The 60,948-nt window shown below is 42.6% G+C and overlaps 1 protein-coding gene across 3 annotated transcripts; it reads right to left on the reverse strand.

The window, feature by feature from the left end:
- Nucleotides 1-7,850: 7,850 nt before the first annotated feature.
- On the reverse strand, nt 7,851-60,737 carry MKX (mohawk homeobox). 3 transcript variants are annotated; one of them, XM_033165678.1, is made up of 6 exons: nt 60,460-60,736; nt 54,686-54,845; nt 46,424-46,577; nt 45,009-45,344; nt 9,351-9,384; nt 7,851-8,097 (listed from the first exon to the last, which is right to left on the reverse strand). In XM_033165678.1, the coding sequence occupies exons 1-6, from the start codon at nt 60,642-60,644 to the stop codon at nt 7,911-7,913; spliced, it is 1,056 nt and encodes a 351-aa protein (XP_033021569.1). In that variant the 5' UTR covers nt 60,645-60,736; the 3' UTR covers nt 7,851-7,910. The 3 variants fall into 3 exon arrangements, with proteins under 3 accessions (XP_033021569.1, XP_033021571.1, XP_033021570.1); XM_033165680.1 differs by having other exon boundaries at nt 7,998-8,092; XM_033165679.1 differs by lacking the exons at nt 7,851-8,097; nt 9,351-9,384 and adding an exon at nt 34,786-35,040 and having other exon boundaries at nt 60,460-60,737.
- Between the last annotated feature and the right edge of the window lie 211 nt (nt 60,738-60,948).

The raw sequence follows: 60,948 nt of genomic DNA on the forward strand, positions 1-60,948 counted from the left end.
AGCTCATAAAATGAGTCTTGGCAGGTCTTAGGTAGTTATGGTTAGAATGACAGTCCTTTAGGGACTTAAGATAGCCAAAAGCAGTAGTAGTTAAGTACAGAGCGATAGATGAGGGAGTCTGCCGGCCGAGGCAACTTTGCAGCACACACTTGAGGTCTTAGCACCTCCAAAATTGTGTTGTGTTTGTTAAGTCCAGCAATGTAGAACTTGATGTGGGAGGTGGGAGAAATAAACACTGTCACCTGCTACATCCGTCTCTGTTCCTGTGAGGTAATGACAGTGAAAAAGGAAGTGGCCTTTACTGAGGTAAAAAAACAAAACAAAACCCAGAACTCCCAGAGAAGTAACAGGGCAGTATATCACAATGAGAGTGAAGACAGATGCACAGTTTAATAGTAGTCACCATAGTGTGATTCTGTATTTGCAATTTGCTTTATAGACAAGCATATCAGCAGTTCATCTACTGCTTCAGTATTCAGTTTTGCTTCTGCACTCACAAATGGGCTGTGTAGCTTTGTAAAAATATAGACACAGTTAAATGTGTATATTTTCTCCTTCAGCTTATTCTTTTTTAAAAAATAGCTGAAACCTGCCATGGTTATCATGGAGGGAAGCAACTTGAGCTCAAAGCACTGTCTGTGGCCTGTTCGGGTCAGTTTATCCACACACTGAAAACTTGCAGACCTGATAATTCAGAGTGTGTGCTGGGGCAAAAGGAGGATGTTTTATATTGAACATCTGTTAAAACATGGTGCCTACCTTGAGGGCAAAAGACAATCAGCCAGCAAGAAACACTTTTAATTGTTTTGTGGTAAAAGTGAGCAGAATATCGTTATCTGGTGTAAAGGACCAGTGCATTGTGAAATGCTCTCCGGGAAAGGAGGGGTGGGGAATGAAGTGGGGTGGAGGGATCATGTCCAGAAAAAGTCTGAACAGGAAAGTAAAAATATCTGAAGAAGGAACCAACAAGACAAATAAAAGAGAACATCCATTAAGAAACCAGACCTCAGCTGCTTAAAAAGTCAGGTGCGTGAGTTATAGTTGTCTTGAGCCAGACCTAACATCCACTGCCAGCAACCACATCCACTGCCAATAAGGCAAGCTGACATAACAGTTGCTTTAAAAGAGTTTGGGGAGGGGAGACTGAGGGTGGGGAAGGGGAGGGGGGCGGCGGAGGATCTACAGCTTTACGTGTCCATGGCCTCTTTTCTCTTTTAGTCATTTTTCCTCTTAAGGCGTATTTTCATCATGGCCCTCTTTCCGCTCTCTTCTGGAACAGGAGGCGTTTAGCAATGTGCCCAAGGGTTGGTTTTTATTATTTATTTAAGGTCAGTCTCACAATCACTGACGTTTGGGGGAAAGCCAAATATTCAGTTTACATTTAGTTTTTCTAGGTGGCCATCAATGATGCTCACCCTTAATCTGCGGACTTTAATTTATGGAGGGGTGTCTCAAACCTGAATGGTCAGGGTGCATCATGGACTGGCAAGGCACTCCATAATATCTGAATATTTCAACTCACACCTCCACATTACCCCTACCTATCAAAACTGCCCACCAAACCCAGCAATGTCCAACACTAAGAGCTGTCCAACAGTAGAACGGACTCCCTCGGATGGTGGTGGACTCTCCTTCCTTGGAGGTTTTTAAGCAGAGGTTGGATGGCTATCTGTTATGGATGCCTTAGCTGAGATTCCTGCATTGCAGGATGTTGGACTAGGTGACTCTCAGGATCCCTTCCAACTCTGCAATTCTCTGATTCCCTCTGTGAGAGCCAGGAAAGGTCAGGAATGCATTGTAGGCCCATGTTTCAAAACTGCATTTCGTTTCCTGCAACAAAAGGCTTCTGGAAAACGTTTCCCCCTTTGGGTATGTTTGGTGTAGCAGGTGCAGTGGTAGCACTGGGGCTGATCAGTGATGTGCATTGGCAGCTTTTTAAAACACACGGTGATGAAACTGAACTGACAGTGAACTTCTGGAGGCAAACAGTGCGTTATCGAGCCAGAACCAAAGACATTAAACTCGGAGGTCGGAATACAAAGCATATGTGCTTATGATCCTTTTAAGCAGCCAAAGGACCTGGCACAGAATTGCTATATCATAATACAGACTATTCTCTGTCTTTTAAACACTTGAGCACAAATTAGATGTGATCTTGCTATGCATCTGTTATCACGATGATACGATCAGCTACCATGTGCCAGATCTCTGCAGCGAGCCACTGCCTTCTACTCCTAGAACAATTTCTGTATCGCATTCCACATAAACTCCTGGGCAAAAGTCCAGTACCAAGTTAAACCTATTGACATCAATGGTCTCAAGCGTGCTTAACACTCTTTTGGATTGTAGCCCTGAGATATTGAGCAACAACTTAATGTGAACAGAACATGCATATGAAATCTATGGCCCAAGGAATGATCATTTATTTCCAAAATGGCAAGCTTGGTTTTTTTATTATTATAAATAAAACCAAGTTACTTATTTTATTAAAACGGTTACATATGTTGAAACAAAGACCAGCAATTTTAATGATCCTTGGTTTTCTACATCATAAATAACTGAAACTCTGTTAGTTGTTGGCTCACCACTGAGCATGCTTCTTGCATTTTTAAGAAAACTTTTAAATCTGTGTTTCCAGAAACTATGCAGCAACAAGAAGACTAAATTAAAGTAAAAATGTAACAAAAAACAAGGACAAGTGTCTCTTAAATTTGAAACTCGAGGGTCTAATTGAATGTTTGTTATGTGTGGAAATCAACTGGCAGTCGCAAGTGTTTACAGCTAACGGGCTTCAGGAGTGTGTGGTTGCATACTCTTGGCACAGGAAGGGAATTCGTGTGAATAACATCAGCCTGTCCATTTGCAATGCATTATGAACCCACTGGATTGGCCAGGCTTCATATAAATGCTAGGCACCTGATCTCCTGCCCAAAGAACAGTTCCTTCTGATGCGTAATGTGTGGATCCCCCTATTTTACACCATAAATAATTCAGGAGATCCTAATTTTGTCGCGGAACTTCCTCTAGGTCAGTGTTTCCTAAATTTGGGTCTCCAACTGTTTTTCAACTAAAATCCCCATCATCTGTGACCACTGGTCCTGCTAGCTAGGGATGAAGTACTTCAAAAACAGCTGGAGACCCAAGTTTGGGGAATCCTGCTCTAGGTCAAGGTTCTTCAGTCTTGGGCTCCAATATGTCAAGCAGTGGGAGATTTTACTTTCTTGGGCTCCATGATCACTGCAGATGGTGACAGCAGTCACGAAATTAAAAGACGCCTGCTTCTTGGGAGGAAAGCAATGACAAACCTAGACAGCATCTTAAAAAGCAGAGACATCACCTTGCCGACAAAGGTCCGTATAGTTAAAGCTATGGTTTTCCCAGTAGTAATGTATGGAAGTGAGAACTGGACCATAAAGAAGGCTGATCACCGAAGAATTGATGCTTTTGAATTATGGTGCTAGAGGAGACTCTTGAGAGTCCCATGGACTGCAAAAATATCAAACTTATCCATCCTTGAAGAAATCAGCCCTGTGCTCACTGGAAGGACAGATCCTGAAGTTGAGGCTCCAGTACTTTGGCCACCTCATGAGAAGAGAAGACTCCCTAGAAAAGACCCTGGTGTTGGGAAAGATGGAGGGCACAAGGAGAAGGGGACGACAGAGGATGAGATAGTTGGACAGTGTTCTCGAAGCGACTAGCATGAGTTTGGCCAAACTGCGGGAGGCAGTGAAAGATAGGCGTGCCTGGCGTGCTCTGGTCCATGGGGTCACAAGGAGTCGGACACGACTGAACAACAACAACAAATGTTAAGCTACAGCTCCCATAATCCCTGACCATTGACTAAGATGGTTGTAGAAAATAGGAGTTGGGAGTCCAACTACTACAAACCCATGTTGAAGAACACTCTAAATATTGGGCAACATAACCTAGGCCCAAAATTAGATTCGGTCAGTACTGATCAACCTCACTCTGCCCCTGTTGGTCTCTTCCATTTCCCAAACCTAGGCAATGTGACAAAGAGAGCTCCTGGTGGATGTTGCAGTGGACCCCCCTTTAGATATAGCATTTGGGGCCACAATATATTATGTGAAATGCAGTACATATTCATTGTTCCCAGAGTCCATGCGTACTGCCCCCTCCCCATGCTAGGTTGAACCATAATGGATGACTTGAAGTAATATCAAAGTACCTTGGGAGTCACATTTCTCATATCTTCTGGCAGCCCTAGATACTGCTATGCATGCTTGCAACAACATTCATAGCCCAAAAGAAGCCGCGTCACGGTGCCTGCAGCAACCTCACCCTGTGAGCCCCTCACTGAGGTACAGTTGCAAAAGAAAACTGGCATTTAGGAGGGCTCCAGGGAAGATGTTGCCCTGAAACAGGCACATTTTGATTTGGGCTCTGGTGGGATCTAGGCTTGATACCAAATAGACCTGAGGAACAAAATTTGTAGTTAGAAACCTCCATTTGCAGGCTGTCCCACAACACCCCTTCTTCTGTCTGTGGTGTTTGGGCTCTAGAGCCCCTCTCAAGGCTCAGCTCCAACAGGTCAGATCCCTGACCTCAGGGACCTATGGCTGAAAATTACGCTTTCCAGGTTTGCTCACAGTTCCAGCCTGGCCATGACACTGAAAGGAGGGACCAAAAACATTTGCTACCCCCAAGCGGCTGCACTGCACAATCCAAGATGCTTCATGCTCTCTGGGGAAACATTGCACCTCTCAGAGTACCTGATTTTTCATAGGTGCCCCTTAAAAAAAGCCACAACTTAAACCCACTCGCACACAAAATCTTTGATACTAGCAAGTCCTGTGGCTTTCGTTCTTTTCAGTCAGATGTCGTTCTGAGTATGCATGGTTAGTTTTGTGCTGTCAGTACTTCCGTTTTGTTGCCAATCACCCAAATAAAAAGCACAGAGAATATGTCTTACAGAAAAGTTTGGCAAGACAGTTTATTGTCACAAAATAGTTAATAACAGAATAACTTATAATAGTATGAACTAAAGTGAAGTGTTTACTCTGTTTTCTTTTAAAAACTCACATTGTTATGACAAAGTCTAGTTGGTCAGGTCTGAAAGTCACTGTTGTGGGGGGAGACCTCTTTTGCACGAAGATGCAAGTCAATCAAAAGTATCCTTCAACTGTTCATACAGTCGTAACATATATTTCCTGCTTTTTATGTCAATGCAAAATAGCAATTTTAAAAAAGTAAAAATATATATATTTATGTACAAAATATTTTTTCATATCAAATCATTTTAATTGTACACTTTAAAACAACCACAACCACAAAATGCTATGTTACATCAAGATGCGTTCTACATGTTACATCGAGGTTTGATACCTGCTATCTAGATTATATTAGTGCAATTGGAACTGGCTATGCTTGAGCAACGCTTTGCATACCTGAAAGTCAGCTTCACCAAGGGTTTTGATCTTCCTCACTTTACGGGAATTTGCCATATATGTCAAGTAAAGAAGGAATGGGCAGCTTAGAAGTTCACTGGGTCTTATTAGAAGCAGAAGGGGTAGGAGTAAAATTCCAATAGATTACCCAAACAAAAAGACCCATTTCAGATTTTAAGTCGAAACATATTTTATTTTGCTCTGGCTGTGTTGCCTGAACGTCATTATTGTATTGCAAACTAGCAAATCTACAAGGACATCCAGTTCCACACTGTGTCTTGTGCTGATCCATGCATGTAAGGTCCTGAAACTATCCCTCTTTCTGCATCTGGACAGCTATTTCCATGGGAAAAATTGAACTCGCCCAATACCTGCATAGAAGATGAAATGGATCAGGTTCTAGGCATTTTGCTTAATGATCTTTGCTGTGACTCTGCTTTGCCCACCTCAAACAGGGTTTGGTCACTTTTTTTTATTTTTAATGTACCAAACTGAGTTGAGTATAAAAAAAAGGATTAGCAGCTTTCCTCAACTGAGAACTCATTTCCAAACTAGGATCCCTAACTAGATTTACAAATTTACCCTGGATACTGTTATTCAGATGTAACATTAAAACTGGTTTAAGGAAAATAAGCTAGGTTTCCATTTCCCCCGAACTGGAATCTGGACAATCACTTCTTTTCCCAGTTTTATTTTACTGACCCGAGTATAAGCTATATTTGGCTTTAACGTTGCTTATTCTAGGGTGTAAACCTGATTAGAATATTTTCGTATGGTTGGAGCAAAGTATACTTGCTTTAGTCAAATTTAGGAGTTTAAAATGGTGTTTCTAATGCCCAATTTAGCATCTACTTTGACTTTAAATTGCTTCAGTGCCACAATTGTTTGGTGTGTTGCGTGTGCCCCATATGTTTTTAATTCCAACGATTTGCTTTATATAATATATAGATTTCATTGTGCCTTCTTCCCCCCCCCTTCATTGAAATGGGGATTTTCTTCATTTGATACATTCCGTACCAAAATAAAAACATTTTGGACGCATTAAGGCAATAACAGTTTCCGTCTTGGAAAGTTATTGAGCTCCAGTATAAATAACAAACTGAAGCATAGGTTGATTTGGTACCAGAAAAGTGATCTGCTTTGTTTACTTACATAACAGTTTCAATAAGTCAGAAGGAGAGCTTAAAAGGAAGGAATCCCAACTGGATTTACTGATGGTTTTATTGGGACGACGACTTAAACTATCACAATGAGTCTTTTTATAGTTAAACATTTGAACTACATTAAAAAGTCGGAGTGTGTTCTTGATGTAAGGCTTAAATCCCCTTTGAACTCTCGATTATTGTTAACCTCCAATCTCTGTCAATGTGCTGACTAGGCATTATATAAGTAATGTGAACGACCAATCTGGTCAACGTACATTTTTCTTCACATAAGACACACACTCAAAGGCAGCCCTTTTAGTCCATATGAAAGAAAAAGCTCTATAATGGTTTTGTCCACCTGTGGCTATTGGAGGTTTTTTTTTCCTTTATACATTCACATTGCAAAGTAACTGAAGCAACAGCTTTAATGTAAATAATGAGGATGCCCTTTGAAAAAAGATGAGACCCTTCTCCCACATACAGTATTGCACTTATGAAAGGAATTATTCTTTGTATTTTTTTTAACATATGGCAAATGCAGTCAGGGAAAAAAAAGAAACCCCATAGAGGCATAGCAACGTTTTCCCCATTTGAGTAAGAAAAAAACCCCACATTACTTGTTAACATAGTGGACTTTTCCGTTGTAAAATGTAGCAATTTCACCGGAGAGATTTATTTAATCCACACAAGGCAAATGCTCCAGGGCTTTCGAGAAACGTCTACCCTTTCTGAGGTCAGCTTTAAACTGGTCAGGATGCATTTAGAAATTACATGCAAAGGTTAAGCGTTGTGGCGTTGGCACACTTTTGAGGCACAGTTGTACTGAGCTATGCCCACGTTCTAGCTTATTGTACGAAAGCAAGGCACTTATTGTTATAGCAATGCAGCGCTTAATGTGCAGTTTGATTAATACAATAAAATAAGTTAATAGTTTTGACTTAAAAAAACAAACAAACTTGGGAGGCTTCACCCCCCCATAATTTACATGCCCTTTATAGAACTGCTTTTATATCTTATTCCAGAAATCAAAATGTTTTAGCCTGAGGGAGCATTTGTTTATTGCCATCATTGTGCATAATTCATTGGGAACGTCTCTTGCACAAGCAACACTGAAACGAATGGGAATCGTATGAGAACACACCCAGGCTCTTGTGAGATTGCCACTGATTTCAAGCATGCCTGCATGGCGAGAACTTCCCATTCTTATTTTTACTGGCCATGCTACAAAAGGAACCTGGCTCTCAATTCTTGCTTCAGACCTCTCATTCTGATCTTACCGGGGGGGGGGGGAGGGAGAGAACCAATGGCATGAAAAATAAATGTCCACTTGTGTTGGAAAGAAAAGCAACAACTCTCTTTAAAACGGTGGTACTAGTGGCACTTTGACAGTCTTTACTTCTGATATGTGTGACGATTTCTGAATGATGCAGCTGGTTGTCCCCTGGAGTTTGTCCTTTCCTTGTGCAAGGTTGGTTAAGGCCATTGCTGCGTTGATCTCCTTCCAATAGGTCTCATCTTTGTTTGATCTCTTTCTGTTAGCTGCACTGGAATCAAGCAACAAAAAATGTTTCCGTGTCTGATGATGTGATTCTTGTCAAGTACTTAGAAAGCGAGGCAATGCATTTTACAGCATTTTCATTTTTAAAGAAGTCTCCCCCCCAAAAAATAAAACAGCAGAAGGAAAAGAAAGAGAGAGTGAGATGGAGAAACTGAATTACAGTGACACAGCCCACTAAAATTATATAAATATATTATGTTAAACAATACTCATTTTAGATTCATTTTATTAATTTTTCCAGTACTCCTGAGAAGAACACCCCACATGAAAAACAACAACTTGAAAGCAAATCTTGGAGCAGACAATAAGTTTCCCCAAATTCCCATCTTGCTGTCCTTCATCTCCTGTTCATGCAGCATTTGCAAATTCATTTCCCAAACCTTTTTTGCACACAATAAGGGCAGGATGCACAGGGATGAATGAATTGTCTAAGATAAGGGGAAGGGTGTGTGAGAGAGAGAGAGAGAGAAAGAAAGAGAGAGAGAAATACTTATTCCCCCAAAGTTAAGGCATTTCCACTCCACTCCTTTCCTATGCCTCAGCTTGCAAATGGGGAAGAATCGGTTTCTGCACACGTTCTCTTTTATTACGGAGGAATCACTTCTTATGTGAGGGCTAGGTTTCGAGGATTAAGCAACAATCGCACATAGCCAAAAATAACCCTTTGAGCCACGCTGCCACTAGCCACCCTGCCTTCTACAGGCTGGCTAGTGGGGGGGGAGTCCTGCTTGGCACACCCTGCTAGTGGGGCATCTTTGGCCAGCAGCACAGTGGCTCTGGGAGTTGTGGGGATGCTCCCATGAACTGAGTAGACCTTGCCTGAGAAGTAAGGCCAAGAGCTGAAAATCTCTTTCCGTGCCAGGCCTTGACCTTTGTTCCTGGGCAAGGCCTGCTGGCAGTGTGCCCTGTGAGTGAGGTCCCTTTGGCTCTTGCATGATCTCATGGCAAATCCCCACCAGTCCCAGAGCCATGGTGCCACTGACCAAAGTCACCCTACTTCCAGGTGCGCCAAGCAGGCCTTGCTTGGGACCTCTGGTCCTTCCCTCACCAGCCCACCTTCAGCCAGGTATGGTTGAAATTGTGTAAGTCAAATGCACATAAGATATGGGTTTTGCAAAGCCCCTCCAGGCTTGCTTGCCAAACACCTGAGGTGAACGGGGCAACGCTTGCCCATCCCCACTCCTTGCACCTTACACACACTTCTGAAATAGGCAACTGGCAAAGGTAACTTTTACTCACCTTTCACACTTGCTAGGTCCATTTTCCAGAGTTTCTGAAAGGAGATAATAATCTGGTCAATCTTACATTTTCATTCATTCATTTTTAAAGCAGCACTGGATAGCATATGGATGGCAGCCCTAGTTTCAGACACATTTTTGCTCCCAAGACCTCTGATTTGCACAACACTGAAAATGCATGGCTTAATGGAGAACATTCGTATTGAGTCTAGAGCAAGGGGATATTCCGCCCGCCGCAGACTACATTCCCCATTGAGAATTAATGTTCTTATGTTGAATTGGACAGTGTTCTTGAAGCGACTGGCATGAGTTTGGCCAAACTGCGGGAGGCAGTGGAGGATAGGGGTGCCTGGTGTGCTTTGGTCCATGGGGTCACGAAGAGTCGGACACGACTGAATGACTGAACAACAACAACAACAACAACAACAACAACAACAACATGCTGAATAGGAACAACAATGAAATCTTGAAGGGACCTCCAGAAGAAGTAAGAAAAAACACCACCACTGGGATTCACTGTCATTAGAAGATTCTCACTGAAACACATTTGCCTTGATCCAGGCAAGTCACACTGCACCTAGAGTCATTATCTAGGTCAGGTACTTTGGACATAAATAGGATGCAATAGAATTTGCATCTAAATTCTTGCACAACTAGTCATGTGTACCTATACACCACTAGAGCTGGCCTGGGGTCAAATGGGTTTGTACACTTTGCGAACTTTTCTTCTTAATTGGTACCAGCCTTATTCAAGGGTTGTGTTTCTCTTTGTGTCTTATAACCTCAGCAGGGGCATCGCTAGGGGGGGCGGGGGGCAGTCTGCCCTGTGTTCCAGGGGAGGGGGGTGACTCTCAGTATGCCCACCCCACAACTCATAAGTTGCTCAGTGCAGCAGCTGGCTTACACAGCACACACTTTGCTTTTTCCTTCCTGCTGGGAAGAGCCACAGAAGCACAGCTCTGCCCAGCCAGGGCTTCACCCAGCAGCCTGGCACATTTAATCAGGGCACTGCCCTCTCAGGGGACACAAAGGTGCCATCTTCAAGGGGTGACATTTGGCACCTCCACCTAGAGCCTCAAGCACAAGCCAGAGCAAATCCAGTGGCTTTGGGCCTAGGACTCACCACAGCACTGCAAAAGCATTAGCTGTGCTTACTTTACTCAGTCCACCTGGACCTGGGGTACCATCTGCCCACACCCCTTCAAGTCACAGTGAGCATTTTGCATTTCCCCCCACAATGCTTTGCGGCACCTCATTTGCAAATGAGGTGCCGCAAAGCATTGTGGGGGGGACACACAAAACACTCACTGTGATGAAGGGGCGTGGGCAGATGTGGGGGGGGGGTTGACAAAAAAAATCCGCACCGGGTTCCACTTGGGCTTGCTACGCCTCTGAACCTCAGCAATGAAGATGGTCATCTAGATGTGTTTAGCATTTGCTGTGTGAACAGGCTGTTAATCTGTTTTTAAAGCAAGGTAAGTGCAGTTTTTAATTCCCTGTCATAAGAGCTGCCTGCTATTTCATTTCAATGAGGGAAAGAGCTATAAAATAAAAGTGAGTTGAAAATGCAAGACCAGACAGGAAATGTTTTGTAAGGCTACTGGAGGGTGCATTTGTGGTTGCAAAACTCTAATCATTATTCAGTATGCACCATGAAAACTATGATTTCACTTTGCCAAACCTTTATCAGGCATTACAAAAAAAGCTATGAAATCTAACGGTGAGGACAGTGGACGCCACCCACTCTGTAGACCACGCATAGGCAAATTCAGCTCTCCAGCTGTTTTGGGACTACAACTCCCATCATCCCTCAACACTGGTCCTGTTAGCTAGGGATGGTGGGAGTTGTAGTCCCAAAACAGCTGGAGGGCCGAGTTTGCCTAGTCCAAAAGTATGAACAAAGTTGGTGAACTGATGCTTCTAAGAATTGGTCACCTTCATGTCTCATTGACTTCATTGTACAGTACTGTAGTTCTGACTATCCAACATGTTTCAGAGTACAGTCTCTTCGGAAGACAGAAAGGCTATTTTCAAAGGTGGCACCATTCATCATTGATGGAGGAAGTGATCACTTCCTAGAATCCTTGAGGATGAAAGACACTCTTATGCAGTAACTGGTCGCTGGCTGTTTCCCCCTCCTGCTTGTCTCCAAGACTTCATCATTTCATTAACACCAGGGGAGTGCTATTTTTCTGGTTGGTTAGGAAGGCCTCATCCTGTTTCCATCATTTGCCTCCTGCCTATTGCTTCCAAGAGGATTATAAATCTTCTACCATTCCGAGTTCTTCACCCTATTAATAGACGTTTTCAGCATCTGACAATACTAACTCTGTAGCATACAGTGCCCAGAAATTAGTCATTGGTCAATACTAGCTCTGTGTTGCAACATGCTGTTTTTCAGTACCATATATTTATTATGCTAAAATTCACTCTGAGTGCTGCAGATGCACACTAAGGTTACAATACTACTATTGCAGCCAGCAATGACAAATTGGGAAGAGGTACTTTATAAAGATAGGCGAACCATTTCTGGTGCCAACTAAGAGGGGGCCATTTATCTTACTTCACACATGGCAGCCCCCTGCAGTTAGCATCTAGACAGCAAATAGAGGGCTTATCCACACCAGAGCAAAATGTGGACCTCAGCCCAGTGTTGTCCCAGACCTTTACCTCATTAAATGTGGGTCGTCGTCCCCCCCCACTTTGGACTTTCCAGTGATTGAAAAGGGGCAAAGCTCTAGGACAATACTAGAGTGGGAAGGTTGCCATGTGGACACCCTTAAATTAACGGGGAGACAGGCCAGTGACGATCCACATTTTGCTCTGGTACGGACAAGCCCTGAATAGGCACACAAGTCAGCTAGCAACTTGATTCTGGAGATGTATGCACACAATGGAGAAATGTATTTCTATTTACATTATAGCAACTGTTCCTAAATTTGCATCCTTTTGTACAAACCAGCACATGGAAATTCCATGCAAATCTGTGTCCTCTTTTGTACCCCCTTTCCCAATTTTTAAAGATAGTCCTTTCCTATTCCTACCTAGTTTGGAAAATTAAAGCTTCTGTGTTGTTTTCTAAGGTGTCTGCAAATCCAGATGATTTGCAGACGAAAGCAGACCTTTTTTTAGGCCAGGGCTGAGACACTGAACCTCAACAAGGGTTGATCATGTCAATAACCTGCTTCGGTTTATCCTGGCACAGCAAGTCCCTGATGGAGGGAATAATCCTTTTCTGTGTCTCCTCAGAGTCCAGTAAGCCCTGGAGCCTGTCCAGATATCCTGAGAGGGATTCCAGAACCTGCCACTGAAATCTAGGCTATTCCGAATTTTGTTAACATCCTCATTTATATGGCACCCAGCTAAAAATCTGCAACACTTCATGTATCAGTTCCCATTTTAAAAACATACTCCTATTCTGAGATATTGTGTGGAAGACCCCCCCCCCCAAGAGAGCTGCACAAGAGGATTGGGAAGCGACTCTGTACACAAGAGGCTCTTATGTGTACAAAGCACAGCAGAAAGGGAAGGGGAAAGCAAGCAAGTTCTTTTTTTGGGGGGGGGATAACTTTCCAATATATTTCCTTCAGTAAATACCAAAACCCAAGACTTATCACTCACGTTGCCTCCTGGGAACACAGCACAGTGCTTATTTGAGGAGTTTTATGCATTGCATACTACTCCAAAGAACACTGATGGTGTACAAAGAAACAGTGGAATTTTGCAAAAATTTAAACAAGGAATAATGCTGTCTTGAATTATACAACAGCTGGTTAATAATGCAAGTGTTAAATAAGTCACTCATCCACAAAACTATACATTTCTTGGTTGTACGTTAGGCTTGCCAGATGTGCCTTGGCTTGTTTTCCTCTCTCTGAAAAGTACCGTCCTTTAACAAAGCAGAATATCACTTGCTGGGTTGCCTCTGTTCCAGCTCCTCTTTTTGAGAAATATAAATTATTAAAGAATATGTAATCCTACACACTATGTTGCTAAATAATATTTCTGCATTTGTGATTCCTTTTTTGAAAAGAACACCAATAAAATATTATTCAGATGCACAACCACACACAAACACACACACGATATTCCAATTATTTTTTTTTTGCAGGCACAAATCAAAGTGATTTATAGCATGCTATTCAGCTTGGCATCCTGCTGCCCAAAGAGGCAGCTGCTCCTGTATGCAACTGCACAATTCATGCACTAAGGCCCTACTCTTCAGACCAGACTTTGCCAACTTGGTGTCCTTCAGGCTAGTTGGGGTGGGGCGGAAGAGAGTTGTGGGCCAAAATATCTGGGGGCATCAGAGGGTGGTGCTTTTCTGTGGCGGTGTCCCACATTTGTGGAGGACTTCCCCACTCTGAGACATGTGCATTGTGCGAACCTTGTTGACCACCTCAGGGCAGTTTTATTTATTTTTTTGGCTTTCTACTTTATGATACATTGTTCTGCCTTGACTGCTGTCACTGCATTTTATGGCTATGGTTTTTATTGTTGGAAATTTGTTTTATTAACTTAATGCATTGCTTTTGCTTGAACATTTTGATATTTTTGATATTTTTATTGGGTTATTGAAAATGCTCAAAGTTTGCTGTTGGCGAAGTGGTTCTCCTCACTAAAATGGCTCCCATTTCCGTTCCTTTACCGTTTTAGCTCATCCACCTCCACATCCGCAACAGGAAGAAGGTTTTAGCGCAATAAGGATTTGCTTAACTGAAATAACAAGATTAACTCCTGTGAAATGGGGGACACTCTAAAAATATGAAGATGGTTGTTGCAAAACCCAAGTATACGTCTATTTTGATGTTTCTGTCAGTAATGACATCAGAAAATCAAAAGGCTCCAGTTGCGTTAGCCAGCCATGACTATGTACCTTTAAAAACAATAGTACTTGTTTGAACTGAGATTAACATCTGGTTTCATTTCTATTGGTTGTGGTTTATTGTAGCTGCACCAGGGTCAAAGTTTTTAGGCAGAGCTTTCCATTGTTACTCCCTTCAATGTTTCCCACTGTCTGCCATTCTGTCCTTACATATCTAATGCTCCACCTAATGCCATATATAATATATGGAATCTAACCCTTCTGTCCTGCTCTGCTGGGGCTCACAGGTGAACAGGAAGCAGTGTCCGGAGCTGCTTCTGCTACAGGCCTGGCAGTTCAGGACCTTGGGCAGCTCCAGGCTCTCCTAGGTGCCCCATGGAAGATGTTATCTCATTGGCTTAAAGGAATCCAAAGGAAGCCTCTTCAAACAGCTCTATGCCCCTTGGAGAACTGTCCACAATTCTCAAAGGGCCCACAACCAGTTTTGTACTCCCATGCTCCTGTATGGCTGTGGAGCAGGAGAAGCCTTGGGGAGTCATCTTTACACTCTGAGCATCATGGGAAAGCCATGCCCCCAAGACAGGACATCAGGCCTGTGACCGGGGGGGGGGGGGTAGCCAGGTACAGTTGCCCCAGGCCTTGGAGGTCTAAGCTGGCGGGGGGGGGGGGGCTCACCAGGGAACGGCTGCTTTTTTATTTTTATTTTTTAGTTTGAGTTTATAACTTTATTCTAATAAAACTCCTGCCCTAGGCCTCAGACAAGCTCTGTATGGGACTGCAAGACAGTATAGAAGAGGGTGCTGAGAGCTGCCCACCCCCAAGCGTGAGTCCTCTGAATCAGAAACCTCTTTAAGACAACACTGGGATCGGGATACAGGGGACATAACACCTCTTGGGACATGATAAAAATAGTATATTTATTTATTTTTTAAAAATTATATACCACTTGGTTGTAGGATAAAACAATAAAACCCTCACTTAAAAAAATCACAAGCATAATTTAGAACATGCAGAAAGTTAAAACCACAATAGAGACAGCTGTACAAATTAAACTGTATAAAGCAGCTTGCATAGCACACATGCGCGCGTGCGTACACACACACACACGGACAAAAATCTGAGGGTGTTCACCATCACAAATGAAAAGGTCCTGCAACACCAGGCTAGAGCAGCTCATGTGCAAGGGTGGCTAACTGGTGGCCTTCCAGGTGGTGCTGGACTACAACTCCCATCATGCCAGATCACTGGCTATGCTGGCTGGGGCTGGTGGGAGTTGGGAACCCAACCACAGCTGGAGGGGGCTGCAGGTTAACCACCCCTTGTCTTAGGGCATGTCACCTGGCTTCTCCTAGCTCTCAGGTACTCCAATCTTCCTCAGCCTCCTCCAAGTTGCACCTTGGAGAATTACTGTCATGTGACTGTGCACGTTCATTGTTCGCTCTGGTATATTTTATTCAAAACATTCCGCAAGTAACTGCACTCCAACCTAGCCCTCCTTTTCTGGAATGACTACAATTTGGCCAAAGGCTGACAAATAGTCAAAACCTTGTCCTTGCACACATTATCAAACGTGGCTTTGTTGGACCAAGGGCTCCACACCACCAAGGATGGGAAGGTGGCAGGGAAATTTGGAACAGCAGTGCCTTCTGCAACCCTGCATTAGTTTCTTCTAAAAACTGGAAGGAGAACTGTAGCTCAGAAGTAAAGACAAAGTAAAGTACAGAGTGTATGTTTGGCAGTGTACTGAGCAATTCTGATTTTCATATCAAATCTGGCACGAGCATGTTCAACTATTTCTCTTCAAATCTCGTGTGAACTGGTTTTTGTTACTTTTGGAGATGACTGTGTTGACCCAGATTTTCCAGATAATCTAAAGGAGGAAAGAGTGGGAGGAAGAAAATAGAAATGCAAGGCTCAACAGCACACCAGATATGATTTAGTGTAGTTTTCTAGGTTACAGTTCTCCCAAACCACAGTTTAGAGGCACAAATGAGGTTTGCATGCATCATAAAGCTTCACAGTGTTAACAGCAAAGGGCAAACCTGGGTGAAATAGAGTTCATAAAATCATGTTGTTTCAGAAGAAATGTCACAAATGCTCATGTGGATTCCAAAACCAAAGTCCCACATGGAATTTTAACAAAACTAAAATGTGGTTTAAGATTAATAACATCTGAATGAATAAAGTTCTTTTGTTATATTCAAGTTTTAGGCCACCCTGTTTCGGGGAAATGCATTGACTTGGAATCTACAATAAAACAATAAACAGGGTGGTGATACAATGGCTACTGCAACAGGGACAAGAGAATATCACCAAGGCAACTATTTGCAAACAAACAGATAGTTTGTTTCCAAAATAGATTTTATCTTAAATAATTGCAAATGCAGTAAATAAAGAGTCCACTTGTGACGTATCATTTGTTCCGTGCTCGGACGTCACTCCGCAATCAGGCGTTTCATCCCCAAAGGGTTAGTCATCAAGCTTTGTAGTAAATCATATAAGACAGTATATACACGGCTTAAAGCAGGGTGTATCTGTCCCCATCAGCATGTTTCCATTGGGAGGAACCTAGAAGAGGACAATATCCTTCAGTTCATTATTTACTGCATTTGCAATTATTAAAATAAAAACCTATTTTGGAAATAAACTACTTTTGCCATTTTTATGGGTGTTTTATTTTTTTACAGATAGTTGCCTTGGTGATATATCTTTATGTATTGGACTTGGAACCTGGCAAAATAGGGGGAGGGCATGCCATGGAGAAGGCATCCCAGGTTCCCTTTTGATCCTAAATTGATACTGAATGATAATGAAAGACATTATCTATCCTGATTTGGGATTGTAATGGGACAGTCTGATGTTCAGGTATGATGGAGGTATGATGGCCACTCACCTTGCCCAGTTTGAAATGGACTTGCTATTTGCTCAAGAAAGTATTATAGAATTGCAGAGTTGGAAGGGACCCTGAGGACCTTCCAGTTCAATCCCCTGCATTGCAGGAAAATGCAGTGGCCCTTGCGGGAATCAAACCGGTGACCTCAGTTTTATCAGCACCATGCTCCAACCAACTGAGGAAACATCAGAAAACAACCCCCCACCCCCAGCCTGATTCTAAACTTCAGACACTGGCATGTTCCTACAGACATAATTGGGGCCACAATGGACTCTCTCAAGCCTTCTCCAGCACGTCGTAGTTCAGTCGTTCAGTCGTGTCAGACTCTTCGTGACCCCATGGACCAGAGCACGCACAGGCACCCCTATCCTTCACTGCCCTCTCGCAGTTTGGCAAAACTCATGTTAGTAGCTTCGAGAACACTGTCCAACCATCTCATCCTCTGTCGTCCCCTTCTACTTGTGCCCTCCATCTTTCCCAACATCAGGGTCTTTTCTAGGGAGTTTCTCTTCTCATGAGTGGCAAAGTACTGGAGCCTCAACTTCAGGATCTGTCCTCTAGTGAGCCACTCAGGGCTGATTTCTTTGAGAATGGATAGGTTTGATCTTCTTGCAGTCCATGGGACTCTCAAGAGTCTCCTCCAGCACCATAATTCAAAAGCATCAATTCTTCGGCGATTAGCCTTCTTGATGGTCCAGCTCTCACTTCCGTACATTACTACTGGGAAAACCATAGCTTTAACTATACGGACCTTTGTCGGCAAGGAGATGTCTTTGCTTTTTAAGATGCTGTCTAGGTTTGTCATTGCTTTTCTCCCAAGAAGCAGGCGTCTTCTAATTTCGTGACTGCTGTCACCATCTGCAGTGATCATGGAACCCAAGAAAGTGAAATCTCTCACTGCCTCCATTTCTTCCCCTTCTATTTGCCAGGAGGTGATGGGACCAGTGGCCATGATCTTAGTTTTTTTATGTTGAGCTTCAGACCATATTTTGCGCTCTCCTCTTTCACCCTCATTAAAAAGTTCTTTAATTCCTCCTCACTTTCTGCCATCAAGGTAGTATCATCAGCATATCTGAGGTTGTTGATATTTTTTCCGGCAATCTTAATTCCGGTTTGGGATTCATCCAGTCCAGCCTTTCGCATGATGAATTCTGCATATAAGTTAAATAAGCAGGGAGACAATATACAGCCTTGTCGTACTCCTTTCCCAATTTTGAACCAATCAGTTGTTCCATATCCAGTTCTAACTGTAGCTTCTTGTCCCACATAGAGATTTCTCAGGAGACAAATGAGGTGATCCGGCACTCCCATTTCTTTAAGAACTTGCCATAGTTTGCTGTGGTCGACACAGTCAAATGCTTTTGCGTAGTCAATGAAGCAGAAGTAGATGTTTTTCTGGAACTCTCTATCTTTCTCCATAATCTCCAGCACAGGGCCCCTGCAACTTGCTCTGCCTCCCTACTTAAAGGTAAAGGTAAAGGGACCCCTGCCCATTAGGTCCAGTTGCGGACGACTCTGGGATTGCGGTGCTCATCTCGCTCTATAGGCCGAGGGAGCCGCCGTACAGCTTCCGGGTCATGTGGCCAGCATGACTAAGCTCCTTCTGGTGAACCAGAGCAGCGTACGGAAACGCCGTTTACCTTCCCGCTGGAGCAGTACCTATTTATCTACTTGCACTTTGACGTGCTTTCGAACTGCTAGGTTGGCAGGAGCATGGACCGAGCAACGGGAGCTCACCCTGTCGCGGGGATTCAAACCGCCGACCTTCTGATCGGCAAGCTCTAGGCTCTGTGGTTTAACCTACAGCACCACCCCACTTACCTGGTAACAAAGTGGGGCCTTCCTCACTCCTTGACACTGTGAATCATTCATATGTCATTTTCTAGGACATTTGAGTCCTTAGTGTAGGTGCCAGGCACTCAGCAGCACCCCAGTATTAAGAGGGTGCCTTATGTGCTTGCTAAGAACTCAGGCACTCCAGGAAAAACTACATTTCCCTCAGTCCCTGGCACCATTATAATATTCAAGGTAGCAGGAAGTACATGCTCAGATTATTTTCCAGCCTGGACAAATTTTAATGGGGATACTGCACTTATTCACAATGTGGTCAAAGGTTATATGCTAAAGAAGCCAATGTTGGACTGTGGCTGCCACTAGCCCCTGACAGCCTGGCCCAATGGTCAGGGGTGATGGGAGAAGCTGTCCAGCAACATCTGCAGGACCACAAGTTTCCCTGCCTTGATATGGATCATATATTCCAGTCCCCTCAATGGGATTCTTCTTTATTTTTATTTTGCTAGGGGCAACCCACTTTGCAACTTGCCCTGCATGAGAATATATACCATGAAGAAATATGATTGCACACAAGGTGTCAAAAACTCTTTTTTTCACTGATTGGTTGTACATTTACTGTATACATCCTGTCTATTCTTCAGTCTGCTTACGGTAAAATACATAAAAAACATTCTGAAAACAAAGAAATACAGCAGCCGGTTTCTTAACTCCAGCTCCTGGTGGTCGAGCCAAGAGTCACATTCTCTCCTCCTGTATTGTTTTAGAAAATTGGAACGGAAAACTTTTAAAGCGTAGAAGAGAACTAAGAAGAGTTAAGAAGTTAAAATTCTAAATTACAGCCAGGATAGGCACTACTATATAGACACCTGTTGCTTTTTGCTTTAAATCGCAGGGGGGGAGGATAGATTTCAAAGCCCATATTTCATCCTTAATGCTGACATTGTAGCAGTAAAATATGATTTAGTTATATGAGCTGGATATGGAAGCAGGTATTCTCTATAATACACACAACCAGGTGATTTTTAAGACTTCTTCGCACATAAAAGAGCTGCAGAGTAAGGGGAATTGCTCTAATTACCTGCTTGTCTCTTACCAATGTACTCCAATAAAAAGAAACAGATTATTCAAAACTGATCGCTTGCTCCATTTAAAGATTAATGTCATAATTCTACTGGTAATTAGGCCCACTGAAATGAATCAGCCCATGCATGCTCAACTCAGCTGGATTGCATCCCAGATGCGAAATTGCTGGGGCTGGGGCTGTGTGTAGTTAAAGAGTGCTGCATTAAAAAAAAAAAATCAAACCATAATGATCATTGCAGATGAGGTCCTTCTGGAGTAGAGTCAAGGTCAGTGATGAGCAGGAGGGGAAAGAGAGACCCCATGACATATTTTCTTCCATGGGGCCAAAATGTCGTTTAAGGGGCCCGGTTGCTCCCAATCATCTTCCTTACACCATTTTTATCCGTGCCAAATTACGCTGTCTAGACACAGTCCCCTTTGCAGCCATGTGTCAGAATTCTAGTGCACTGGTTGTAAATTTCTTGAATGATTTGCTTCTCTGACACTGACTAATTAGACCTCTCAAATGTCTGAATAATAACAATAAAAAGAATTTATTTATACCCCGCCCTTCCCAGCCAAAAACCGGGCTCAGGGCGGCTAACACTAATTAAAATCACAGCAAAAACATAAAAACAATCAATTTAAAATACAGATTAAAATACAAATTTAAAAATTCAAAATTAAAACTGCAGTCTCATTTCCAAATAGCCCACCAATAATAGAATGAAGCATAACTATCAAACAGAAACCAACCCAAAGGCCAGGTGGAAGAGCTCCGTCTTGCAGGCCCTGCGGAAAGATGCCAAATCCCGCAGGGCCCTGGTCTCTTGTGATAGACTGTCCACCCCCCCCAATACATTGTAAATGCTAAAGAATGGGAAGTTGTACTATCTTTAAATCTGTTTCTAGCTGAAAAGGACAAAATACTGATCATTGATGCGAGGACTTGCGACAATGGTAAGTCAGTCAAAGCATATAACAAAGGCTTTTCTCCTTTGGCAAAACATGTGAATGTGGTGGTAGATGTAATGCCTATTATTATTGGTATTATTATTATTATTATTATTATTATTATTATTACCATCATCTATTTAATTTGTATACATCCATTCATTCATAGATCTCAGGGCAGTTCACAACATAAAATTAAAATATGAAAACCACAAAATACATAGGAAAAATAAGGAAAAACAACAAACCAGTAACGTGCCCCCCCCTTCAATAACACATTTAAAAGGACATCAGATGTCAATCAGCCAAAGACCTGGTTGAAGAGGAATATTTTATCTGGTGCTTAAAGTATAATGAAGGCCAGCAAACAGGGAGCCAATGCAGGAAAGTCCCTGTTCTTGTGTTGCCACCCTCTGGACCTCCTGTGATGGAGGCACACAAAGAAGGTACTCAGAGAATGATCTCACTCTACAAAGAGAGGTGGCCCTTGAAGTATTGTAGTCCTGAACCTGTCTGGGCAAAATTGCTGTCTGGGCAAATTTTTGCACTGAATTCCTCATCAAAACTGAGGATTTGAATATGGATGTTAGCCTTTCCGACATGTGTACAGATTTTGCAGAAAGTAGCTGCCTACTAAATAAGTCTTTAACAACGCAGGCAGCAGTCTATAAATCTTTAAAGCCTACTGTGTTAAATGGGGTTATATTCTGCTAGTTTGAAATAAGGTACTGATGGAGAAGAGCAAAATAGCAGTAAATGTGAAAGGACAGGAAACACAACTGAGATATACACAAAATCTATGGACGTACCTAATCGAGTTTTCGTTGGTTACATATTTTGATATCCTTCAAAGAAAATATTTTCAAGAGTGAAAAGAAGCAGCTGTTTCGTTTTTCAAAAGCAAAACTTTCACTGCACTTGTATATTTAGCAGTATTGAATAATACCACTCCAAAAGTCCAGCAGTGAATTGTTGAGGAAGAACATTGTTGCAAAAACAGGTTGATTGAAAATACAGGGGCTTCAAAAGTTTTCCATTAGCACTTGTTGGCTAATATAAACAAGCAAGTTCTGTCTTCCTAATCTGTCTGAAATATGGTTAGAATTTAGGCAAATTATTACATCTAATCAAATACATGTAAAAAGCAGCTGAGCAGCCAGGGCTGGTGTGGTGTGTGTGTGTGTGTGTGTGTCCTGGACTCAGTGACCCCCCACCACCCCAATCAAGGTATGGCCAAGTCGTGCATGTTCTACCTAAATTATAGATCAAGAAAACCAATACATTTCATAGATCTATGAACCAAGGGATTGCATCTTGGGAAATTTAAAATGGTGGCTGGCGATGAGAACTGAGCTTGCCTCTCGTTCAAAACCACACTGCCCTCTGGGGGTCTGGTGAGCTGTTCTTTCATCCAAGTCCTTGGATCCTTGAAAAGTGCACAAATGCTGGCATTAGACCTATGAGCAGCACCCAATCCTATGAATTGCTGGCTAAAAATGAACTGTGTCATTTGCGATAAGATTTTAAGTGGGGAGCCACAGTGCAAGAACACACTATTGATTAGAATACAAGCAGGTGGGGGGCAGAACTATGATCAATAAAGAGCTTGTGGCTCTTTTTGTAATTGCTTGTAGAGATGCCAGGGATGCTCTCCTCAGTCTGCAGAGGACCAGTGGGGTGTGTGAGTGGCCGGGAGCTTCCTGCCCTCTGCAGCTTTTGCCCTTGCAGTTTTTTATGTTCCCCCTAATAGTTCAACATTGCTCCATTATACTGAATGGGGGTATATAAGAATCTGAGAGCTTGGCCATTTTTTCTGTGTCTTGGCTTGGGGAAATGATCTGAGATCTTCAACATTTTGAGGAAAGATCTCACATCATTTCCAAGTTAATCTAAGGCATAGCTGTCAACTTTTCCCTTTTCTTGCGAGGAATCCTATTCGGAATAAGGGAATTTCCCTTTAAAAAAGGGGAAAGTTGACAGCTATGCTCTGAGGTGAGCTTGGAAGAGTCACCCATTGCTAATTCCTTGGGCCTCCACAGAGGACCTAGAAGCCCTGGGGCTTGCTAGTCTGTTGTTCTGGATCCATTTAAATGAAGCTTCTTGAAAACTTTTGGTCCTCTGGTAGCTAATAAAAAAGAAGAAGTACACCAACAACTTCAACTTATATTCAGCTGTGTTGACGTAGCTGTAACTTAACAAAGTCTGCCTCTAATTATACATGGCAGTCATCTGACCACAGATAAACAGATATTACACAAACCTTTGGAGGGAATAATATTTGGCTACTATAACTTTTGGAATAATTTACTCCACATCCTGACCTTAAGACACCAAAAATGATTCATAACGTTTTTGGGATCTGAGCATAAATATTTTTACTGAACAAAGAGATTGGCCTCCGTGACCTCCATGGGGTTTACACTACGTGCGAGACTCATGAAGAATAATTCTTTGTTTAGGGGCATCGTAGTACATTGGTGAAAGATGGTGGCTGGAGGATTTGGGCTTCAGCCTAGCAAATATCAATAGTGTGTCTCCCACTGGCTTTCATGGGCTCCCACCCAAAAAACTGCAAAGCAAACAGAACAGAATGTCACAAGAGTGATGGCTTTCACTCCTTTTAGAAGGAAACTCTCTGTATCATAACAACTCTCATGTAACTATAAATTACTCAGCTATCTCCCGAGAATGGAGCCCAGACTGAAGCCTATGTTAATGATCAAAACCGAACCAAATGCACCTTGCTGTGCTTTAATTACAAAATCTATGTATTTTAAGCAGAAACCTATTTACTCTGCCAGCAGATATTTATACAGTGAGGAAAAAAATAGCACATATTTCTTACACTATTGGGATGATATAATCTAAACTAAGGTTTCTCCTCACACTAGGCAAATGTTGGTTTGAAGCAGACTGGCACAGGCAGTTGCCAGCTGCCTCATAATTGGAAGCCGGCCAGTGTTAATTTGTATACATTGGTTCACACATAGCATATACTTCTAGGAAGGTAAAGCGAGTTTTGTCTAATAGCCCTGGAGACCTCCGGGTTGGCAATCAATACACACAAGAAGCTGGAAACGGTGGTGCAATGTCAGCATGGCGACAGTCTGACTGCTACTGGAGTCAGTGGCAAAACTGTCACCAAGCACGATGAACCTGAAGAGTCTCACAAATCACAATTTGCACATTTAAGGAAAGGGGGGGTTGATGTCAGTCTTGTGTGCTCTCTATTTCTCTTTCTCTGTGTGTAATACTAAGATCCCTGTAGTCCCCATATGTGTTTTAAATTTCTAAACCAAGGGTGAATATCAGGATCTTGTAACTGTTAATTTATTGGTGTTAAGTGATCTTGCTTAAGAATGTAGGCACCTTGTTGTATCGGGATCAATTCTCCACAATACTAACTTTTAAAACATGCATTCTTCTCCCATCCTCCCCACCCACCCCTTTTTCTAAAACTACCAAACACCTCAAGCCTTTTCATCATATGGAAGAGTTCCACTCCTTTGTCCCTTCCACGAAGAGCAAAGGATGCCCTCTAGAGATGACTCCAGAATCAGAGGTCTAATCCCAATGGATCTTTCCAATGGGAGAACTTTCTCCATTGCCAACCTGGGCACCAGTTTCAGCTAACAAAATAGTGTAACTTATCCAACAGTTTAATTCAGGAGAGGCCCCTAAAGTCGACTGCATCCCAGTCTAACACAAGAAACATTGGTGGACCCCTCTGCTAGCAGCTAAATTAGTATTTACTGTACTGTTTGTAAGCTGACTCGGCATCACTTTTACAGTGGCAACACAGGCTAGGAATTTATTAAACAAATAAACACCAATTTTTCAACATTCTGTTCTCTAAAGTACTCCCTGAGGAATGGCTTAAATTTAAAATGAAATTAACGGAGAAAGAGGTTTATATACTATAAATACACCTATTGATTGGCTACCTTGTTTTAAACAGATTTAAATAATATAGGAACTAATTAAAATAAGTATAACTACAGGCATGTAGCAGGCTGAGATTTTATATGGAGGGTCAGTCCAAACCTTTTTGCATATGCAGGAAACCATCATTAAACTCTCTCTCTGCCAATACCTTTGCCATTCTCACCTGTCCCTGAATAACCACACCCACAGGCTGCTCACCAACTGCTTAGCTACTGACCTCCAGTTGTGGTCATTCATTCTTTCACTTTACAAGAGACGGAGACCAATATTTTCAATATATAAGCAAAACAGAGATAAGTAAGTGCTGAAAATCCCCCCCCCCCAGTTCCTTTACAGGGTCTAGCACAATCCCCATGCATTTCAATGAAGAGAGCAGAGGAAGAGCCCCCACAGATATAAAATCACCCCAAATTCTAACCAACAGCTTTGGTTTTTCCAGCTAAACTTCTCCCATACTTGCACAAGCTGCAGCAAAGGGTCAGTCTAGCTCCAATGTACTTCCAGCCCAAATCCAGTGTTCAGTCGTATGCAGCTAACTGGACTGACTTGCAGACAAATTGCATTTTCAGATTTCTCAAAAACATACAAAATTATTCAAGCAAAACAAGAGTTTTGCACAATCAGCAAATCTTTTGCATAAAATGCAAATTTCAGCTGCCCAGTTTTGGAAAAGTGGAATATAACAACAACACCCCCTAAACATGTACAGCCCCAGTCAAGGTATTGCAAGGCATCCTAACTGTAAACTAGGTTTGTGGCAGGAATTCTAAATTTCAGACCTTTGGGTGTCACAGGAATTTTTGTACTGACTACAATGAACAAGAAATTAAAAGCACAGGAAATGTAAAATTAAGGGTGCTTGAGGGATTTGATCTTTGTGAATTCATATATGTGTTGCCCTGATCCACACCTCTCAGACTAATCTGTGGATCAGAAGTCATTTAGAGATATATTTCCCAAATGTTTGGACATACGTACTTCTTGGCACAAAAACTGTACCAAGACGAAATTTTAAAATTCATGTTTTGGGGGGGCATGCTTAAAAATGTGGATTATGAAAGAAAATACGTTAAAAATACATATTTAAATGCATTTCTTGTGCAGGTTTTTAAAAGTTTTTGTAGGTTCATGTGGAAATAGGATGGAAACAGGACAACACACACACACACACACACACACACACACAAGCGACATGGGCTAAATAGAAACAAAGTAAAATATTCCTTCAGCATTTTATCAGAACTAATATGCCGCCAAATGCCATTCGCCTTTCAAAGTAGTTAGTAAAAAAATTCATTTGCACACTTGATCCTTAAATTTCAAAAATAAAATAAAATTAAAAATACCACGAGGAAGAAGATACACCCAGCCAGACTCTGACCGTAAAGAGTTCCACGTTTCTTTATATTTCCAAATAAAATCTAATGTGACAACTGAGCTAGGGGATTCTTTTTACAACAAGGATGAAATTTAGAACAGAAGAAATTATCTGCTTAACCTTAGACAGGCCACTGTGGTTAAGACATAAAGTGAGGGAGGATAAACCCCACACACTGAACAAATGCAACACTGGAAACTTAATAGGGCAAATATTTAACAATTACTACCACATATTTCACACCCTCTCAGCTGAAATCAAGATTGCTTAAGCAAGTTAAATCTGTCCAGGGTCTACTCGGAATTGTGTCTCTCTTTCCTCTATTTTCTTCCTCTCGCTTTTTATTTCACTCCATTTTGCTTCTCATATTTCGCATATCGATTGCTATTCAGTGGCTCAGACAAGGAACCACGAAAGGAACACAGAGGAGAGAATATCTGCATAATTATCTTATGGAGACGACGACACTTTGTCATATACAGGGTTTAAGTCATTCAAGAACAGGATCCAAGGGGAGAATCCAACTCTAGAAAAACAAGATTTCTTGTCTGGTTGACTGGCATTCAGAAAGTCAGTCCCTATTGCCCACAGTAACAATTTGTAGTCTGTTTGGCAGAGCGAGGAATCTCACTGCAGGCTCCGTGGTTAAAAGAAAATGTATCTACAGCAGCTTGGATCCGAGTTTTAAAAATGTTCCATGTTATTTTAGTCCAAGGCAAGCCTTTTAAAATTAAAAGAAAATGTTGGCTTTAATTAAAGATTAAGCAGTGGAAGTTCTTTTTAAAAGGAATGTGCTTTTCTCACAAAGTAGAACAGTGAAAAGAAAGTAGCTGAATTTTAAAATCTGCTGCTCGCTCTGCAGAAAGGCTACCCTCTCTCTCTGTCCCTCCCTCTCTCTGAATGCTTTAAACAAAATATGTGAAAATCATTCATTTGGAACAGTATTTCGGTGCTTTTGCCATTGCCGTTTGTGGATTATTTGGCACAACCAGGACTTTTTCCAGAATTTTTAGCAGCAAGGCTGGGAATGAGAAGGTGGGGCATCGATACACATTACGCTCCGCTAAATGCAAGCCCCTTGCCGGAAAATTTACTCTGTTTTGCTGGAATCAATTATGCTCCGGTAGGTATGTGCAACGTAGCACATTTCACCACTGAGCAAAATGAAAATATGGAGCTTTCTCCAGAGCCCCACTTTGGCAAGGTGGTGAGGTGCTACAGTGGGAAGCGGCTGCTATCGAGAAGATTTTCTAGCAAACAATGGGCCATCTGAAAATCATTACTGCACTAGCAGTGGATTTTCCTACATGTTCATATGCTGGACAAGCAGTTGCCCTTGAAGTATTGTTCCCTGGGGGGAGAAGGAAAACCCAGAGAAAAGTACTCTAATGTCGGATCACTATTTAGCTAGAGCCAGACAAAAATATGGGCCAAACGATCTTTTGGCCATGCTGCTGGCAAAACTATAGGGTGAAGGAACAGAGAAAAGCTAATGGAGAAGGGAAAGGAATGAGGTCTGTGATGAAGGCAGGAATGGCAAATAGGAGGTTTTGTTTTTTTTAATGCCGAAGAGAGAAGTAATATACAACTCTCTTGTCTTTCATTACTTCTCACAGCAAATACATCTATTTTCATAATGCCAAAGGACTTAGAAAATAAATAAATTACTCTTTCTCCCTGCGTATAATCTCTTGTCTGTGTTTTTGATACAGCTGTTTAAAAAAAGAAACTGTTGGAGTGACAGAAAATTAGGTTCAAAAGGGAGAAAGATAACACATGTATGGAATTTGCTGTGCAAGTTTGCATTACTTGGGCTCAAAGAAGGTAAATAAATTGTCAGAAATGTGTAGGGTTATTTGTATTTATTCACGGGAAAATATTTTTAAAATGAGTTAAACTAAAAACACTTTGTTTCTATTGGAAAGGCAAAACAGAAAATGTGTATCTAATATTCTGAAATAAAACATAAAAGCAGTATACATTTACACTCCAGACATATTTCAGAAGCATGGGATTAATGTCAGTGATGCCAATCATACTGTTATTGTCATTACTGATGTTGTTATAAATAACAAATGCATATTTTCACAAATTGAATTCTTGTTCTTCTGTCTAACTGCATGGCATGGGATCACACTGTATGCTCCTCAGGGTCCCTTCCAACTCCACAATTCTAAGATTTATGACATTTTTTGTATCAGAGGACTCTGATACGGTGTTTTCTTTTTTCTTGGTTTCCGTAAAAACCTGCAGTTCATATTTTTACACTGAAGTGGTGTCACTAAAAGAAAAATGGAACTATTCCTAAAAGGTTTGACAAGTGCATGTTGTAGCACAACAAGATCAAGAACAGATTGCGCTCTTTGAATTTGTAGAAGCAAGAGAGATTAAAAACCCTCCCATTATGTCTTGGATAAAGGTCACATTTTTATAGAATGTCTAATTTTGCACATAATTTACACAAATGAGTTTTCCACACTACAAGCTCCAAGGCTTCCAGTTGTATTAATCTATGAGTTACATCACATAACATCTAGTTAATATGTATTTTCCGGCGTATAAGACGACTGGGCGTATAAGACGACCCCCAACTTTTCCAGTTAAAATATAAAGTTTGAGATATAATTGACCGCAGATTCTCCACCCGGCGTATAAGACGACCCCCGACTTTTGAGAAGATTTTCCTGGATTAAAAAGTAGTCTTATACGCCAGAATATACAGTATGTGATATGAAGTTGTCATACCTTTCCACTTAATACTGGAGCACAGCCCTTTATACTATAGAGACCGTCACATTTTCTACATTGCCTGGCACCTCCTAAAATCAACCCAAAATATTACTGCGATCTGCTACAACAGAACCCAGATCACTGGACAACCGGAAAGAAGGAGACAAGGTTATGTATCATTCAAAATGTAGAGAACAGTGGTGTTAAAAAACACACAGAGAACATCTGAACCAGCAAATTATTATCAATTCCCCTTAACCACATATACAGAGTGAGCTCGTCCTCTAAATATAGCAGCATCTGAGCACAGATTTTAATGTGGGGTCACAGGAGCATAGGGAATGTACAGAATATAGAATACTACTACTAGTTCAATATAGGTCACCTCCACACCATAAATTTAAAGCACACCGCTCCCCCCCCAAAAGAATCTTGGGAACTGTAGTTTTCCCCTTCAGAGAGCTACAGTTCCCAGGACCTTAGCAAACTACAGCTCCCAAGATTCCTTGGGAGAAGCCATGTGCTTTAAATGTGACCTATGGTCACCACAAAAAATTCAATTTGCTTCTCCAGAGACAAATTATGAAGTACCAGTCTCACTTTTCTTATAACCTACCAGTTGGCTCAGGTGCCAGTGTCTTACAGTGAGAGTGAAATAACGTAATCCAGCAAAACAGCAGCATCTAAACTGTATTCCTTCCTGGAAACCTTTGGCTGTCAGGTAATCCTCAGTGAGTAGATCAATAATGGAGCATTGCCATTTAAATTAGAAATGGTTAGTGAATGTCTTCATCCATATCTAAACAATGAGGGCTACTAAGGATCAAAAGGCAGTGAGAGATTTCACTTTCTTGGGTTCCATGATCACTGCAGATGGTGACAGCAGTCACGAAATCAGAAGACGCCTGCTTCTTGGGAGAAAAGCAATGACAAACCTAGACAGCATCTTAAAAAGCAAAGACATCACCTTGCCGACAAAGGTCCGTATAGTTAAAGCTATGGTTTTCCCAGTAGTAATGTACGGAAGTGAGAGCTGGACCATCAAGAAGGCTGATCGCCGTAGAATTGATGCTTTTGAATTATGGTGCTGGAGGAGACTCTTGAGAGTCCCGTGGACTGCAAGAAGATCAAACCTATCCATTCTCAAAGAAATCAGCCCTGAGTACTCACTAGAAGGACAGATCCTGAAGTTGAGGCTCCAGTACTTTGGCCACCTCATGAGAAGAGAAGACTCCCTAGAAAAGACCCTGATGTTGGGAAAGATGGAGGGCACAAGGAGAAGGGGACGACAGAGGATGAGATGGTTGGACAGTGTTCTTGAAGCTACTAACATGAGTTTGGCCAAACTGCGAGAGGCAGTGATGGATAGGCGTGCCTGGCGTACTCTGGTCCATGGGGTCACGAAGAGTCGGACACGACTGAACGACTGAACAACAACAACAAGGATCAAAAGTCCTGCTCCTAAAAATATTACCATTACAATGAAAGATTTGAAAGCAAAGAATTCTTTTACACTTTGCTGGGAAATATGAGAGCCTCATCCATTAAGGACTGGGGGGCGGGGGCGGGAATCCGTATTGAATTTAGAGGGAAAACATTAAAAAAAAAAATTATTGCAGGCATTTGGCACTTCCCCCTAGAAAGTTGAATATATAATGTAGGTATCCAAAATGGTTACCAGTCAGCTAGCTTCCTAGTTATATGGAGACTTTGTCCTGTTTCTTGATTATTTGGAGAATAACTGTAAAAGCTGAATAACTATTCATAAAACCTGTGCTACCTTTTAATAACAGATTAATTGACTGCTGCAAAAATTATCACCACAAATAACTGACATCAAAAGGTTCTTATTACCACCTATTTTTTGGGAAAGCATTTGGGCGAGGTTGTTAGATTTCTTTTGGCTGCTCTGACTCAGGCCATCTCCATTTTCAAAATGCTGCTATTTTATCACTGCTGGAAATGAGGTTTTCTGTTGTGGATTGATGTCAGCTGTCATTATGTTCTGTTTATTGTGTTTCGTTATTATAATCTTCATCTTCTTGTTTTCACTGTCAACAGCTTTATGTGTTTATGAAGAAAAGTGGGATATAAGTTTATATAGAAAGGCCCCCAAAAGTACATCTATGAAAGGAGTTTATATATTTATTTGAAAGCATTTCTAAAATGCTTAATACAGTATTTAAAATCTCTTAGCATTTACAAAATGAAAACAATTCAAACCCCCCCCCCCCCCGCCGCTGCCGAAATCCCACAAGCAAAATAGCTTCATGGACACCTTTGGAAGGAAGGGTGAGATATGCATTTAATTAATTAAGTAAGTAAGTAAGTAAGTAAGTAAGTACAGAGACAATAAAGAGAGAACTAGCAACAACCGTGTCCAATCTTACAGGTCAGGAAAAACCTGAACAAAAAGACGTAAGATGTCTGAAGCAACTGATGGATGATGCTTCAAACGGTGTTCCATAGTGCAGGGGCAATATCAGAAAATACCCAAAAGGGGATCACCAGGCTGTGGCATTCTGTGGTGTCAGATGCCACAACTAATTTTCTCTCCTGGTGATTCTAAGTGATCTCACAGGGTTAGTTAATCTGGTCCCAAGTTGTTCAGGGCATTAAATGCTAGTAACAAAACCTTGAACATGGCCCAGTGGCAGCTGGTGCACATCCACTCCACTCCACAACCTAGAAGTAGAATTCTGCACCACCACCAGCTTCCACACCATTCTCAAGGGGAACCCCACATAGAGTACATTACAGTAGTCTAATCATGAGTTTACCAATGGATGAATCATGGTGGCCAAGTTATTCCTGTCCAAGAAAGAGTGTACTTGGCATATCAACCTAAGTCAAGGAGGTTACCTGGCCTGCCGGTGAAAAAGATGCATCTAGGAGCATCCAAAACTATGTAACTGTGTGACACCAATCCAAATTGACCAGAGCTGGGAGCTGCTCAGCCACAGAGTCCTTGCCATACCAGGATTCTGTCTTTGTCTATTGGCCCTCCTGCAGCCCAGCAATGCACCCAGGTGCTGATTAAGTACAATCACAGATCTCCAGATTCAGATGTAAGAAATACAGCTCAGTGTCATCAGCATACTGATGATAACATGCCCCAAATCTTCTAATGACATTAAGGAGCACTGGAGACAAAATAGCACCCATCTGCTATTTTGTGGCACCCAACTGCCTGAGGGCAGATGCATAACCCCCCAGAGCTATCCTCTGAACCCAACTTTGTAAGCAAGTGCCAACATCTCCCAACTTACAGAGCTGGTACGAGATGGTAGTGTGGTCATCAGTAAAACGACTGAGAGATCAAGGTAGGTAGCCGTGTTGGTCTGAGGAAGTCAATATATATATATATATATATATATATATATATATATATATATATATATATATATTTAAAAATGTCCAGTAGCACCTTAGAGACCAACTAAGTTTGTTCTTGGTATAAGCTTTCGTGTGCATGCACACTTCTTCAGATATATACCAGGTATGTATATATAGAGAGAGAGGGGGGGGGGAGGGAGGGAGGAAGGGATATCAAGTGAGGCCAATAGGGTCAAACTCCTCTTTTCTCCCCAAAAAGGTAATCCACCTGGGCAGCCAAGACAGATTTTGCCCCAAGCCCAGGTCTACACCAAGATCAATATCATCAAATTCCTTCAACTGTTTGCAGCTTTACCCTTTTAAACACCTTATAAAAAATGGGTATTTGTGACCAGGGACATTACCGCCTGCTACAAACCATCAGGCACCAACACCTCATGCAGATACGAGCCATCTGGCTACACCAGGCTAGCTACACCACCCATGGTGGTCAAGAAGCAACAGAACATATTGTGGCTGAAACCACTACAAGCACCTTATCCACATTCTCAGACCTCATTGGAACCCAGCTGGTGTGCTTGCACTTACAGAAGGGCTGTTGACCCCAGTGGAGGTGTCCATTAACAGATGAAGAGGGAAAGTGATTTTTGCTATTTCTGCTATCCCCAAAATAAGTCAATATTATGTACACTTGTTTCGGAGTCTGAACATACCATTTTGGGGCACAAGGGGTTCGTGGTGGTAATTCTGTTTTACTCATCTCCTTTCAAGACAAATCTGTTGAAAGGTTTCACAGAACTGGTGAAGTATTGCCAGTTAGAACATAAAACTGAAGGTGACTGGGATAAAAAGACCCGCAGCTTTATGTTGTGTTAAAATCAGTGAGATTTTATTTTCTTTTTGCTTCACTGGAATGCAGATCCTACCCTAAGTGCTCCTCAGAAGGTCCACTGATACATGCTAAAGAAATTCTGGTTTCGCTCAGCCAAGCACTTCTATCATGGAGTCTCTCTGCTGTTGCAATTATGGCCAAATGGCCAGATTCAGCAGAATACGTAAATCAGTTCTTAAAATCATGGTAGGTAAAACACAAAACCACAGATCTATAAAGAGGCACAGGATATATTGGTTCATTAACTCTGGTATTGCATGAAACAGTCTATGAAGTCACAAAGAACCTAACTCAGACAGATAAATTAGGAAACTGTTATTAGGAGTGAAGATTATTAGCTTATAAGAACATTTTTGACCCTTTTCAAAATCCACTTGGAAAAGGTACTCTTAGGGGAAGCCCTCTTGTACCGGTAATTCACTTTAACCATCAGTCACGATACTTTAAAATGGAATGGGACACAATGGCTGTTAGAAACTGCAGAAGTCCAGAGATACCAAAACATTTGCAAAACAAAATGCTTTTTATTTCCAAATGCACCCGATTCAATTTATTTAAACAAATGATACTATCAGTACCCTGGAAGCCCAAACAGCTTCTCTGACCATGAAGGGACAAAGCCAACAGTCATGCACAGTCTCACTTCCAGCAGCTGATCAGTACTGGCCCTGGTTGCCACTGGGGAAGAGCTGGGGTATCTGGACTCAATCCCAATGCCCTCTTACTCTTCCCAGGAGAGGCCGGGTGCTCCTCTTCCAGGAGTACCAATCCTGCATCAATGGGCAACCATTGTCTGGTTGAACAGTGGAAAGAGCCATAGTGCATCTATTTGCACAAAGAAAGTCTTATGTCCAATCTCTGGCATCTCCAGGTAGGACACTGGAACACAGATGAGAGCTTTATTAGAATGGAGGGGACACATAGGCACTGTCTAGTATTTTTAAAGAGCAAATCTGTTAAATATGATTATTTAATAGCAGAAATCACAACTAAATGTGAGGGGGCTGCGATGAAATGAGAAATGGCCCACTTAGACAACAGCTACAATCTGACTAAAACCAGAATAAGGGGAAATGTAACTGGCTGAAAAACACTGCACTTTTAGAAAGTATATATATATATATATATATATATATATATAAAAACCCATTTTATACCAGGTTTGCCGGGGAAGCTATTATTTCTTTTTCAGGTATGTCTACTCTCTGCAAATTGCCTCCAGTTTTATTTCCCCCTTCAAAGAGCAAGAGATTTGCAAGTGCATTAATGCACAGACAGATATCATTGAGAGGTACCTGCTTAAATCCATTCAGCACAGATGGGAGAATAAGCCCAGTGCTTTGCCAAGTTTCAGCCCAGACTGAATTTTTACAGCTGGATTATAAAAGCTTGGCTATGTATATTTTAAAAAGGATTTTGTGGAAATACTGATACAACCTTTAAACGCAGTGGTACGAACAGCACCGTGATAGCCTAATTTTACACAAGGGGCATGGGCGGATCAGACGGAGGCACAGGCAGAATTTTTTTTAAAACTGTTAGTTGCCATTGTCTTATTTACATCAAGCAGTGGCAATAGACTGGAACCTACAAAAATACCTCCCAGGTATAAGGTTTCAAGTCAGACATTTTTCCAGAAAGAAATGAAGTCTTTACGGGCTCTCCTTTCCCTTCATATTACTGCCAAGAACTACAGTCTCCCCAATTCTAACTCCCCCTCCACGCTACTGTAGAATTAACATTTTGGGCTTTCCGATAATCATACTCTTGCTTCCTCATGAGTATGTATGCGTGTCACTTCCATTCAACTGAGCACTAAAGCTTTACTTCAAACATGTGCTCACACAGGGTGGGTGGCGAATGGTCAGGTGACAACATTCTCCTGCAAGAAAAAAAATCCTGTTAAAAGAGAGAGCTCTACTCCTGAAAATTATATTTTACAGGCTTTAGGGTACTAAAATGTACATACACCCACACCCAAATGCCTGTCTGGAGGTCACAAGGAGGAACGGGAACACTCAAACCAAGCACAGCAGAAGGTAGATGATCAACACAAAGCACTAATTGAAAAATAGCTTAATCGTTTTCAACATTAAGGCTTGGGCATGCAATATTAGAAACCAAATAGTCTTTCAGAAAGGATTTAATGTGTGCAATTTGAAGGGCAGTTCTTCAAAGTGAAGACATGACCCCTTCCTGCATATACTTAGGGTCAAACTGCGCATGACCCTGAACATGTCAACTACATCAGTATTTTTTTAAAACATTCACTGCAGGTGTAGCGGCCTCCATTTTGGGGGGAACTTCAGCAGACAGGGAGAGGACCACACGCTGCAGTCAATTCCAATGAAAATCTGGGAGGCGCACGAGCTATTAAACATTTCTCAAAACCGATACGGTTTCTAGTGGTGCACTTAGCATCGCATGTCGTTTGCCCATCATGCTGCTACTAGACACTTTACACAGCAGCCAAAACAAAACAAAACCTCATGTGCAAAGATTCCCCAAAGTGTGGCTTTCTCTCTTCTGTATTCTCACTTCAATTAGAATCATGGTGCTTTCTCCTCACACATACATTTTCCTACACATCCATGCACAGCCAGGGTGAATGGTGTTGTACATAATTACTCCAGTGCTCATAAGCAGGCATTACCAGGCCAAGTTCAAGCCTTTTTTCTTCATTTACAAAGCCTTTAACAGCTTGGGTCCAGGATACCTTGAGGACTGCCCAATCCCTTATATTCCCGCTCTATCACCACCGTCTTCAGGGGAGTGCTGCCCCATGACTTGGATGCAGAGTATCTACCAGGAGCCATTCGTTTGGTACTGTGGGCCCAATTTTATGGTTTCCAGCTGAGGTCAAACTTGGCCCCTCACAACGGAACTTATAATTTTATTCCAGCAGGTGTTTTGATTGAACTCTGATTTTACAGATTAAACTCATTTTTAGCCTTATTGGGTCACCGCCTAATGACAACTGTGATTAAGTGGTATGCAAATGGTTGAAATAAATTGCAGCGTCAACTCATGGCAAGGTCAGAAAGCCTGTCTACTGAGCAAGCAGGTGGCATATACTGCCCCCTGAGTCACTCAGTTCCAATTTACTTTCATAGGGAGGTAGCCAAGTAGCTGCCCACTAGGCTTTTAAATTGTCCTCCCCATGGGACTATGAAATTAGTGGCATCTGCTTGTAACACAACTGAACTGGATTGCACCAAAGCCCCCCACACCACTAAGCTAAGAGGAAACTTTTCAAAATTTTGCAAGCCAGGTGAGTGTGAGCGTAATGTCAGTAAGAAATACGATATGTGACCCATATATATCCAGTGGGACATGAATTAACTATTTTAACCCACCTGGCATTAAAGAAGATTTAAAATTAAACCAGCAATTTATTGTTTCTTCGGGGTCTCGTTTTCTTTTCCAGGTTTCACACTCTTTAAATATGCTATCTTTTAAATGGTGGCTTTCTTACAAAATTTGGTTGGCCACAATCCTAAATGGGGACCAGGTGCTGGAAGAGTTTCACGGAGGCCAGAATAGCTCCGTAGGACTGCAAGAACTTTTTTTTTTTTAATATCGCCCGGATCCTTACACACCATAACTGGATGGAGATTAGAAAGCTTCTTGGCCCCAAACCAGGAAGAGTGAAGTCATGACTAAACCCCATTGGAGCAAGTGTGTTGGGCCAACTAGAAGGGGATGGAGACAGATTTGTGGACTCACCCCAGTCACACAGCAGGAATGTCGAGCCCTTTCCCGTCCTGTAGCTTCCCTTCTCTGTTATAGTCATCTAAGCTATTTATCCTTAGCCAAACGTTGATGCCAGAAGGCAGGCACTTTTGTAGACAGGTGAACCTGCATTTTTAACAAGGTGTTGCCATCAGGGGGAGGGAGGGGGATGAAAAATGGCTTTGGGGTCCCCCCTTTTATTTGCCACTTCTTTGCTGCATCATCATCCTGTACAAAACCTCCCACAGTGCGACAACTGCAGCAAGAATAATATTAGCCCAGCGATGGAAGCAAGAAGAACTACCAACAAAAGAAGACTGCCAGGTGAAACTGATGGACTATGCTGAGTTGGCGAAATTAACTAGGAAAATTCGAAACCAGCAAGGCCAGACTTTCCTGAAAGACATTTATGATACATTTGAAAGACAATTGTAATCAACTGACATTGCTTGTAGGGTTGCAAGAAGTTTTGTAAGGGGAACTATATGAATTATTGCAAAAAAAAGGACTAAGAAGGAGTCTATTTAGGGTTTGGATTTTATAGCAATAACTATTAAAATAAAATGCAAAATAAGAAAGAAAGTTAGAAAACCATTAGTCGAGGTTGACGAAAGTCCTTGGCTGTGATAGCCACAGGTATGTTATATTGTGTAAGATGGGATGTTATGTTTGGAAAACATGTGCAAAACCCTATATATATCCTCCCACAGTGCTGCTTTGCTGCAGTGGGTCCCCTCAAAGTCATGGATCTCCGCTGTGTCTCACCTGTTCTGTTTCGCCAAAGCACAACCAACAGCGGTTCGACTGGAGGCTCCATAGCTATCTATTTCCCTATGCTCAAGAGCATGGGTAGGCAACCTAAGGCCCATGGGCCAGATGCGGCCCAATCGTCTTTTCAATCTGGCCAGCAGACAGTCCGGGAATTAGCGTGTTTTTACATGAGTAGAATGTGTCCTTTTATTTAAAATGCATCTCCGGATTATTTGTGGGGCCTGCCTGGCATTTTTACATGAGTAGAATGTGTGCTTTTATTTAAAATGCATCTCTGGGTTATTTGTGGGGCATAGGAATTCGTTCATTCCCCCCCCCCCAAAAAAAATATAGTCCGGCCCACCACATGGTCTGAGAGACGGTGGACCGGCCCACAGCTGAAAAAGGTTGCTGACCCCTGCTCAAGAGCACCCTGAAATTTGGGAGGTGAGATCCTCTGATATTTTCTGCCCCTAGGGGTGAGTAAGGAAGACAGTGGTGTGGGTGTGGGTGTTCAGTGATAGACTGCAAAAGTTTAACATCACAGGATTATAAAAGTTGAGGGGGCTTTAATAAAAAAATACTTACCTTTGCTAAGTCTGAGCATGTATGTGGGGTCGTGAGAAGAAATTCAGCAGCTAAAAACTAGCAAAATTATCTTCCAGTGGGTCTTATGTTAAACAGGAAGAAATAATATATCACTACCCCAGAGTCGGACATGACTGGACCTAATGGTCAAGGGTCCCTTTAACTTTTTTTAGACAAATGAGCAGGCACGATGGGGTAAAATTGTACAACCTGCTCTAGCTTAAATCCAGGTGACAATGCCGACTTGCTCTTAGAGGCACCCTAACAATTATTTTAAGTGCTACCTTTTCGGTCCAAAGGATTTGGAGAAGAAACAGAAACGGAAGTGAATAATATGAAAGCAATACTCTTTCTCCTATAATGTGGTAGCTGCTCACCTTGAGACTTAATCCCAGCTCTGGGGTAACAGGAAACCATGGTTTCCTGCTAAAACAGGGATGGAGATAATCTAGCCTTCCAGATGTTGCAGAATACAATTATTTGCTGGCTGAGGCTGTAGTTGTTGAAGTCTAACAACACTTGGGAGGGGGGAGCACAAGCTTCTCACTCCTGTGCTAAAATTGAGGATTTTAAAAAAAAATTGTAGTGTTCGTTATCATGTTAATGTAGATATATACACTATATTATGAAGTATTATGACATAGATATATCATTGTGTCCATTGAACCTATATGTTTATTATTTCTTGTGAACTCTTCAGGGCATAATTTAGGATGGATCTGAAAATGATCCTAGAGTGTTGTCTGAAGGCAGATGAGGCCCCCATTGGGTCCAGTGACTGGGGGGCTGCCCAAGAACCACATGTATATCTCCTTGGGTTGCACAGTGGAAGAAAGGCAGGATTATAAATGCAAGATAAAAATAAAATAAATAAGATGACTAATAAGCAGCTGCAAGCCTCTGGCTGCTGCTTTCCCCCATCCACACACCAGGAGGAAGAGATTAAAAGCATCTGCTTCTTGTTTCAAACCAACCACACTTCCCTGTGATGTTGAAACCCTTTACTTTAATTGATAACTTTCACCAAAAAAAGACACCTCAGTTTGATTCTGTAATAATTGTTTAAACAATCCACAATTCCAAGATACAGCATCACAGGGAACTGTGGTTAGTTTAAAACCAGAAGCAGATGCTTCTCATCCCCCCCAGGCAGGGAAGGAAAAGGAGAGATGAACATGTATTCACGTAGCACGAAACCAATGTTATCTGTTATGTCCGAACCCAGGCATCAGCGACAGGGCAAGAGATAAATGCAAATAAGACAAGTGAATTTCACCACTACCTTGGATGCATGGTCAGAATACTTTTTATAAAGGGAAGAGTCACACATGCATGTGTCATCTTTTATATTGCCAAGGAGCAGATTATATTACCAAGGATAGTAGATTCCTATCCATTCCAAAATGGATAAATCTGATTAACGTCATAAATGGTTTAGCTGACTCTATAGATGTATTTTTTTAAAAAGAAAGAAACTACTTTGTTGTCACTTGCCCTAGAAGCCACCTTCAGTATCATTAAGTAGTATCAAAATACAACCTGTTTTCAGGACCTGTAATATTCATCTTACACCTGGCAATTAAAGCTAAGAGCTTAAAAAAACAAGAATGCTTTAAAACGCCTTTTAGCCAACTTCTTCTTCTTTTTTACAAATATCCCATAAATATTACACGCCCTTTACATATCAGTAATGTGAATTCATGCTTTATTTGATATTCTCATTTTCCTGCTGCATGAGTCTGGTTTTGCACTTTGATGACAATGCCCCTTTCCTTTAGAGAAATCTACAACACATTTCACAGAAATGCAGTTCAGATGTTCAGGAGTGGCTCAAAGGAGGGTTTTGGTTTTTGTTTTTTTTGCAAGCCCCTAAATGGTCCTGGAAAAAAGAGTAGCACTTATTGCCCTTTTTTTAAAAAAATAAAAAATAAAATGCATGTTATATTTTGTAAAAGTTAACTGGAAACAACAACAAAATCTGGCAAGGCAGACAAGACAATATACCTATGAATCTGGCCTCTTCTGAACAGTCTTTTCAGTTAAGACATAGAGCACTCTGACTTTTCAGAAGAACCACTGGGAATTGTGGTGCTGCATCTATTGCTACACAACATATTAAAGGTCAAGCGCCATAAATAGAGGGGCAAAAGGGGAAGTCAATAAGAAAGTGAGGAGAGCTCCAAAACCCACAAATTCTCCTCAATGTGAACTCCTAAAATAAACAATAGTCTTTAAAACAGCCTTTTCAAGATCTCCCCATCTAAATTGCTTCATTTTTAATTGCTCTACCAACACTAATGCAAATAAAATCAACGACAGCCCCATCTTTTCAGTTCTCCTTTGTTTTGTTGTCCACTGCTCTTAATTTCTCAATACAATCTGGAGCTGCTTTCAAATAAACACTGGACTGAATTTCTTAAGAGTTTGGTTTCTGTTAAGACGAAGCCTGTGTATACACTACATCTTTAAAGCACATTATTTCCCTCAAAGAACTCTGGGCACTGTAGTGTACACTCCTGACAGAATTACAATTCGCAACAACTCTTAACAAACTACAGTGCCCAAAATTCTTTGAAGGAAATCGTGCGCTTTAAAGAGGAAATGTATACAGTCAGACCCTGGAGCTCGATTCAGCTCAGACGTGGTGTGGCTACTCGGTGGCAATGCACTCTGTGCTTTCACAGAGGCATTCACAACTATTCTTACTTGCTACGTTCCAGGAATAAGCTCAGGTATCAAAACCAAGTGCTGGCCCTGAGATCCAACACAAATCAAACCCAAATACAATGCATTTTCCATAGTTACCACAATCCGGGTAGTGCAACTCATACATGAAAATTGGTTTCCAGTGAGGCAAAAGCCACAATCTTCCCACTCAACACTACTTGAAACTTCTGAGTATATCCTTTCCATGTACCAATTGGCTGCTAAGCAAACAATCCATCTTGGTTCTGATAATCACAGATCCTCCGCCAAATTGCAATCAAACACAATTTTTTATCACATACAGGCCAGCGAAAGACTATTTGGGATAAGCAGCATAGCAAAGAGCTAGGATATGGGTGTGCACCAGGGAGGGCCTGTCCTGTTTTGCCACCTGAGGCAAAACAGTGCTGGCCACCCAGCCCCACTCCTTGCCCACTGAAGCCTTGCTCATTGGGGTTGTGTGGCTCCAGTGGCAGCTTCCAGTGGGATGTCATGCGACTGCAGTGGTGGCAGGGGCAGGTGGGATGCCCGCAGGGGCACTGCCCCACAGGATTCCACTGCCAGTGGCGGCTGGTTTGCTCTGCCTCATGGGCATCCTAGCCCTGGGGTGCCAAGTTATATGCTGACAACTACACTAAATTGAGATGTTGGGTGGTAAGTGTGGTTGGTTCAGAAGTTTTAATCGTCTGGTTCTTAGCAAGAAGTGCTGATGCACAGAATTTTGCCACTTTGATTTGCACACAGACATTAGGATGAGTAGAGAGCGTGCTACAGCTCTATATTCACTCTGTTTGGTGAGTTGTCAGGTGGAGATGGCATGACCCTCTTAGAGAACTGAGCTCAGAAGCTGGCTGTGCAGAATGTTGATTGGCTGGCCCCAGTGGCAATCCCTCTGAACAATACGGTCTCATCGCAACAATTATGTTATACTTGGGTCAAGATGAATGGTAGGAGAACAAGTGGGGAGTCTCGTGTAACAGCAAAGTATAATAAATAAATAAATATATATACAGTGGTACCTCAGGTTACATACGCTCCAGGTTACATACGCTTCAAGTTACATACTCCGCTAACCCAGAAATAACGCTTCAGGTTAAGAACTTTGCTTCAGGATAAGAACAGAAATCGTGCTTTGGCGGCGCAGCAGCAGCGGGATGTCCCATTGGCTAAAGTGGTGCTTCAGGTTAAGAACAGTTTCAGGTTGAGAATGGACCTCCAGAACAAATTAAGTTCTTAACCCGAGGTACCACTGTATATATACTTGGTATGGATGCTAATAATTGTGATTTAAGATAGCTTGCACAAACCAACATTCCAAACTAACACCGCAGGATGTAGTTAACGTGGCAGAAACTGACTTGGAATACCAGACAGTTTACATTATCGCCAACACCTCTTTCTTTCTTTCTTTCTTTCTTTCTTTCTTTCTTTCTTTCTTTCTTTCTTTCTTTCTTTCTTTCTTTCTTTCTTTCTTTTGATGGTTTCTATTGAACCCTTTTGCACAGGCCAAAGGAGAGGTTTACAATAGAAACAAACAGACAACAAAATCCAGAAAAACACACACAACCCATTTAGAACTTACAACAAGCAGCCACTAAGTGGCAATTAGGTCTCTCCTCCTCCAAATGCCCTCTGGAAAATATGCTTTGTTAATGGCCGCTAACTATTTTGCTTTTTACATAATTGCCACTGTCTGTTCTTTTTGCATTTCATTTCCATCTGACCTCACTCCCCCTCCATTTCCCCCGCCCATCCCGTTAAATGCCTGCCAGTTTAGGATTGCATTTCATACATCTGATGAAGTGGGCTTCGGGCCACTCAAGCTTATTCCATAATAAATGTGTCAGGCTTTAAAAAGGTGCCACAAGACCTCTTTTTGCTGCAACGGGCTCCCCCCTCTGGAAAATGTTTTTGGTTCTGTAATCCAAACTGTATGTATGGAAAGAGGTCAAAATAGCCACACGCTGTTAAGTTCCACTAGGGTTTTTATATGCAGACGTTTCGGAAGACCTCAGAAAATGATAATGCGTTGCCGAGGATTTAAAAAAGAAAAAGGAAAAAATATGCAAGTTATCTTCATGGCATTTATGGAACAGACTGATCTAAGATGGCTAACACGTTTATAAAAGATAGTAGTAAAATAAATTCTGGAATATAATATATTTTAGAAGTAGATGCAAGGGCTCAATACAACACCACGCCATGTATAAAATAAATTTTGTTCTTGCAATCTGAGTACATGCACGGGGTGGGGGTGGGGAACCCAATAGAATTGTTTGCAGCTATGAACATGCAATGAATCTACCTCTTTGTTGCTTTGCGCTTAAAGGCACATTGAATTAAAAAAAAGTGTTGCAGTGAAAGGTAAGTGTGACTGCATGCTAAATAGGAGAGGTTCTGCACACATAAAAACAGGGAGATTAGAGCGATCGTGTAACAATTTGTAGCTTGTTTTTCCAAATGCTCAGCCCGTTAATGCTGCAGCGGTTATCGTACAGCTGCCGCAGCCTATTAAAAGAGCCTTTTTTCCCCACTCAAAGCTAAAATGCTGGCAGGCAAGAGACAGAGTCCAGTAACAATTTGATTACTCAAGATTATGCCCGTTTTTAAAATTCCAGTTGTGTAAGTATAGAAAACCAGAAGTTTACTTGTCTTAAGTTACCGTGTGCTCATTTGAACAACACTCATTTTAAAACTAAAATTTGGCAGGCGATTATCACATAATGTAGACCAAATGCACTTGGAATGTTGAAAAATAGCTTTCGAAAAACCAAGAGATTTCACATGGAAAACACTAACTATGCAACCACAGCTCCTACTCTACGCACAATGTTTTAGAGCACTATGTTATACTGCACCCAGCCAACCCCCTCAACTCAAGGTGTGATCCTTTAGTCTTCAAGTGGAAGACCTGCTGAAGTTCTGGAAATCTTGAGGATTAAACCAAACAGAACGTGCATGACTGAAATCCAGCCAAGCAGTCTTCAGAATCCCTACAAAAAGCCTTGAACAGCCTTCCCCAAACTGGTGCTCTCCAAATGTTGTTGGATGTTGCCTCCAACCATCATGGCCAGTGGTCAGGGATGATGACTATACAGTCGTACCTTGGTTGTCGAACACCTTGCGACTCAAACGTTTTGGCTCCCGGACGCTGCAAACTTGGCTTCCTAATGAGCTCCTGCAGTCAATCGGAAGCTGCGCCTTGGTTTTCGAACATTTTCGGAAGTCGAAAGGGACTTCCGGAATGGATTCTGTTCGAGAACCAAGGTACGACTGTATTAATCCAGGCATACCATATATATGTGATAAGATCAAACAAAGGATGCTCTGAACTGATCCAGTTTCAGTTATCTGTAGTTTACCAACCTATTCCCCACAGGTCTTCAAGAATGAGGCACTTCTATCTTCCATGGCTGGAATGATTAATACCCCAGCTAAGTTCCTAACTGGTAATTGCTCTCAATCTGTATATGAACTTATCTGAAGACAGGTGTGCAGGAATATTTCAAGATCTGCGGTACCCATTTCAGTACTGGTGGCCTAAACTCAGTTATCTTCTATCAACACCGACTTTCGGTCACACAAACTCTTTTGCGCCTTTCAGTACAGCGAGTGTACATACACATGCTTGGATACACAAATTAAGAAGACTGTATTTCATAATCCAGTACTGATCATGGCTATCCAAGACAGGTTCTGGATGAGTCTTGGTCACCCATAAAGCCACTGTATTTTAACTGAGCCAAAGTAGACCAATGAGCTGTTTCATCATGTTGGAACTTATGACTGGTTTTCACATTCAGTCTACCATAGGAACACTTGGGAAGCTAACCAAGTCATTCACTCTCATCCGAAAACATCCATCTGCAAAAAAAAAACCCAGGAAAAACCACAATGACCTACCTCACTAGGTTGCTGATGAGATGGCTGCATTTTCATGGTACTTGCCATATTAAAAGTGCCATGAATTATAAACACTCTGAGAAGACCAATTAGCACCACCAGGAGCCATAACATTTGTTTCCAGGTTGAATGAATGAACAAAACACGACAGCTTTGGAAATTATACTCTACCTGTCCGATAGACAAAGTTGCCTTCAGTCTCGGAGGATGACGGAGACACCAGTTCCTCTTCAAATTCATTGGAGCTAAACGAACCCGAATGATTCCTTTGCCTTGTTTTTTCCATCATGGCTGCATTTGTGGCCATGACGTGCCTCAACGAGTCATTCAGGTAGCGGTTCAACAAGCTGTTTTTGTACTTGGGGGGCGATACATAATCCTCATTGGCACTTCCTTCTGGTCTAACTCCAGATTTAATTACTGAGCTTTCAGTCTTAATCACGGTGTGGTGAACGGGCGTGTTGTATCCCCCTTCATTCATATGGCTTCTGGGAGGGTTTTCACCATCTGAAGAGAGAAGTCCCATCAGAGAACACCATTACCTATGTATCTTTTTTAAAAACAATTTTTTAAATTCATAATTCATCTTTTAGAGGATAAGTGAGTTCAGACTCGATTATCATAAGGGCCATTACGAAAATCCATTAAGATGCAGCCGGTCACTTCCCCTGCCTCATCCAAAACCAGTTTCAGATTATTTCTTCAAACTAGAAGAAGGGGTAGGGTATTTCTTGAGCACTCTTTTGATCTTCAATAAGAATTACATGGAGTGATTTATGATCAGCATATGTTTTATATGCTGAACAGGTTGGGAAATTAAATTTGGTCAAATGGTGTGGTGCACCATTTGAGAATCGCTGAAATCAAATTGTTGATGGGCATCTACTGATGACATGCAGGAGTGCTGCTGATGTTTTGTCAGAGTGATAATGTAGCACAAGAGCCTAGATCAGGCATAGGCAAACTCGGCCCTCCAGATGTTTTGAGACTACAATTCCCATCATCCCTGACCACTGGCCCTGTTAGCTAGGGATGATGGGAGTTGTAGTCCCAAAACACCTGGAGGGCCGAGTATGCCTATGCCTGGCCTACATGGACCTGAATTTTTGGGGTGTCTCTGGCAGCAAAGATAGCCCTAGAAACTGCAGTCCAATCTGACAAGGGATAATTTCTACCTTGCAAAAGAGAAAACACAGTGGCTACCTAAAATTCATTCTGAGGAAGTGGAGGCAGGTGGCAAAAGAATTCCTTGAACTGCCAGCATCTGGCCAAAATTGAGACAAAATGGACCAAGGCTCTGATGCCTAGCGGGTGCTTCCACAGAAATCCTACAGCCATCAGCTGCCTGGATAGCCAGTCATAAATACATTGTAAAATAAAATAAAAAGTACAGAAAGTAGGGATCACCTAAACCCTATAGCTTCCAGGATTTCATCTTCCTCAAAGCCAGAATGGATGCTTCTTAAATTTTAGCATGCAAATGTGTTGCAGCTTGCAAGAGCACAAGCTCCTTGAGAATTGTCAGCCACTTTCAATTTTACTGGCTTTGCTTGGACATCTACAAAAAATATATATTGAAAACAAACCTTCTGAACATGAATCATCGCTGCTTACACTAAGTCTTTCAGCATTTCCTTGAACATACTTGTTGTATAGCTTGATTCGCAAAGCCCAGCTAAGGTCTGGTTGCCGGACAGTATTTTTAAGGCGACGTCTTGCATTGGCAAACCAGTTTGATACCTAAATAAAAGACAAAATGTGTTAGTTTTCTCCCTCCTTCAAGAGAGAACTGAAGAGTTTTCTCACTGGCGTGTGTTTTATGACACGTGAAAGAGAAACAAGTAGACTGTTCGCATTTTTATTTCAGCAAAAGCTGAAATGAAAACAGTATGAACACTGAAAATATTTAGTACTTAATCTAACTTTATTAGAAGCCGCCTTTACGGTTTTAAGGTAAGCAGCTTAAATATATGCATAAGCCCAAGGCCACGTCTATATCATCTTGCACTTCTGTTGCTCTAGAGGAACAAGGAAGAAAAAAATACTGCATCGCCCCTCTTTCAGCAAGGAGGATGCAACAGGTTGCACTTCCTGTGACAATACAAACATGAAGCACAGCTGCAATTTCAGGGGTTCTGAGTGGTGGTTCAACACTTCCAATTTCTGCAGCCCAGCCATGCGGTAGTGACCTTCTGCTGGCAGCGGTTACTGATCAATTCCATACCCTCCAAGCGTCCTGATTTTCCAGGGACAGTCCTAGGATTACGAAAGTCACCCCAGCTTCTGATTTGATCCTGGAATGTCCCTATTTCGCCTGCCAGTGCTGCTGCCGCCACCAAGCTCAAGAAGGAAGATGAGCCAGCGCTTGTCCTGAGCGATGGGGAAGGAGCATTCCGTTACCGCTCCTTGGCCACTGCTGCTGGCCTCCTCCCCTGGGCAGCTCGTAGCGGCTGCTTGAGAGCAAGCGAGGAGGAGCGGAGCGCAAAGAGTCCAGATATATAAATAAGAATACTTTGTGCATCCATTCTAATCTTGCCCCTTTCTAAAATGTGTTTATTGTCGTGTGTTTTTCTTTCTGTACGTCCACCAAAGAATGGAATAAAATTGGGATTAAGGGGTTTTCTCAGTACGGTGGAACTCGCCCTTCTTGCGATAGGAAATGCTCTGCGTGGGGGAGTGAGGGGGGGGGAGAAATGCCCCTGTTTTCATATGAGGAATGTCGTAGGGTATGTAATTCATACGTCTGACGGAGAGGATTGTGAGGCCAGCACAAGACCCTGTAATCTGGAAGTCACAAGCACACTCTGGCACTAGGCAGACTGACCAGCTTTCCGACTCTGTCTAAGACCATTCATATGCTGAGCGTCCCAGCGGGATACTTTTAATGACTGCAGCAGTTGTCAAAGGCAATGTATTCGCTTGCCAAAGAGCAGCACGGAAGCATACCTTGGCGTTATCAGACTGCCACGTGCAACAACAGAAAAGTAGGGTATTATCCACAGAGCTCTTTACAACAAGCAATAAAAACGAGTGTGATTTATGTGCATGTGCTACTATTTGGTTGAAAAGGCCAGCAGCAAACACCGCACTCTCAACATTTCCATGTCAACTGCAAGCATTATTCATGCAAATATGAACAGCTCCTCTTTGAAGCATTCCAGGAGACTGAAAAATCTCACAAATAAAGTAAGATAGCTGTTAAAAAACAAGAATCCTCAAAGATTTGTATTTTGGAGGCCCCCTTGTCCCCACAAGGGGGGGGGAAACATAATCATTTTAGGTTGGGGGATCAAACTTTTCTATGGGTTCCAGAGCCCCCGAGGAGGGAGCTACATCCTGAAGAGTAGCAACTGTTAGTAAACAGCAAAGTTTTGACAATCCCCCAAAGAAAAAATCAACAGCCCCCTGGCCAACAAGGACAACTGAAGCATGAAATATATCCCTATTATATAATGTGACAGACTAATATGTCTCACATTAGTTGGCCATAACCCAGCATCATGCAAAATCAGCAGTGGGCTGTTGTACTGTATATAGTTCCAGACCCACAGCAGCACAGTCATATTGCTGGCTATAGCACCAATCATCTATTTGGGAAAGGGAATAATTGAGCATGCAGCCCTAACTCCCAGAACGGGGCTTTCCAGGCCTGGGAAGCAAACACTCAGTAGCCATTTTAACACACGGTTTCTTAAACAGCATATGTCCAAGATGCAGGGGTAGCCAACATGGTGACCTCCGGATGTTTGTTGGACTAAAACACCCGTCAGCTGCAGCCAGAATGGCTAATGGTCAGAGTTGGTGGAAGCTGCAGTCTGGTGCCGTATTGGCTACCCCCAGCCTAAAGGCATGCGATGCAGCCACTTTGCTGAAGCTGAGCAGTCCCAGGTTCGATTAGTGCCTGTATGGGAGATCTCTGCCCAAGAATCCAATGTAATACCAACTTGAGTTTCACCATGGAAGAACGGCAGGATATAAATACATAAGTGTGTGCATGCACAGAAATGTGTGTGGTGCTTTTCAGATTAGGGAGACTTGACTAAACTAAGGGGATAGAAATTACCTACAACTCCTGAGCGGGAAGATCAGAAATCAAGAAGATAGAAACTTTACTAAGGAATTGGAATTTTTTAAATATATAATTTATCTTGGAGAACACTGTAAACAACTAAAAGCTTTGGCAGGAATGTAACGACACTTGTAATGTAACAAGAACTGTGGGAAAATAGGGAATTTCAAGAAAATGGAGAACTTATAAGATGCAGTAAGAAAGAAAAAGGGAATGTAAATGGAACCGATGGAGGGGTGGAGGGAAGTTCAAGGATTCAGGGAATCCTTTATGTGTGTGATTATTATGAATACTATTTGAATATAAATGTAAATTGTAAAAACTAATAATAAATAGTAAAAAAAAAAGAAATAAAAAGAAATTACTTACAACTCCTCAGTTCCTGCTACTTACTCCTATAAAGTGTTTCCGTTCAGCAAATGTGTTTCCTGGGCTTGGTTTCATAGAACAGTGGCAGCCCCATTTTCCAAAACAGCAAAAATAATGTGCCTATCTTTATCTTCTTTGGTTGAATTATTATTATCATTGTACCACATCCCATACTACACATTGTTAATAATCACGAAGGGGGGCTGTAACTTAAAATACTCCCCCTTTCAAAGTAAGTTGCATCCTATATATGAATGCGAAAATCTGAATATTGCAAGATCCTTAGCAAGCCAGAACCAGTCCATTAGTCATACTGCAGCAAATAACTTCATATTCAACAATAAAGCCATTCATATTTCCCCTTCTGGAAAGAATGTTCCTTCATTCCCCCCCCCTTAAATTCATAGGAATGGCTAAACCCAAATTTAAAATAAAATAAATCCACCCCTACGGGAATAGGGCAAATGAAAACATGACATATTCATTGCAAATTAGCAGGACAAATTGCTAGCCTCCAAATTGGAGGCTAATTGGCGAGGTAAATATAGGCTGTGGCTTTTAGACGGATATGGCTTCCTGTTCCAGTTCTGCTAGTTTCAGGAGTATAAGGTTTCGAACTCTAAAGCAAAATGGGAGGGCGGGCAGCTAATAACTTGTACTACATACTGCGCCATTGGCTTTGCTAGGGTTGCATGAATATAATCAGCATTCAGCCTGCTACGTTTAGGCTGAGTGGTTCTTTTCCCAAGTCTTCTCTAGAGGCCTGGGGACCTTACAAATTTCCTTTCCACCAAAGAATCAGCTTCCACAGGAATAGCCAACATACACCAGGCATCCCGTCAGCCTGCTTGCTATTGGCCACCTACCCCGGGGCCTACCAAACCCTTCTGTACAGGACATTTGCCCCTCTTGAAAGTTTTTTCCTGCTCTCAGCCAGGTTTGTAGCACTGAAGACAAATTAGGAAGCTGCAGAACGCCTTTGCCTTTTGTTTTGACCTCCGCCATGTGGTCTGCACCTACAGTGTCCACCTAACACATTGCCAAAAAATAAATAAATGAGAGCATCACCAAAATTGATGACGTCTGTGTGCGTGTGCCAATTGAGTTGGTGCAAATTCGTATAATTTAAATAGAATTACAGTACACCTCCCTATAGTTGAGAAAGCTGACCAGGTGACTGCTCAGTCTGCTGTCCAGGTGGTGCTAACCATGGATGGGCAATTTCAAGGCCCCTCTTGCTCTCTTCTTTTAGTACTTCATCTTTAAACCAGACTTGGACTGCACAGCAGAGGACTGTCCTATATAGAATAGGACACATCACCACCCCACACCTCTCCCTTCACCCACTGGCCAGGCTTCCACACCCTGCTAAGTGGACCAAGTCATGCAGTTGGTGGCTAGTGGCCACTGGACACCTTCCATCTACTTGGCTGGGGCTAAGGGAAACAATTTGAGAGCCAACAGGAGCCAATGTTGTTGTTTTTTTACATTTGGCTTGTGAAAAGGAACCAGAGGGTCTTCCAAAAGGCACACTGTTGGTTTTGGGAGAACTGGTGGCATTTTTACAGCTAAGCACTTGTCTGAGTGCTTGCCTAGTCCCCCTTTCCAGGCTTGTACAGTTAAAAGAAACTGATACTGCAAACATGCCATGCAAACATACATCTCTAGTACAGTACTTCCTCGGGGGCCTGGATAGCTCAGTTGGTTGGAGTGTGGTGCTGATAATGTCAAGATTGCAGGATCGATCCCCACACAGGACAGCTGCAGTGCAGAGAGTTGTGCTGCTAGATGATCCTCAGGGTCCCTCCCAACTGTATGACTCTATGATCCCTCATAAACACACACACACCTCCCTGACTGTAAAACTTCCTCTAATCAGGGAAGTGCAAAACACTATTTTAACTTTCTGTAGGATTTTCCTTGGTGCATGAGAACTGGTTTTGTATGTATGTATGTATGTATGTATGTATGTATGTTAATGTAGATGGAACTGAAGCAAGAGTTAAGAAAGCAGAGGGCAAAAAAATAAAAACCTTGGGGATGCAAGGATGATATGGACAGAGGAAACAGCCAAAAGTACTCCGCACAGAAGAAGAGAGGAGAGGCCGCAGGCAGGGTGAGAGGAGAGAGCATCTTTTAAGTAGGCTTACTACATTTAATTGATTCAACACATCTTGATTTGACTAGAAACATTTCCCCAGTTAAGTAGTTTTTAAAAGCCACCACAATGCAATAACAAGACAAGCTACATTGTAAAGAAAGGGTGGCCTTGTATCCTAGCTGGTGGATGACAAGTCCTCCATTTGAAGGGCTGTCAGATAATGTTCGCTGTTTGAACGCCTTGCTCACTTTGAAGACCTGTGCAGTCCAGGTCTGCTTTAATGATAAAGTGCCACTAGAAGGGAGAGCAGGAAAGGCCTTGAAGTTGACCATCAATGGTTAACACCTGGATGGCAGACTGAGTAGGCACACAGGTCACCTGGTCACAATGTTGTATCTGGAACAATAGTAGTACGCACCGGGAATCTCATTTTCTGTATGCATGTATTACATGAAACAAACACAAGCACATGCAATTTAGCTGTGATTCCTGCATTGCAGGGGGTTGGATTAGATGACCCCTGGGGTTCCTTCCAATTCTACATTTCTATGATTCTCCACTATGGGAAGATGTATTGCCTATCTATTTAATTTACAGTAATTATTTCTAAATTTGGATCTATGCGCAGGGCAGTATCTAAATAGATCCGCTAGCCCAAGGATTTCTGCTTGCACATATCCTAACTTCTCCCTTTCCAGATGCCCTCCCCAATTGTGCCTCAGACGACTGGGGGAAACCCTGTAACCAATTTAGGTGTCACCAGGCACAAGGAGAGGAATTTCCTTTGCACAGTCGAAGGTCCTTGCAGTAGTAGATTTATTTATTTGCACACCACCCATATAAATTACCATATGCAGATGTTACACAATCTGCATCCTCTTGCAATTTTTTGTTGTGGCATTTATCAATGTCTAAGCAGCCACCCTATTATCGGAGTAATTTTGTCCTGCACAAGGCAGAAGTGGAAATTTCCCTGAAGACCACACTCACAGTCTCTAAATATTAAAACTGTATTTTTCTTTATATGCTAATATGCACAGGTGTAACCAGTTAATTAGCTAAAAACTAACATGTTTCATCAAATCATATTTTTGTAACTGGTTGGCTGCCCAGCTTTTAATTGTTAGCAAACACTTCTTGAAGTGGTATGCATGGAACAAACAAAGATACTGTGATAAAGGGAAGGCTTGACAGAACAACTTGACATAAAGCTGTGGCTCAAACACAAGGACAGTGGGACTGAATAAAAGGAACACAGCAAGCGTTAAGGAATTGGACAGATTGATGCGAAGAGGAGGCCAATCTAAGCTTCAGGAATGTAAGCCTAGGAAATACAAATCAGGAAAACACATTTTATTTTGGTCTCCTCCAGAAATGTTCTGGCACTTTACAGTGCTAGATTAAAGCCAGTTATGCAGCACTATTTGATAATCTGGAGTGTGCAGCTTTTGGGAACAAGAAACAATCTTTTCCAAGTAGATGTGAAAACATGACCCAGTTCTCACAGATACATCACTGTCAATCTGAGTCTGTTTGACTGCAGTGGGGCTGTTCTGCAATCACTCCGGTGTGATTTGTGATAGTGCCCCTGCCTGTGTGTCTCTGAGGATCAGTTCTTTGTAAGCAGTAATCTGCTCTGGACCACAACTTCATTCTTTCCTTTCCCTTGAATGATGTGTTTTCACGCAGATGTGAGAGCATTTCTGGGCAAAGTGTGGAAGGAGCATCTGGATTATTATTTTTTGATATATATTTTTTGCTTTTGAACTACATGTCAACCAAGACAGATCTGCAGACAACAAAGGAAGTGTTCTTTTACCAAACATGCCATTTCATTTCTGAAGAACATAATCCCTGAGAAGTCAAGAAGGCACGGTTCAAAAAACTTTGGCCCTTAAGTGCTCTCTAACCCAAGTTCTCCTAAAATGAATGGAGGCTGGACCGTGTTTTGCGAAGGGTGTTCCAGAAAGGCTGCCATGAACTTTGTGCTATCATTCATTACCTAGTTGTGGAAGGCAGCTTTGTCCTCCAGGAACCCCTCAATCTTTGGCTTTAAAGGGGGTGTGGGGCTACCAGGCACTGTCAGGACTGCCCCCAAGAAATCTTGCTGCCTGAAGCAAAGGATAAGATGGTGCTCCCCATTTCATGTACAGAAGCTTGATTGTAATAAAACCTCAAAGAAAAAACCCATAAAATTTGGATAAAAATATTTGAAACATAAAAAACAAGTCGAACGATAGGCTAAAACACAGATTAAAACATATGCCAACCTTTTACATGTCTGGATAGGCTTGCCAGAACAAAAATGTTTTTAGCAGGCACTGAAAAGAGTGGAGGAAGCTGCCTGTCTGACATCAATAAGCAGGGAGTCGCAAAGTGTGGGTACTGTAGGACCAATACATCGATTTCTTACAAATGCAGAGCAGTTTTTACGTGGAACCTGTAACAATGCCAGTTCTGCAGACTGGAGCAGTTGAGTGGGTATACATGGGTGATATAAGAAGCTGTCTTATACACAGTAAAATCATTGGCCCATCTAGCTCTCCAGGATTTCAGGCAGGGGTCTCTCCCAGCCTGACCTGGAGATGTTGGGGACTGAGCCTGGGACCTTCTGGATGCAAACCACTGAGCTACAGCCTCTGTTGAATCTTCCTTCGACAGGTGAGGCAGCAACCTCCACTGCACCTGAAGGCAGCAGGTTAGCCTAGGGAGGAGAGACCACGTGATACACACAAACCAATTTCTCCTCCCAAGGCCTTGCTGCCGTCTAAGTTGGTCATCTCACTCTGCTTAAAGGTAGGGCTGTCTCTGGGTACCAAGCCTTTCCCTTCATATAACTGGCCTTCTTGCAGCCTCTCTTATCTGAAACGAGAAGGGAGCTCGGTTGGGAGAAAACTGCCTGTACGAAGAGAGGCAAACCACTGGAGGAAGGAGCCTGCTCCTTTCCCAAGACATCCCTTTTGTTCCGGCAAACCGACATCCGGCTGCTTTCTTAAAAGTGGCACGGGAGCAAAGGGAGCCGAAAGCTGCTGTGACTCACCTTTCCTGATCCTCCACCCAAGATATGTTTCTCCCACCTGAGCTCCCTTCCAAAATCTGAGCCTGGCCGAAGAGGACATAGTTTGGGCAGTGGGATATAGGGAGGTGCCTCCATGCGATTATGTCACACCTTGGTTTAAAAACACACCGATCTGCTGCAATCACACCTAGTTTAGCCCAAAGATGCTCAGTACAAGTGGGGCAACCAGGCCAGCCCATCCTCAGAGATGGTGTGAGTCACACAGGTAACGGGGCATAGCTCATTCTTACCTGCACCAAAGTCATCTGGGAGCCAAGAGCCAGCAAGATCTTCTCAGTCTTAGTGGGGTATGGGTTGTCTCGGTGCTTGTACAACCACTGCTTTAGCGGCCGCGCCATGTCTTGCAATGCCTGGCGCTTGTGCCTCACTTTCCCACTGTTCTGTCGGGTACTGTACAGTGCAAGGAGAAAGAGGTAGGTTTGAGAGGATTATAGCCAGGTGGGCCTGTCAGCATGCCCTGTTCTCTCCTATCTTCCTTACTCTCAGGACCATAGCACAAAATCACTAGGCAGTCAAACTCCAAATCAGATGTAGGGTGGGGAAACTGGGGATTTGTGATGGGGAATGTCTTGGGGCAGGGGTATCCTCCATGCCAAATGGAAAAAGATGCTGGAGAAAAAGAGATAAATACTGTACAAGTCCTGTGCTTGCTTAACTCTGGTAGAGGGCACCTGAAGGCCTATTTGAAGCAGCATGATACTGCTTTAAATGTATAGTGCAGATGGGCCCTTAGTTACGAACCACTTAAGTTCCATAGCTCTCAGTGGAGCACATCTGACTTTAGCTAAACGAGGAGTGCAACCTTCTGCCTGTTGATTCAGAAGTGAATCCCATTGTGTTCAATAGGACTTGCTCCCAGGATTTCAGTGCCTTTTAGTTAGTGTCTGTTAGTACTTGCAGCTCCCAGATATTCTTACCACTGTACGCTATTACTAGCAACCACTGGAAGCAACATAAAGAACCTGGCTGATCAGACCAAAAGTCCATCTGGTCCAGATGTCTCCAAACATCTCTGAGAAGCCCACAAGTGGGGCATGAAAGCAGACAAGAGTTCTTTCTACAAGGATCTAAAGAAAGTGCTAGAAACCCACCCCACCCCACTTTTAAATTGCTTCATGCATTACAGGAATAGGTGAGAATCTGGATGTGCAAATTATACATAAATAAGTATTTTTCAGGTTTTTCCACCAAAGGTGCTCATTGGTCACAAACAAGCATAGAAGGACTTGCCCCATCTCTATTTCTTTTTCCTAGCCTGCGTGGAACACAATAATGACATTAAGGAATATTTACGTACGCATTGCATTTGTTTGCAATAAGCAAGCAAGATTCAAGGCCATCGCTCAGGGGCCAGAGGCAGAGGACCTGCCAAGCTGAAGGCTTCAGTAACTTGAACTGTTCTGCTACTGCAGCTCTGGAGCCTGTGTATGGTCTCTTAGCATCTTATGAAAACAACAAGCCTTCCCCGAGTAAGGAAGCTGCTGAAACGCTGCCTGACCTTGGAAGAGCGATTTAAAATAATAATTCTTAAAGAGGTAGACAAAACAGTATTTGCTAACAGAAAACACTTGGTATTTGACATAAATAACTCTTTCGCCTCTTCTTTTATGTTGGGCAAGCCTACAGACTTCGAGGGGGATTCCCCTAGTGAGCCTTGGGAGGGGAGAGAGCTGCAGGTAAGTCTGGAGTCAGAGCACACACAAGCCATCCCTTCAACTCTGCCTTTATTATTTATAATAAATATTATTTATAACTCTGGGCAGCTCCCAACAGAATATTAAAAATACATTAAAACATCGATCATTAAAAACTTCCCTAAACAGGGCTGCCTTCAGATGTCTTCTAAACGTCAGGTAGTTGTTTATTTCCTTGACATCTGGTGGGAGGGCGTTCCACAGGGCAGGCGCCACTACCGAGAAGGCCCTCTGCCTGGTTCCCTGTAACCTTACTTTTTGCAGTGGGGGAACCGCCAGAAGGCCCTCGGAGCTGGATCTCAGTGTCTGGGCTGAATGATTGGGGAGTGTGTATGTGTGTGTGTGGAGACACTCCTTCAGGTATACTGGGCCGAGGCCGTTTAGGGCTTTAAAGGTCAGCACCAGAAATGTACTGGGAGCCAATGTAAGTCTTTCAAGACCGGTGTCATGTGGTTTCGGCGGCCGCTCCCAGTCACCAAGGCTCTCCATCAGTCGCACACAAGAAAGCATGTACCAACAGAGGCAAGGGAAGAACACCAAAAGGCATACCAGCTCCAAGTGAAAATGGCCTCAGTCCAACATTATGTGCACCTAGCACTGGGCTGCTGCACACAAACTACCCTGGTAGACCAATGGCAGCAAAGTCAGATTACTGGTTATAGTTAAGTGCCAATCCAGAAGTGGAAGCACAAGGATGCATTCAGTCCTTTCCATTCTCCTCAAACCATCCCACTTGGGGCTCAGGCTTTTGGGGGGGGGGGTTCCTGTATGCAGCAGGGTATGCATTCCAGAGCAATGTAAAGAGCAGCCTTCCCCAACCTGGTGTCTTCCAGATCTTTTGCATCAGTCCTCGCCAGCAGGGGTGGGACCGTGATGGGAGTCCCACAAAGGGAGTTGCAGTCCACACCTCCGGGAAGGCATCAGATTGTTTATAAAACATCAGTCATTATAAACTTCCCTAAACAGGGCTGCCTTCAGATGTCTTCAGATAGTTGTTTATTTCCTTGACATCTGATGCGAGGGCGTTCCACAAGGCAGGCGCCACTACCGAGAAGGCCCTCTGCCTGGTTCCCTGTAACTTCGCTTCTCGCAGTGAGGGAACCGCCAGAAGGCCCTCGGAGCTAGACCTCAGCGTCCGGGCTGAACAATGGGGGTGGAGACACTCTTTCAGGTATACTGAATCAGTTTCGATCATTCCCAAGGTGTGGGCTTGTTCATTGCCCGCCAGAGGAGTGGAGGGGGTAACTAACTAATGCAGGGGTGCTGCAAAACTTCAAGGAGCCAAAATAGGGCCTGTCTGACCAAAGCCTTCCTCCCGTAGAAGAAAGATTGCTTATCTCAAAAATTGCTGGGTGCTTATGAATTACAAAACAACAACAACACTAAATTCCAGACAGAAGCTCTGCCACTGTCCCTTTCAAGTCCCCCCCAGCTATCTACAATTAATATCAGCACAGACTGTTAGAACAAGACTTTTTAAAAACAGGAAAGGAAGATCCAAGTCCAGCTTGTTTTGGTATTAAAGCCGTCTGAACATCGGATTACTCAACATGTTGCAGCAGTCCGTTTCCCATGCTCCTCTCCAGTGCTCCCAAGCGCACATCTGTTTATGGTCTAGTTGCCACGAGAGCACCACCCTTCCTCACATGTCAGGAATTTGCACATCAAGATCAAGCCAATCTTAAGTGGAATTAATTTGGCCTTCACTGACAATCCAGTGATGATAGGCCATTAATATTTTAGCTCTGCCCCAGAAAATAAAACACTCATAATGGAAGACATGATATCTGTTGCCAGATAATGAGCTGCACCTGGAACTTTTCACTGGGTGAAGGAGAAGGTTTTGCTTGATGGAATGAATGCACATTCCTACACCAACAGAAGTCCATCCAATGACAGGTATTAACAATCTTTTTAGACATCTGCTGGTTTTTCTGGCACATCTTAACAAATGCCAAGCCCGGTCTTGAGCATCGTCCAATGCGACTTATACCCACGTGAGTTTGCATAGGATTTCAGCCGTAGTGCACGAAACAACTGCATGCACAAGTTCATATCTAATCACAACCTGATTAGATACAATGGGAAGTTTGTTCCTGACAGAGAACCAACCAAGGATATTTTGATGGCCAAAGTAGAAAAACCACACACACACACACACACACACACACACACACAAACTTTAGGCTGAGGCATAATCCACCTGGATGTTCTGCTGCACACAAGCCCTGTTTTAATATCTTCAAGCTGCTCAACAGCATGGCTCTGATTCATTTCACTAGGACCTGTGCAGGATAACTTCCATGGGTCAGATCTGTCCTTCTCCCATTCTGCTACCCTAATGACTTGCGGTTTGAGATTGTAATACCAAATCATTTCCAGAAGGTGCTGCTCTCAGGCTACATCTGCGGCTTGTTCCATATCTGTCCGTCCTCCCCCCCCCCCAAAAAAAATCCCCCAGTTCTCACCTTTTTTTCTAGCCTCTTGGGCTTTTTGCCTTCTAACACTTTATTTGAAATCTAATTCTGCCTGAATCAGCTGGAAATAAAATCTTGATGAAACACAATCACCCTCTTGCCAACCTGAAATGCTATTAGAAGTATGAGCTGATGCAATCTTTTAAAATTGGTAACTCAGCTATAAAATATATTGTTTCAGTCTTTAGCATTCTGGACATCTCTTAAGCACCGTATTAAATTTATCGAGTTATCACTTGACTACAGATGCGCAGCCTGAGCTTACATATGTTTATCCTCAGGTTTCTCACCTTTTGTTCAGTGGAACTTGCATGCAAAAACAAGAGTGTCTAGAATTGTGCTGCTGAAAGATGAAATGGGGGCACCCCTCTCCCTTCTGCCTGTCCCTGAGCAAGCATAGTAAAACTGGGTTATTTGGGGTATGTGATTTTCAATGCTATCCTAACTGTATCTACTGAATTCAGTGTGGCTTACTGCCAGGTAAGTGGAGTTGGGATTGCAGCCTTAGTGTGTAGTAGATGAATTCTTGGGTAATAGCACTTTGTATCCCAATGTGTCAGTCTTTGCTGGCTGGGACTCAAGGGAACTGTAATCCAAACGATTTGGAGGTCAACCACATTGAGGAAGGGTGCAATAGGTGTTGTGTAGCAATTAATACAAAACAATCTTACTCCTGTATTCCATTCTTTGGAAGAAGGCAAATTTTAATAAACTTTTGTAATATACGGTAAACAATGCTTCCGCGAAATACAGGGTTGCCAACTTGAATAAATAATTGGGGATGGGGTCCCAGCTGAGCCCCACCTTGCATCATCAATCACAAGGCATGGCACATACACACCATTTGAATGGTAATGTCCATCAATTGGGGGTGGGGTGGCCCCCCAATATTTTATTGGGGGAGCAAAGGGACTTTGGCTCCTTGGAGTTGGATCCTATGGCAAAATACATTTTCTATATTAGAAAAAAAAACAACCAATAACTATAGGCAGCAATAATCTTGTCAGTCACTGCTGGTATGTCCTCAATCCAATGAACTCTTTTGTTAGTCAGTTCAGTCTATTGAACTGTCCATTGGTGGGTTGCCCCTTACCACATAGTCTGCCTCTTACAATGGGTAATGTTTTGCTATAGAGTCTAGGTTTATCACTAGAGTTTACTTACGGTACTTCCAGATTTCATGTTTTGGATTTAAATCTACCCTTAAATTACTTAGCTTTCAGACAGCACCCTCTCTGATCCTCTCTTTAACACTCACACCATATGCAGGGAGCAAACCCGTTTCTGGACAAAGCCCTAAATTTGATACAATTGTCTATAATCACTCCAATATTTTTACACCGCTATCTGCAATGCCATAAACACCCCCCCCCCCCGACAGCTTCACTGAACACCACAGCGGGATTTTACATAAAACTTTGGACTAGGATCTTACAAACATCAATGAAGGCAAATGCAAATCATGGGGATTTGTTTTCAAGTCCTCATAAGAATAGTGGGTTCTCTAAAGCTATTTAAAGTGCCCTAGCTGTTCAGAAAGGGAATGTTTGTGGGGCGAAGTTTTACAAAAACCACTAGATCAGGCAAGTAAGGGCTTGATTGAATTCCTACATGGCAACATTTTTTTGGTTAGCCTATTGTTAAAAAACAAAAAAGAGCCTATGCTTATTGTTATTTGTGAACTGCCTTGAGAAACCGAACTGTTTTCAGGTCCGGCTTAAAAGCGGTACATAATTAGGATTAATCCAATAATGCAAAGCTTCCCCCATGATCAGAGATGCGTGTCTCCCTCCCACCCCTCGCCTTTCAAACCATCGGCCTGGGGGCTCCTACCCTGTTCTCCTATGTCGAAGGCTGAGGTTGTCTTTCATGGACGGGCTGTCAGGAATGAGGACCTCCGGGTGGGTGGACACGTCCAAGACCCCGGAGTAAGGCCGGCTGCTGCTCCTCTCCCTTTCCTTGGCAGCGTCTTCGAAGAGCACTTGGCTGCTGAGCTTATTGAAGACGATCGTGTTCATGGTGGCGGGGAGGGCGCACGGGCAGCCCGGCGGCCGGGGCTGAGGAGAGTCTGGTCAGCTGGGGCGAAGGAGGCGCGGGCGGGCGCGCGCTCTTGCGCTTCAGGGGCGCCGAGGACTCGACGGGCGCTGCAAGAGGAGGAGGAGGAGGAGGAGAAGCATCGGGTTACTCGAGGGGGTGGGGGAAGCAGCTGAAGTCGCCGGAGACGCGAAAGCCGAGGAGATCGAGGCCGGCGGGCTTGGCAAGGGAAGGGGGAGCTGCCCGCTGCTACAGGAGTCGAGGCTGGGGCGGCGCGGAAACGAGCGC

This window comes from Lacerta agilis, chromosome 12 (genome assembly GCF_009819535.1).
Source record: "Lacerta agilis isolate rLacAgi1 chromosome 12, rLacAgi1.pri, whole genome shotgun sequence".
Taxonomy (NCBI): domain Eukaryota; kingdom Metazoa; phylum Chordata; class Lepidosauria; order Squamata; family Lacertidae; genus Lacerta; species Lacerta agilis.

Coding starts and splice junctions, on each gene's coding strand:
- MKX (XM_033165678.1), bottom strand. CDS start 60,644: ATGAACACGATCGTCTTCAATAAGCTCAGCAGCCAAGTGCTCTTCGAA. Junction 46,578..54,685: donor CCCAGATGACTTTGGTGCAG/GTAAGAATGAGC, acceptor TCTTTTATTTAG/GTATCAAACTGGTTTGCCAA. Junction 8,098..9,350: donor GGACCTAGCAAGTGTGAAAG/GTGAGTAAAAGT, acceptor GCTTGATTCCAG/TGCAGCTAACAGAAAGAGAT.